Source organism: Hypanus sabinus, chromosome 15 (genome assembly GCF_030144855.1).
Source record: "Hypanus sabinus isolate sHypSab1 chromosome 15, sHypSab1.hap1, whole genome shotgun sequence".
Lineage (NCBI taxonomy): Eukaryota > Metazoa > Chordata > Chondrichthyes > Myliobatiformes > Dasyatidae > Hypanus > Hypanus sabinus.
This window is the reverse complement of record NC_082720.1, coordinates 16,868,849-16,940,937: the sequence shown is the minus strand read 5'-3', so window position 1 is coordinate 16,940,937 and position 72,089 is coordinate 16,868,849. Positions and strand designations below refer to the sequence as shown.

Genomic DNA, 72,089 nt, shown 5'->3' with positions numbered 1-72,089 from the left:
GCCAGGGTATGGTCTACAAATTAAAGAGGTAGTTAGAAAAAGCATGCCGAAAATGCAATGTTACGTTAGTCATGGGGGATTCTAATATGCAGATTGGGAAATCATGTTGATGCTGGATCCCAGGAGAGAAATTTGTGGAATGCCTCTGAGATGGCTTTTTGGAGCAGCATGTGGTTGAGCCCACTAGGGGATCATCAATTCTGGATTGCATGTTGTGTAATGAATTGGATAAGATTAGGGAGCTTAAAGAACGGGTTTCCATCCTTTTTTACGCCAGTGCCCAATGCTATCAAGCAAGGGGTCCATGGACCTCAGGTTGGAAACCCCTGGGGCTTAAGGTAAATGAACCTGTTGGAGGCTGTGATCATAATATGATAGAATTCACCCTGCAATTTGAGAGGGTGAAGCTAAAGTCAGATGTATCAGTGTTACAGTGGAGCAAAGGGAATTACAGAGGCATGAGAGAGGAGCTGGCCAAGGTTGAGTGAAAGGGGACACTAGCAGGGATGACGACAGAACAGCAAAGGCTGGAGTTTCTGGGGGCAATTCGGAAGGCGCAGGATATATACATCCCAACAAAGAGTAAGTATTCTAAAGGCAGGATGATGCAACCGTGGCTGACAAGCGAAGTCAATGCCCTACATAAAAGCAGAACAGAGGCAGTGTAACAGAGCAAAAATGGGTGGGAAGTTAGAATTGGGATTTTTAAAAAACCAACAGAAGGCAACTGATTAAAAACCATATGGGGGAAAAATGAAGTATGAAGGTAAACTAGCTTATAATAACAAACATGATAGGAAAAGTTTTTTCAGATATATAGAAAGTAAAAGAGAGGTGAGAGTAGCTATTGGGCCACTGGAAAATGATGCTGGAGGTAATAATGGGGGACAAGGAAAAAGCAGATGATCTGAATAAGTATCAGGTATCAGTCTTCGCTGTGGAAGACCTAGTAGTATGCCAGAGGTTCAAGAGTGTCAAGAGGCAGAAATAAGTGCAGTTGCCATTACTAGGGAAATGACGCTTGGGAAAATGAAAAGTCAGAAGTTAGGTATGCCACCTGGACCTGGAGGACCACACCCATGAGTTCTAAAAGAAGTAGCTGAAGAGATGTGGAGGCATTATTAATGACCTTCAAAGACTTTGGCATGGTTCCAGAGGAATGGAAAATTGAAAATGTCACTCCACTCTTCAAGAAGGGAGAGAGGCAGAAAAAAGGAAACTATAGGCCAGTTAGTCTGACCTCAGTGGTTGAGAAGATGTTGCAGTCAATTATTAAGGATGTGGTTTTGGGGTATGTGGAGGTACATGACAAAATAGGCCAAAATCAGCATAGTGTCCTTAACAGAAAATCTTGACTGACAAATCTGTTGGAATTCTTTGAAGAAATAACAAAAAGGAATTGATGGACATTGTATACTTGGATTTCCTGAAGGCCTTTGACAAGGTGCCACACTTGAAGCAGCTGAACAAAGTAAGAACCCAGGGAATTACAGGAAAGATAGTAGCATGGATAGAGGATTGGCTAATGAGCATGATGCAAGGAGTGAGAGTAATGGAATCCTTTCAGCATTGGCTGGGGTGACTAGTGGTTTCCCACAGGGGTCTCTGTTGGGACTCCTTTTTACGCCGTATTCAATGATTTGGATAATGAAATTGATGGTGTTGTGTCCAAATTTGTGGATGACATGAAGATAGGTGGAGGGGGACGTGGTGTTGAGGAAGCAGTGAGACTGCAGAAGGATTTAGACAGATTAGGATAATGGAGAATTAGGAGATTAGGTGGCAGATAGAATAGAGTGTTAAGAAGCACAGTGTCATGCATTTTGGTAGAAGGAATAAAAGCATGGAATATTTTCTAAACAGGGAGAAAACTCAATAATCTAAGGTGCAAAGGGAATTCAGAGTTCTTGTGCAGGATTCCCTAAAGGATAATTTGCAGGTTGTATTCGTAGTGAGGAAGGCAAATGTAATATTAGCATTCATTTCAAGAGGAAGATAAAAGCCAGGAAATAATGGTAAGGCTTATTTGGGCCTCTTATTTAAGAAAGGATGTTTTAACATTGGATGGGGTTCAGGGGAGGTGCAGGAAATGATTCCAGAATGAAAGGATTATCAAACGAGCAGCGATTGAAGGCTCTGGGACTGTTTGCACTGGAATTTAGAAGAATGGGCAGAAGTCTCATGGAGACTTATTGAGTATTGAAAGGTTTAGATGGCGTGGATGTGAAGAAAATGTTCCCTTTGGTGGGGGAGTCTAGGGCTAGAATGTGCAGCTGCAAAATAGAGGGATGTCCATTTGGACTGGAGATGAGCAGGAATTTATTTTGCCAGAGGTTGGTGAATCTGTGGAATTTATTGTCACATGTGGCCATGGAGGCCAAGTCATTGGGTGCATTTAAGGTGGAAGTTGATAGGTTCTTGATTAGTCAGGATGTGAAAGGTTATGGAGAGCGGGCAGTAAAATTAGGTTGAAAGGGAAATGAATCAATCATGATGAAATAGTGGAGCAGACTCAATGAGCCAAATCGGTGAATTCTGCTCCAATGTCTTATAGCCTTATGGACTCAATATTTGAACAAGCCCATATAACTTATCCACAATATCCTTCCCAACAGTCATTCATTAATCAGCAACAAAACAATAATTTAATTATTGATTGTAAGATTGTTGATAATCTGTTAGCTTTAGAATTAAAGAAAAGGCCAGAAGTGTTGTCAAGAGTAATAAGACTGAGGATTATGAACATTTCTAAAAAGATGCTATAGGTGATCACAAAATGATAAAAAGGGAAAGAAGATTGAAAGGGAGAGTAAGCTGTCTAGAAGGGTGAATATCAATTACGAGAGCTCTCAGAAGTACCGAGAGCAGAGGAGAAATTATGATGAGCTTCTCGGATTGTGATGCTAAGAATGTCCGTGGGTTGGAAAATTGGAGAATGGCTCATGAAAGAAAAAATGGAGATTGAAAAAGAGCAAAAGCATGCCAGTTCATTTGAAAACTCATCTCAGGAAAATGAAGGAGCACATTATTAATGAAATCATAGACAAATTTAACATGTGTAGTCAGAATCAACATGGTTCAATAAAGGGGAAATGGTATTTGATAAATTAGTGACTACAAGAATGGATGAAGGAAATTGGGATACTCTGGTTTTCAAGAATGTTAAGGCATCACATAAAAATTGTAAGATAGGAATTTTTGGGATAGCTAGAGTATATAATTGTATGTGGAGACTTGATTAATAGATATAGGAATAAATAGCTGAACTAGAAGCTGCTAACTAATGTGTTTTTGAAGGTTGCAGCTTTTTACAATAATGACTTAATTGAAAATGTTGACTATAAAGTATTCATATTTAATTCAAAGCTTGAAAGAATGGTAAAAGCAAGCTAATTAAGTAAATAGACAATAAAATAGTGAATTGAGGACAATGTGGATAGATTCAAGACCAGGCATAAAAGATAAATAGATTAACTTTTAGAAAATGTTGCACTTTGAAGTGAAAAAAACAAACTGTTGAAGGAACTCAGGAGGTCAGATGGCATCTGACAATTGCTAGGGTTGAGACCCTGCATGAGACAAATTTTTATTTGGGATCAGCTCTTTTAGTTATAATGGATTTTGTCATCTTTCTGAATCACAGGAAATTAGCATACAGGCACAATAAACAATCAGGATGTCATATGAAATACTGGTCTTTATGGCTGAGAAGGTGGAACACAAGATGGAACACTTGATCCTTGTTACATTGAAACAGGCTTTGGTGAGGAGACAATCCCAATAGTATTGTGTGTACAATTACAGTCTCTTTATCTCAGGAAGAATAACCTTGTCTTGGAGATGATGTAATGGATATTTACTAGATTGATTTCTTGAGATGAGAAGGTTGTCCTAGAGGAAAAATTGACCCTCTGTCTGCAGGTAAGAAAAAATGAGAATGTGTCCCATTAAAACACTTCATTCTGAAGGAGATTGACTGAAGAGGCTAGAACTAGAAAGCATGTCCCAAGATAAGATTAGGAAATTTAGGATTGTGGTCAGAGGGAATTTCATGACTCAAAGAGCTGTGACTCTTTGGAATTATGCAAACCAGAAAGCTGCAGATGTACTGTACAAGCATGGGAGGCTTTTACACCGAGATTGACTGATTTTTCGAATTTCGGTGAATCAAGGAAGATGAGGATGAAGGAAAGCAGAGTTGAGATATTACATCAGCCATGAGATTTCCAATAGATCAAGTAGGTAAGAAACCATGTGGCCAACTTCTACTTCTATTTCTGAAGTATGTATGGTTTCTAGCAAATGTTGAATAGCTGAAAACAGGCTAACAGGCCTGTATTTCTCAAACGCTCCTTTGCTCTTTCAGGATGGAAGTATTGCAATTGCTACCATCTAATCCATACAGACAGAATCTAGGAGATTTTGGAAGAATCCTAATTTCATTCATGATCTCTGTGGACCTAGTCCATTAGGTCCAATATGCCTGTTGGCTTTTAAAGCTGTTAGTTTATCTGGCACTTGGTCTTTACAAATATTGATTGCTATAAACAGGCTCTGCACTCTCACTGGAATGTTATTTCTGTGTTAATATGTTTATTATACTTCCTACTTTGAAGAGAAATACAAAATTTTGTTTTGGCATTTCTTCTTCCTTTTTTGATATTTCTAGTTTCTGTTTCTAATTTGACTACAGGAGCATAGGACTCCCATTACAATAATATCAGGCCTTAAGATTACATCTGGAGTTCTGCAGTTTTTGTCTTCTTACTTGAGAAAGGATATACTTGCCTTTGAAGAAGTGCAGCAAAGCTTCATTGGAGTGGTTCCAGGAGATATTGAATGGATTAGTACTGTATTCTCAAGACTTTAAAGGAATGTGAGGAGATCTGTAAAATTTGTAAAATTCTTAAAAGGCTTGAGAATCTATTTGAAAAGAAAGTTGTTTCCTTTTGTTGAGAGGTGTAGAACAAAAGAGCACAGTTTCAGAATAAAACCATTTAATATTAAGATAAGAAAAATACATAACTCAGACAGAAATGAACCTTTAGTATGCTCGACCATGGACAGACTCAATCATTTAATTTATTTAAAACAAAGATCAATACATTTCTGGACATTAAAGAAATCAATGGTTATGAAGACAATGCAGGTAAATGGTGTTAACTGATGTTTAATGATTAATTACAATCTTAATGGATGATGGAGCTGGCTCAGAGGGCCAAATGACCCAAATCCTGCTCCTATTTTTTGAACTCTCATGTTGAAAGAAAATACAACTTTGTAAATAATTGTGGGAGCCCCCACATTTATTTTAAGTCTCATTGTGATAGCTTGTTTTGATACTTCCTTTTTGCCAGAGCTTTTGTCAATCTATTGTCATCCTTTGTAGATTTTGAAAACTCTTAATCCCTTTTCTTGGCAACATTATAAGGTTCTTTCACCTTACAGTGCCTTGTAAGGGTATTCAGCCCCCAACTCTTTGTTCAATAAATGAGTATTGCAACCAAGAAATTTTGGTCAATTTAACTGAGAAATTTTATTTGTGACTTTTTATTTGTGAATCACATGTTCTTTTTTTCACAGTAGTGCCCCCAAAACAGGGAAAATCATAACGCATGAAAAACTAAAAACTCAAAAACTTTAATGTCAGTAGTCAAAAGTATTCATCCCCTTTGCTCAGTACTCAGTTGAACCACCTCTTGCAGTTATTACAACCAGTAGTCTTTTTGGCTACAGGTAAGTCTCTATTAACTTTGCACAATGTGGTAGAGCAAGATTTGTCCATTCCTCCTTGCTAAATTACTCAATCTGTGCCAGGTTAGTTGAGGAGCAGCAATGGACAATAATCTTGAGGTCTTCATTTTTAGAATCTTTTTATTGGTACATAATCTTCTACAGCTATAAAATGATACAAAACTTCAACAGATTAATAGGTATGCAATTAATAAAGCTGAAGAAAAAAAAGCTGATCGTAATATATTAAAATATTATTATATGTAGGAAAAAGAAGGAAAAAAAAGAACCCCATCTAACTAGGGGTAAAAAACCCACTGACGGCAAAAAAAAGAAAAAAAACCCCAAAAAACCCATTAGGAATCAACCCCCCGGAGTAATATGTTTGACCGTCATCTAAATATGTAAGAAAAAGAGTCATCAACTGCCAATTCATATTTATATAAAAAATAAAATTGGAAGGAAACCATATAGAATAATTCAAATTAAATGATAATATTTGGCAAAAGAACCCCATCTTCTTTCAAAATTGAATCGGGGATCAAAAGTTCTACTTTAATTTTTTGCAAACTGAGACATACCATTACTTGAGAAAACCATTCAATTAATGTAGGGATAGAGGTATCTTTCCATTTTAATAAAATAGCACTTATTGCCAATAATGTAACACATGCAATTACATGTTGATATGTAGATGAAATATCCTGAATATGATGCGGAACTATTCCAAATAGAACAACCAATCTATTAGGTCATAAACTAATTTTCAGAGCTTTAGAAATCGTAGAAAATAAAGATTTCCAAAACAAATTTAATGAAGAACATGACCAGAACATATATGACAAAGTAACTACTTCAGTTTTACATCTATCACAGTAGGTGTCTATACTAGGAAATATTTTAGATAGTCTCTCCTTTGTTTAATACTAACGGGGAACAATTTTAAATTGGATAGGTATATGGACAGGAAAGGAATGGAGGGTTATGGGCTGAGTGCGGGTCAGTGGGATTAGGTGAGAGTAAGTGTTGGCACAAACTAGAAGGGCCGAGATGGCCTGTTTCCATGCTGCAATTGTTATATGGTTATATGGTTATATAAAAATCTAGCTAAGATCATCAGTTTCACAGCATGGATATGACCTATTAAAGAAAGAGTAAGTGGATTCCATCTAGAAAATAGTTGTTTCATGGAGTCCTTTAAAGGAACTATATTAGCTTTATAAAGATCTTTATATTTTTTAGTAATTATAATACCGAAATATCTAAATGTATTAACAATTCTAAAAGAAATATCATTATATATACTAACAGGGGCATTTAATGGAAACAATTCACTTTTATTCAAGTTAAGTTAATATCCTGAAAATTTACCAAAATCTTTAAGTGTTTCCGAAAGATTAGGAATTGATTCCTCAAGATTCGAAGTAAAATCCAAAAGATCATCTGCATAAAGAGAAATCTTATGTACAGTTCCATTCATAGAGATACCATGAATATTTTTAGCTTCACGTAATGTTATAGCTAAAGGCTCCAATACAAGATTAAATAATAAAGGGCTTAATGGACATCCCTGTCTAGTACCACGAGAAAGTGAAAAAAAGACCTGCAATTATTAGTCATGACAGTGGCAATAGGGTTCTTATAAATCATTTGAATCCACCTATTGAAGTTATTACCAAAACCAGATTTTTCTAATACTTTAAACAAATATGGCCACTCAACTCTATCAAAAGCCTTTTCTGCATCGAGAGAGATAACACATTGAGGTGTTACGTACCCCGTAATTGGGTTTACAGACCAGCAGAAATAGAAGAATCCATTGGAGTCTGGTGGTACCGAAAACTAAAGGTGTTTATTAGTAAACTAAGCAATACAATATCGAAAATGCAAATATACATATAAAACAGATTAGCAATAATAAACATAGAAGTGTAGGAATAATAATCAATAATAATAAACAAGCTCTATCAATGTCTAGGGGTAAATGAATTGTCATAAGAGAATATAGAGTTCAGTTCAGTTCATGTGTGCTGAGGTAGTTGTGGTTGTTGTATTGTAATTCATTGGAGAGAGAGAGAGAGAGAGAGAGAGAGAGAGAGAGCAAGCGAGAGATTAAGCAGCTGCAGCCAGCAAACCTCCTGTTGTATTCTGATTCCGTCGTACTGTTGTGGTCAGCTAGACCACAGCTAGACCGTCCTCAGTTAGACCGTTCTTCTGTGGTGGACTCATCACTCTGGCACGAGTGGACACACACACACAGGTCCCCACTGGCCCTGCTGTCACACTGTGAGCTTTGTTGACCGATCTCCTGATTCGGTCCTCGAAGCCCCCACATTCCTGTGGGTGCACAACACTTGGTCAGTGTCCACTGGTGTGTCTGAGGGGTGTCTCCCCGCACCTGTCTTTTATCTCCACTGACGGGGTATCAGCCATCCATCAACTCAAAATGACCATGTCCATCAAATCAGGCCACTCCTGCTGTCTCCTTAGGAATGTTAACGAGCAAAGTGACATCCTTGCAGTGAAAGGTAAACAATCCAGGAAGAAGCCATAATACATAAATCAAATGTCTCTCTCTCTTCTCTTATCTGTAGCAGATGTTCCTACCTCCATGTTTCATCTCTCTCTCTCAGTAGCAGCATAGCAATAGCAATAGTTCATAGTTCTCAAGGGGGGGGGAATAGTTAACTCTTCACCCCATTTCCATCAGGTCTGTTCAGCACTCATAACGGAGGTTGCTTAGATAATGGTGAATATATAATCATCAATCTCCGAACATTAGAGAAAGCGTAACAGCCTTTAATAAAGCCCATTTGATCCATAGAGGTGATTTTAGTTAAAATATTTTCCAAGTGATTATTCATTATTTTAGAGAGAATTTTTGCATCCACATTTAATAGCGAAATAGGTCAATATGATGAACATTCAACAGTATCTTTTTTAAGAATTAAGGAAATAGATGCTTCATAAAAAGGTAAATTACCCTTCCCAAAGGATTCATGAAATATTTACAAAAGATATGGAGAAAGTAATCTTACAAATTTTTTTGTAAAATCCCACCGAATCACCATCGTCCAGGAGCTTTGCCTGATTGCATTGATAAAATAGCTTTCTGAATTTCATGCTCGGTAATTGGTGCATCAAGCATCTGTTGATATTCAACAGAAATTCGTGGAAATTTAATCTTATGTAAAAAACACCTTCATTTTGGAGGATTCTGCAGGAAATTGAGATCTATGAAGATCAGAATAAAAATCTTGAAAAGTATTATTAATATCCTTATGGTTATTTGCTATATCACCATTATTTTTATGAATCATTAAAATTTGTCTTTTAGCTCTAGCTGTTCTTAATTGGGAGGCTAAGAGCTTATTATTTTTATCCCCAAGCATATAAAATTGACTTTTCAATTTCAGCAAATATCCTTCAAGAGGATATGTTAGTAATAAATTATACTGTGATTATAATTCTACTCTTCTTTTAAATGAAACAACATTTGGAGAGATTGCATTGATGTTATCTAATTCTTTAATTTGTTTAGAGATTTTATCTAATTCCATTCTTGTTTGTTTCTTCAATTTAGCTATATAGGAAATAATTTGACCACGTAAATAAGCTTTTAATGTATCCCAAATTACTAACTTTGAGACTTTCCCTGTATTATTAAAGAGAAAAAACTCTTTTATCTGAGTTTCAATAAACTCAACAAATCCTGAACTTTGTAATAAATGTTCTGAAAAATGCCAAAATGGTCTGGTAGAAACATTTTTCAGTTCAGATATTAAGTTTAAAGGAGCATGATCAGTGATAGCAATTGCATCATACTCACATTTCTGAACATTAAATAGAAGTCGAAGGTCAACTATAAAATAGTCGATTATCGAATATTTATTATGAACATGTGAGAAAAAAGAGTATTCTCTATCACTAGGGTACATATGCCTCCAGACCTCAATTAGACCTTAATCAATTAAAAAGAAATTAATAAGTGATGCAGAACAATTAGGGAGTTGATGTTTGGATGATAACTTATCCATTACAGGATTTAAACAAGTATTAAAATCACCACCCATTAATAACATATATTCACTTAAATCAGGTAATAGAGCAAAAACAGCTTTAAAAATGAGGGATCATCAACATTTGGTCCATAAATATTAACCAAAACCATTTTCCTATTACAAATTATTCCTTTAACAATCAAAAATCAATCATTAATATCGTTTATAATATCCTCCCGATTAAAAGGGATATTGGAATCAATGAAAATAGAGACTCCTCTAGTTTTACTCTGGGAGTTTGCATGAAACTGAGAACCCTACCAAAATTTTAAAAATCGATTTTTATCACATAACCTGATATGCATCTCTTGAGCAAAGATTATATCAGGCTGGAATCGGTTAATAACTTTAAATGCTTTCTTATGCTTAATAGGATGATTCCAACTGTGAACATTCCAAGTTAAAACATTTAACTGTTTAGATATCATCATGAAACTTTGTATTTAAAAAGAGTAGTTAGATGCATTTTAGGATAAGGTAGTCAAAAATGGCGGAGATGAACGACAATAAAAATAATTAGTGAATGCTCCGAGATTCCATAATGGGGATACAAAAAGAAAAAAACCCACCCAAACTACAAAACCCAGAAACAAGTCAATATCAATCGAAACAAGCCCCATGAAAGCATAGATGCAAATACAAACTCCACCTATCTAAGTAATAAAAAGAAGTGCAAAAAGTAATTTCTGTCTCCCTCTTCCGAACATAAAACTCATTACAGTCGACATATATCTCAATAAAATTAACTTGGAAGGATTGTGTTTTTCTTGTAAAACAAAATGACCTTCAATTTGAAAGTAACCTTCATAATATTAGATAAGGGAAGAAAAACACATCCAAAACAATTCTTGAAATATTTGCACAAAAGAAAAACAATTGCCATCTTTAAATTGTCCAATCTATCTTTAAAACATAAGGAAATCCAAATAATTACTTAAAAGATACGGAAACAAAGCATACGGAACAAAAAAAAATTAATTCATTTAAATGCTGCAGAAAAAAGAATTCTAAATGGTTCAAACTTATCTACAGTCTATCAGCAGTTCTCCCGCTATGTCTTCTGAGGTTAAAACCATCCAAACCAGTCTTTTTCAGAGATAAAAATGCATTTTAAGGTAAAGACTTTCTGTAACCATCAAATCTTCCAATCTCATCACTCTTTATACCGCGAGACAATCAAGCCATGATAAATCATTCAAACTTCAGGCTTCAGACTCATCATCAGATTCATCAGGTAAAGAGCTAATAAAACGCAATGTTTTGGCTGGGTCATCAAAAATATGAGCGCCAGACTTTTTGACAAAAAAGTCTTAATTTAGCTGGATATTGGAGCAGTGGAAAAAGCTTTTCTTGATATGCTAATTTCATAACTGATGCAAATCCAGCACGATGCTTAACAATTTCGCGTGGAAAATCTTCAAAAAAGCGAATCTCTGAATCTTGGTACTGAAACAGCCATTTTTTCTCACAAGCTTAATAATACAGTTTTTGTCTCTGAAACAGAGAAAACACACAACAATATGCTCTGTTTTTACCTTGATCCAAAAGTTTTAAAGTGCCGATTCTGTGAGCCATTTCGATATCTGGAGGCTGTGGACAAACCTCCGTAAATAAAGACAGAAACATTTTTGCAAAATAATCCAGTGTGTCGGCCGATTCTGATTTCTCTTTTAATCCAACAATTTGAATATCATTCCGACGTGATTGAGCTTCGAGTTCAACGATCCATTGTTGAGCTTTTTCCAATCGAGAAGAAAGATCAGCAGCATTTCGACCAACTTCTTCAAGATCAAGGCTCAGAGAGTCAATTTGTCCTTCAAATTTCTCTTTTAATTGGGTTATTTTAATGCCGATACTGTTGATTTGAAACTCAAGTCTCTTCACCCGGGGTGGGGGGGGGGGGGTCCCTCTGAGAATTCATCAGTTTTTTTGGTCTTCCCATTGCCTGGGTCCAGATTTCTTTTGGTGCTTCTGAGAGTAGCCATAACTATAACTGTTACTCTACAGATCTGACTGAGTAAAGTTGAAATTTCAAAGTTTAAGTCGGAAAAGGGAGAGATTAAAGGCGGACATAAAGAAACTGTGTCTTACATGTCCGTGTGCGGAGGGCGGAGTCGAGATCTTGCCAAGATGTTCAATTGGGTTAAGATCAGGATTCTAACTAGGCCACTCAAGGACATCAATCTTCTTCATTTGAAGACACTCCATGGTTGATCTGGCTTTGGTTTGCTGTCCTGCTAAAAGACAAAATTCTTCCCCAGTTTAAGCTTTCTGGCTGAGGTTAACAGGTTTTTAGCCAGGATCTCTCTATAATTAGCAGCAATTCACATCTTTACAGTTAAGGATTTTTTCTCTCTATCTCTTTATCTATCTAACTCTCTCTCTCTCTCTCTCTCTCTCTCTCTCTCTCTCTCGCTCCCCCCCCCCCCCCCTCGCTCTCCCTCTCTTCCTCTGTGACCTGTACAAAAAGGATGGGTTGTGTATGAATCCCAGGGGGACCAATATCCTGGTGGGGTGGTTTGTTAAGGTTACTGGGAAGAGTTTAAACTGGAATTGTTGGGGGCTGGGAACCGAACTGAAGAGACTGGGGAAGAGGCGGTTGGCTGACAAATAGAGAAAGCTTGGAGACAGTGCATGAGGGAGGGTAGGCAGGTGATAGAGAAGAGATACGTTCAGACTGACGGTTTGAGATATGTCTATTTTAACATGAGGAGTATTGTGAACAAAGTGGATGAACTTAGAGTGTAGATCAGTACATGGAGATATGACATGGTGGCCGTTACAGAGTCTTGGATGGCTCAGGGACAGGAATGGTTACCTCAGGTGCCAGGTTTTAGATGTTTCAGAAAGGACAGGGAGGGAGGCAAAAGAAGTGGGGGCATGGCACTGTTGATCAGAGATAATGTCACGGCTACAGAAAAGGTGGATGTCATGGTGGGATCGTCTATGAAGTCTCTGTGGATGGAGGTTTGGAATAGAGAGGGATCAATAACTCTACTGGGTGTTTTATATAGGCCACCCAGTAGTAACAGGGGTACGGAGCGGTTAGGGAAACAGATCCTGGAAAGGTGTAATAGTAACACAGTTGTCGTGGTGGAAGATTTTAATTTCCCAAATATCGATTGGTGTCTCCCTAGAATGAGGGGTTTAGTTGGGGGTGGAGTTTGTTATGTGTGTTCAGGAAGGTTTCTTGACACAATATGTAGATAAGCCTACAAGAGGAGAGACTGTACTTGATTTGGTATTGGGAAATGAACCTGGTCAGGTATCAGATCTTTCCGTGGGAGAGCATTTTGGAGATAGTGATCATAATTGATGGAGATGGAGACAGAGGGGTGTAAAATGAGGGTAGAAACAAAAAGTAGTAAGGTGAAAAGTAAAAGTGGCAGGCAGGCAAAACCAGGGCAAAAAGCAAAAAGAGCCACTTTTCAACATAATTGTATAAGGGCTAAGAGTGTTGTAAAAACAAACCTGAAGGCTTTGTGTGTCAATGCGAGGAGCATTCGTAACAAGATGGATGAATTGAATGTGCAGATAGTTATTAATGAATATGATATAGTTGGGATCACAGAGACATGGCTCCAGGGTGACCAAGGATGGGAGCTCAACATCCAGGGATATTCAATATTCTGGAGGGATAGATAGGAAAGAAAAGGAGGAGGGGTAGCATTGCTGGTTAGAGAGGAGATTAACACAATAGAAAGGAAGGACATTAGCCTGGAGGATGTGGAATCGATATGGGTAGAGCTGCATAACACTAAGGGGCAGAAAACGCTGGTGGGAGTTGTGTACTGGCCACCTAACAGTAGTAGTGAGGTTGGGGATGGCATTAAACAGGAAATTAGAAATGCGTGCAATAAAGGAACAGTAGTTATAATGGGTGACTTCAATCTACATATAGATTGGGTGAACCAAATTGGTAAGGGTGCTGAGGAAGAGGATTTCTTGGAATGTATGCAGGATGGTTTTCTGAACCAACATTTCGAGGAACCAACTAGAGAGCAGGCCATTCTAGATTGGGTATTGAGCAATGAGGAAGGGTTAGTTAGCAATCTCGTCATGCGAGGCCCCTTGGGTAAGAGTGACCATAATATGGTGGAATTCTTCATTAAGATGGAGAGTGACATAGTTAATTCAGAAACAAAGGTTCTGAAATTAAAGAAGGATAACTTTGAAGGTATGAGATGTGAATTAGCTAAGATAGACTGGCAAATAATACTTAAAGGGTTGATGGTGGATATGCAATGGCAAGCATTTAAAGATTGCATGGATGAACTACAACAATTGTTCATCCCAGTTTGGCAAAAGAATAAACCAGGGAAGGTAGTGCACCCGTGGCTGACAAGGGAAATTAGGGATAGTATCAAGTCCAAAGAAGAAATATATAAACTAGCAAAAAAAAAAGCGGCACACCTGAGGACTGGGAGAAATTCAGAGACCAGCAGAGGAGGACAAAGGGCTTAATTAGGAAAGGGAAAAAAGATTATGAGAGAAAGCTGGCAGGGAACATAAAAAAAGACTGTAAAAGCTTTTATAGATACGTGAAAAGAAAATGATTGGTCAAGACAAATGTAGGTCCCTTACAGTCAGAAACAGGTGAATTGATCATAGGGAACAAGGACATGGCAGACCAAATGAATAACTACTTTGGTTCTGTCTTCACTAAGGAGGACATAAATAATCTTCCAGAAATAGTAAGGGACCGAGGGGTCTAGTGAGATGGAGGAACTGAGGGAAATACATGTTAGTAGGGAAGTGGTGTTAGGTAAATTGAAGGGATGAAAGGCAGATAAATCCCCAGGGCCAGATGGTCTGCATCCCAGAGTGCTTAAGGAAGTAGCCCAAGAAATTAAAGATAATTTTTCAAAACTCCTTAGATTCTGGATTAGTTCCTGAGGATTGGAGGGTGGCTAATGTAACCCCACTTTTTAAAAAAGGAGGGAGAGAGAAACCGGGGAATTATAGACCGGTTAGTCTGACATCAGTGGTGGGGAAAATGCTAGAGTCAGTTATCAAAGATGTGTTAACAGCACATTTGAAAAGAGGTGAAATCATCGGACAAAGTCAGCATGGATTTGTGAATGGAAAATCATGTCTGACGAATCTTATAGAATTTTTTGAAGATGTAACTAGTAGAGTGCATAGGGGAGAGCCAGTGGATGTGGTATATTTAGATTTTCAAAAGGCTTTTGACAAGGTCCCACACAGGAGATTAGTGTGCAAACTAGTGTGCACACGGTATTGGGGGTATGGTATTGATGTGGATAGGGAATTGGTTGGCAGACAGGAAGCAAAGAGTGGGAGTAAACGGGACTTTTTCAGAATGGCAGGCAGTGACTAGTGGGTTACCGCAAGGCTCAGTGCTGGGACCCCAGTTGTTTACAATATATATTAATTATTTAGATGAGGGAATTAAATGCAGCATCTCCAAGTTTGCAGATGACACGAAGCTGGGCGGCGGTGTTAGCTGTGAGGAGGATACTAAGAGGATGCAGGGTGACTTGGATAGGTTAGGCGAGTGGGCAAATTCATGGCAAATGCAATTTAATGTAGATAAATGTGAGGTTATCCACTTTGGTTGCAAGAACAGGGAAACAGATTATTATCTGAATGGTGGCCGATTAGGATAAGGGGAGATGCAACGAGACCTGGGTGTCATTGTACACCAGTCATTGAAGATGGGCATGCAGGTACAGCAGGCGGTGAAAAAGACAAATGGTATGTTGGCATTCATAGCAAAAGGATTTGAGTACAGGAGCAGGGAGGTTCTACTGCAGTTGCACAAGGCCTTGGTGAAACCGCACCTGGAATATTGTGTGCAGTTTTGGTCCCCTAATCTGAGGAAAGATATTCTTGCCATAGAGGGAGTACAGAGAAGTTTCACCAGATTGATTCCTGGGATGGCAGGACCTCCATATGAAGAAAGACTGGATCAACCATGCTTATACTCACTGGAATTCAGATGATTGAGGGGGGATCTTATTGAAACGTATAAAATTCTGAAGTGATTGGACAGGCTAGATGCAGGAAGATTGTTTCCGATGTTGGGGAAGTTCAGAACGAGGGGTCACAGTTTAAGGATAAAGGGGAAGCCTTTTAGGACCGAGATGAGGAAAAACTTCTTCACACAGAGAGTAGTGAATCTGTGGAATTCTCTGCCACAGGAAACAGTTGAGGCTGGTTCATTGGCTATATTTAAGAGGAATTTAGATATGGCCCTTGTGGCTAAAGGGATCGGGGGTATGGAGGGAAAGCAGGTACAGGGTTCTGAGTTGGATGATCAGCCATGATCATACTGAATGGCGGTGCAGGCTCGAAGGGCAGAATGGCCTACTCCTGCACCTATTTTCTTTGTTTCTATGCTGCTATAATTCCATCTCCTTTACAATAGCATTAGAGAGAGAAAGGAACAATCAAGTTAGAAAAGTGCTTAATTAGAGTAAAGGGAATTATAAGGCTATCAGGCAGGAACTTGGAAGCTTAAATTGGGAACAATGTTCTCAGGGAAAGGTATGGAAGAAGTGTGGCAAATGTTCAGGGGATGTTTGTGTAGAGTTCTACATAGGTACATTCCAATGAGATAGGGAAGTTATGGGAGGGTACAGGAACTGTGGTGTACAAAGGCTGTAGTAAATCTAGTCAAGAAGAAAAGAAAAGCTTACAAAAGGTTCAGGGAGCTAGGTAATATTAGAGATTAAGAAGATTATAAGGCTAATAAGAAGGAGCTTAAGAAGGAAATTAGGAGAGCCAGAAGGGGCCATGAGAAGGCCTTGGCAGGCAGGATTAAGGAAAACTCCAAGGCATTCTACAAGTACGTGAAGAGCAAAAGGATAAGACATGAAAATAATAGGACCTATCAAATGTGACAGTGGCAAAGTGTGTATGGAACTGGAGGAAATAGCAGAGGTACTTAATGAATACTTTACTTCAGTATTCACTATGGAAAAGGATCTTGGTGATTGTAGTGATGATTTTCAGCAGATTGAAAAGCTTAAGCATATAGATATTAAGGAAGAGGATGTATTGGAGCTTTTGGAAAGCATCAAGTTGGATAAGTTGCCGGGATAGGATGAGATGTATCCCAGATTACAGTGGGAGGCGAGGGAGGAGATTTCTGAGCATCTGGCAATGATCTTTGCATCATCAATGGGGACAGAAGAGTTTCTGGAGGATTGGAGGGTTGCAAATGTTGTTCCTTTATTCAAGAAAGGGAGTGAAGGAAGCCCAGGAAATTATAGACCAGTGAGTCTTACCTCAGTGATTGGTAAGTTGATGGAGAAGATCCTGAGAGGCAGGATTTATAAATATTTGGAGAGGTATAATATGATTAGCAGTAGTCAGCATGGCTTTGTCAAGGGCAAGTCATGCTTTACAAGCCTGATTGAATTTTTTGAGGATGTGACTAAACACATTGATGAAGGAAGAGTAGTAGATGTAGTGTATATGAATTTCAACAAGGCATTAGATAAGGTACTCGATGCAAGGCTTATTGAGAAAGTAAAGAGGCATGGGATCCAAGGGGACATTGCTTTGTGGATCCAGAACTGGCTTGCCCACAGAAAGCAAAGAGTAGTTGTAGACGGGTCATATTCTGCATGGAGGTCGGTCACCAGTGGGGTGCCTCGGGGATCTGTTCTGGGACTCTTACTCTTTGTGATTTTTATAAATGACCTGGATGAAGAAGTGGAGGGATGGGTTAGTAAGTTTGCTGATGACTCAAAGGTTGAAGGTGTTGTGGATAGTGTGGAGGGCTGTCAGAGGTTACAGCGGGACATTGATAGGATGCAAAACTGGGCTGAGAAGTGGCAGATGGAGTTCAACCCAGATAAGTGTGAAGTGGTTCAGTTTGGTAGGTCAATAATGATGGCAGAATATAGTATGTATGGTAAGATTCTTGGGTGTGTGGAGAATCAGAGGGATTTTCAGGTCCGAGTCCATAGGACACTCAAATCAGCTGTGCAGCTTGACTCTGTGGTTAAGAAGGCATACGGTATAGTGGCCTTCATCCTTTCCTTTATCAATCTTTTTATTAGTTAAATAAAAAAGTATATATATATATACACACACACAAGAGGAGAATTATCACAAATATCTATATCAATAACAGTTCAAATAAAAGGAAAAATAAACATTCTCAAGATCAAATGATGTATTAATCTAATAGTATATAATAAAGAGAAAGGTAATTTATTCTCCTCTTATCCATAAAAAGAAAAAAAAGATAAACTTTTATAATTGACATAAACAGAACAAAACCCAAAACACACAAAAAAAGGACAAACAAAAAAGAAAAATTGACTGGGCAGCTCAAACTGAGAGTAAGAGCCAAAAAAACAAGGAAAAACTTTCTGATCAAATCCAAAACTTCAAAAAGGTAACTGGAAGGCATAAGTCAGAGCATATGAAAATATTGAATAAAAGGTCACAAAGTTTCCTCAAATTTAGAGGATGTATCAAATGTCCAACTTCTTATTTTCTATAAACTTAAACAGGACAAAATGGAGGTAAGCCAATGAATAACAGTAGGTGGATTAATCATGGAATTGAATTTAGGAGCCGAGAGGTAATGTTGCAGCTATATAGGACCCTGGTCAGACCCCACTTGCAGTACTGTGCTCAGTCCTGGTGGCCTCACTACAGGAAGGACATGGAAACCATAGAAAGGGTGCAGAGTAGATTTACAAGGATGTTGCCTGGATTGGGGAGCATGTCTTATGACAATGGGTTGAGTGAACTCGGCCTTTTCTCCTTGGAGCGATGGAGGATGAGAGGTGACCTGATAGAGGTGTATAAGATGATGCAAGGCATTGATTGCGGATAGTCAGAGGCTTTTCCCCGGGGCTGAAATGGTTGCCAGGTTTAAGGTGCTGGGGAGTAGGTACAGAGGAGATGTCAGGAGATGTTTTTTTACTCAGAGAGTGGTGAGTGTGTGAAATAGGCCACTGGCAACGGTGGTGGAGGCGGATAGGATAGCTTAGTAAAATAGAGGGCTGTGGGTAAGCCTAGTAATTTCTAAAGTAGGGACATTTTGGCACAACTTTGTGCACCGAAGGGCCTGTATTGTGCTGTAGGATTTCCTTGTTTCTATGTTTCCATAACTTTTGTGTTAAACACCTAGTCCTGTACTGCCACAAGGACCCCCTCTGATTCTGGGAACTCTGAGCCAGGCATTCAATGCTTTCTTGTTGACATCTAGTCTGCTCAGATCATGTGGATCTCTTCCATGGGTTAACATTTTCTTCAATAGTGATAATTTCTTCACTTTTGGGGGGGGGGGGGTTGTGCTTTCATTTAAGTTTAGTGGTGTGTATTTGTTATTGGAATTGCATATGCTCACATGGAGTGTTGAATACTGTTTTTCTTGATGGAAGAATATTCTTAAAACATTTTTCTGACTTGTGCAAAATTATTATTATTATTATTATTATCATCATCATCATCATCATCATCATCATCATCATTATTACGTGCTGAATTATGGAGAGGGATTTTCCTGTGATGGACTGGGCTGTATCCACTATTTTTGTAGGCTTTTCCATTGTTGACAAGTGGTGTTTCCATATCAGGCTGTGATGCAACCAGTCAGGATACTCTCCACTCCGTTTCTTTGGAAGTTCTTAAAAGTTTTAGATGACATGCCAAATCTGCGCAAACCTCTCAGAAAGTAGAAGTGTTGCCATGCCTTCTTTGCAATGGCACTTCGGTGCTGATCGCAGGATAGAATCTCTGATATTGGAACGGCAAGGATTTTAAAGTCACCGGCCTCTCCGCCTCCGATTCTCGAGGGCTGGCTCATGGACATCTGGTTTCTTTCCCTTGTCGTCTACAATCAACTCTTTGATTCTGCCGGCGGTGAGTGAGAGGTTATCGTTATAACCCCATTGAAAGAAATATTCAATCTCCCACCTATATGACTGCCACTGAAACAGAAAAAGAAACAAAAAAAAACAGGACAGATCAAACAGTATCTGTAAAGAGAGAGCAGTTAATAATTTCACCTGATCTCTGTTTCTTTTGCCGCAGATGCTGTCTCACCTGCTGAACGATTCCAGCGTTTCCCGGTTTTATTTCAGGATGTGTAGTGTTTAGTTTTGCTTTCAACTCACTAAAATGGGTGAAAATTACTTGTTTATTTTTCCCTCCAGTGACTTCATTTATTCTAAAAGCGCTTCGGGTTCCGGAGATGCTGATGGGCACATGCCCGTTTGGCTTATTTTTTGGTTTAAGTGAAAAAAATGATAAATTTCTGAGGACAGTATTGTGGGAAATATTGTTACAGCAACAAGATGTTTGCAAATGCCCCCTCCCACTCCGTTTGTTTGAAATCTCTTCAGTAAAGTGACAAGTAAAAGGATTTTCTCTGAGTCACCGACGAATCCTCTTCGCGCGTTAGCCAGCTCCTTTGCTCGCTTTCCTCTCTGCCGAATGCATGAAGAGCTCACTTATTTGTACAGAAATGCGCTCAGAACTCCGTCTCAAACATCATGCTGGGAAATTCATCACTCGTTTCGACCAGCAGCGCCGGTGTACACGAGAGAATATAAAACAGCCGCCAGTGATTTCAGGATCTCATTTCACTCAAGTCTTCAAGTGAGGAAGACTTCACTGAGGACCTAAGATCGGATGCCGTGCTTTAAACTGTTGAATCGGTCGGGGAGACTAACGGGAGTGCGTGAAACTGATCGAGCACTTGTCCACCGCACTGACAAGGTCGGGGCATTGATGAACGTTTGCACCGGCTGAACTTCCCGAGCGTGGGCTCCCCGGGTGGCCATGAATGGATGGAACCAGACAAGCCGAGAAGGCTGGAGGCTGAGCGCTACCGAGAGCTTGGGGACGTGGAATCTGTCCTCGGGGCAGGTTCTGGATGATACGATGATGATGCACATCTTGCCCTCGGTGTATGGGATCCTGTGCATCGTAGGCGTCGGGGCCAACAGCCTGGTCATCCACACACTTCTGGCATGTAAGACCAAAGGGGTGTCGGACATCTACGTGCTGAGCTTGGCCATCGCCGACTTGCTCTTTCTGCTGGGGATGCCTTTCACGATCCATCAGCTGGTCAGAGACAGGCAGTGGATCTTCGGTCAGTTCATGTGCAAGGCGGTGACCGTTATAGATGTCAGTAACCAGTTCACCACCGTGGGCATTGTCACCGTCCTCTGTATAGACAGGTAGGCTACAGTTGTGATCCTTTATCACCAGACCCGCTGTGCTCCCGTAACATTCTAGGAATTGCGCTGAATTAAGTCTTACGGAAGTGTATCTCCCCATTTTTGTTACGGAGGCCAATAAAAACACCACAGGTCGTTTAAAACCGGTACTTAGACCCAGACCATTCTCAGTCGTTGCTTTGCTATTGATATGGAACTAGGCTGAGCACTTTCTCTGGTCTTCCCGCCGCTTCTTGTATGGGATAAACTTCTCCGAGAATCGGTAACTTGTTGCACAGGCAGACACTCCACTTCCCGGGAATCCACGGGATGCAAACTGCTTTCCGCTGTTTAACCGCACTGTGTAAGAGGCCAACTGGGGCCCGCCACAGTTCACTGTCGGGGGAGTGTGGGCTATTGGGAGGTAGAGAGTGAGTAGGATCCTAGTGTGGAATCTGGTTGTTTTTTTTTTAATGAGCTGCCGGATTTTTTTTGCTGTATTTGTTAATGAGATTTTAAAAAATATTTGTTTGCCCTTTTACACTGTGACCGAGCCCGTTGCTAAGTAAAAGGCGGTTAGGATGTGTTGGATGGCAATGAGAAGTCTGGTTGTGCTATGATCAAGAGTGATTTAATAGTGAGGTACTGTTCTGTGTTATCTCTTATGCACATATATATGGCTAGGGTGTCTAAGACTTTTGCACAGCACTGTATTTTCCAACGTAGAGCGGAGAGCGAGTTTGTAAACCTGGCAAAAGATGTTAGGAGTGGCGAGGGTGGAGTGCCATGGGAGGGGTGTGGGGCAGGCGGTAGAGAAGCAGTTCAGTGGGCGAGGGAAGGGGTAGAGTGGGTACAGACACGCCCAACCCTGCATTTGATTCCAAACAATTGGTTTATTGATCATTATAGAATGTCTCTCCGGTGCTTCCCGTTCCCTCTCCTCTCCCTCCCCCTTACCCAACCATGATTCTCCTCTCCCTGAGCTCTTCCCACTCTAGGTCCACAACAGAGATCCATATCAAACAGGGACAGGTTTATCATCACTCACATGTCATGAAATTTGTTTTATTTTGCAGCAGTACAGTGCAATGCATAAAATTACTGTAGTACTGTGCTCCTTAAGAACATACTGTATGAGGAACCCATCTGCAGTGCAGACTGACTGGGAACAGCATACACTGTCTACCACAAATACATGGGTGGAGTTTCTGAAGCCCCTGGTATCAGGGAAAATGTTTAGTGATGTTGGTGAAATCTTAAAGTAGATCATCACTCTGGCTCCACAGTCACTGCCTGACCTCTTGAGCTCCTGAAGCAGTATGTTATCCGTTGTATATATTCATACCATATTCCTCGTCATGGTAGAATATAATTTAGTAGGATCTCCAGCTAACATCTGACAATAAGTGATTTGTTGAGAACGGGGGATATGGGGGTTATGTGTGGATAGGGGATAGCATAAGGATGTGATATGGCAAGTGTGTAGTTATGATATTTCAGGCATCACCGGTGTGTGGCAGACCCTATGAATCAGCTGATCTTTTTCCTTCTGAGGTTCTATTGGCTCCTGAGGTTGTGAAAGATGGGTCTGGCCATGTTCTGGACTGTGCACAACCTCTTGTCTTTGTCGTATGACTTGGCTAGAAGAGCTATGTCAATTATCCTGTGGTCTCCATGGAATGTTCTCAATGACCTGGAAGAATAGTGGAAACACTTGGCACCAGAATTTTCAAACACTCATTGGGAAGATCCATCCCCCAGGTAAAAGGTCTGAAACTAGGGGGCATAGCTTTAATGTGAGGGGAGGGGGAAGCCTTGAAAGGGACTTGAGGGGCTAGTTTTTCAGAGTAAGAGTGATAGGTATGCGCAGCAAGCTGCCAGAGGAGGTGGTGAAGGTGGGTGCAACTGTAATGTTGGAAGGACATTTGGAGGGGCATATGGCTAGGATGTGATTTGGAGGGATGTGGACCAGGTAAGAGTCAATGAGACTGGCTTGGTTAGGTTACTGGATTGGCAAGCACAACTAGGTCATAGCACCTGAGTTCATGGTGCATATGTAAAGGACTATGACTCTGTCACCTTGGTTGGTTGGTAACAGAGAGGGTCCTCCCTGTCAGATGCTTCAAGTACAGCTGCGATGGCAGACTGCCCTCGAGAAGGTTTCCTGGGAAATCAAAATGTTATCCATTTCCTCCTGGAGTGTGCGCATCTCAGGAAGATTTGGAATAGGCTTTGTCAAGGTTTATCCAAAACAACTGTGCAACAGAGGACTCTGATTTATCAACTGACCCCGGGACACATATTAAAAACATACCATCAGTGAAAGAAAATTTCTGATCTGCTTGAGCTGCCTAGGACCAAATGGTGAAAGAGAACACTATAAATGTCCAAGACAACACCTGGAGGGAGGAGCTGATGCTCAGTGAAGCTGTTGCCGAGACCTTAAGGAGAAGAGCCCAAATCTATGGCTCTCTGCTGAAATGTGTGGTTTTCCATATTCACCGCATTGTGCTTTTGTACCTGGGAGGACTTCAGCCATGGGAAAACTGTTTCTCCAACTTCTTTCAGCTTAATTTTGACTTGGTGCCACACCGAGTCAAATGATGTATTAGTGCCATCAGAAAATCACTTGGATAAGCAGAGATTCCTTCCCATCACCATCAACCCAACTCTTCACATTGTACATTAAGCACACCCACCACCTGCTCTGAGTATCCCCACAGACTGTCCACAGTCACTGGTGAAACCTGTTGCATATAGCAGATTCACGTAAGAAGAATAGCTACTGGGTTGTTGTAGGCAAAGGTTTTTGACAAAAGTAAGAAGTCCAGCATTAGTTATTGCACTCAAAAGACTGAAATCAAGGACAAAGCTGAAAGAAAATAAAAAGAAATGTACTGCAGCTTCTGGAATGATCTAGATTCTAACTTCTTGCAAACAATTGCTAAATTAAACATTGAGATTGTTTCCCAAGTGAATTATGTAAAGTTTCGCTATGTACTGCTATAGCCAATCCACTCCAATGCTAAACATGTTGTTCATTCAGAGATACTCTTCTGCACTGTTATGTACCCTTGTCACGTGACTGGGGTTGAAGCTATACTGCACTTGAGGTAATGGTCTTGTGCTGGTGGAGTGACGTCATTTTCCTGCCAGTAGAGGTCATGTGACAGGTTTTTTTTCCAGGGTATAAAAGGAGGACCGCTCCCTGTGAGGAGAGGCAGTTCATGGCTGGATTTGCCATGTTGACTTCATGCCACTGCGTGATTTAATGTTATGACACAGTTTAGTTGAAAGATGAAGTTTTATCTAATGCCTAAAGATTAAAAGGCCCTTGCCAGCAGTTTCTTTATAATACTGCTAGCTGAGAATCAGTGGAGAGTGAAGATCGGAGTTCGGGAGCTAAAAGATGGAGGGAAGTCAATTTCGACAGTGAAACAGGTTCGACCTTGTTTGATCCTCATTCGGAAGGAATTCGTTGACTGTTCTCGTGTTAATCCCTGTGAATAATAGCAGAAAGGATTGGGAACAGTTTTGTAAAGGAACAGTCAGTGCCTTTAAGCCGTTACATATCATCTTCGTAAAATTCTTCGTAGGAAAAGTAGTTCGACTGGGAATTGCAACAACACGACGTGAAAGAGAATTTAAATCGTCTTAAAAAGTCTCTCCCTTAAATGGACTGTAAGTATCTTGAACTTTTGCAATACTACTTTGAAGAACTGTTTAAGCTTCATTGCTTTAAGAACTGTTTAAGATGCCACACAGCAGCTGATTTCCGGTTACGTGAGTGGTTTGTTTACTTTTGGGGGGTTTGTTTTCATTGTTTAATAAATGTGTTATTTGTTATAAAACCCCCTGCTTCACTCATATATTTATTGTTGCTGAGTCTGTAACAGCACACACTGTTATAAAATGTGGTGACTTGAGTTACTGTTGTCTCCCTGTCAACTTGAACCAGCCTGGCCATTCTCCTCTGATCTTTCTAGGTTCAAGGCATTTTCACCCACTGAACTTCCGTCCATTGTTTGTGAAAATCTCAGGAGATTAGCAGTTTCTGAGATGCTTATTCATCCCATCTGGCACTTACGATCATTCCACAGTCAAAGTCTCTTAGATCACATTTGGTCTACATTTTGATATTGGACGCTTGGTCTGAACAACAACTGAGCCTCTTGACCATGTCTGCAAGCTTTTGTGCATCGAGTTGTTATGACATGATTGGCCGATTAGAAATTTGCTTTAACTAGCAAGTGACCTAATAAAGTGGCCACTGAGTGTATGCATGGTTAATGTGCAAGAATATTCAAAAGTCTACAGATACATTAGCTGTGGACGGATGACTAAGAATAGCAAATTGCCTAGTAATATGCCATATGGAAAGCAGAAATTAGAGTCATTATATAATTATTTTCCCCAGACACCTAGATTTATTTTCGTGTTTTTCTTCTAGTGTTCCAGAATGCACCTAAATTTGTCGATATATATTATGTTTTTATATGATGCTGTAGTGGGCTGGGTAGAGTTAGTGCGTATTAGCCAGCTGGAAAAATAGGTTCAAAAAGCTGAATATCATGCTCCAATATAAATGACTCAAAAGGACACTCAGATACCATTTCTGGATTTGAAGAACACCATGACTTTTTTGTATTTTGTATAATTTTAAAAGCCTTTGGACTGAGTGATTACAAAAAAAAAATTACCAATGTAATACCTTTCTGCAGGAGAATCCAGGGTTAAAAGGAACAAATGTTTGTGCTGCTAAGTTCCAGCATTTTGTGTGTGTTGCTTGAATTTCCAGCATCAGCAGATTTCCTCGTTTTAATATAAATAAAAACTGTTAGAAATGATCAACAGGTATGGGAACGTCTGTGGAGAGGGAAAAGAAGTTAACACTTCAGACCAGAATGGCTTTTTAAATGAAATATTAAATTGTTTTGCACATACTGACAAAATGCTCTGTTCTCCAGTCTTTGCTCCATCTTCAATCCTAATGTCCTTAGCCTGTGGTGATACCATACCATGACATCCAATTTTATTTTGTTAGTAATTTGCAACCACGTCAATTGAAAAACTTCAAAATGCAAACTATCACCACTGTATCCTCCTTGTGTTATGGTGGAACCACTAAAGTTCAAGATTCCCTTTGGGGCACTAAAGACATAAAGATATATATAAAATTCATCCTCCTCCTTCCATATGACCTGCATTTCCCAAACCTTCAATGGTCATGCTATCCTGATCCTAAAATTGCATGACCTTTGCAGCATCAGGTATGCTGAACATGAGGAGTGAGGAGTACATTTTTATGAACTTCTTACAATGGAAAGTTCTGAACTCCATATGATAGAATGTTACGAATTTCTCAACTCTGTACTATGGAACTTTATGAACTCCATACTACGGAAGATATGCTGATTCAAATGAGGTTTGGAATCCAGTAAACCTTGCCTTATCAGGTGAACCACCTACTGAAGAGTGACATGGGATCCACTTGGAGTTCATGATGGCTTGGATAATTGGAGGTGCCAAGTGGTGAATTTGTATCTGGACAAGATAGGAGAAAGGGGGAGTATAAGAGAATTTCTTTTCTTCAAGTTCATGTTCCAAGTCTCTGCTATGAACAGTTAATTACTCCTTGATTGAAAATCTTGTTTTCCTTTATAATGTGGCCTTTGTCCACTCTTGCATGTACATTAGGAAATCGTATTCAGTTTTCATTAAAAATGACAGAACGATAAATTTAAAGCAGTCTTAATGCAATTATACCAATGTTAGTGAAACTATGTATTGGGCAATCAGTGCACTCTTTTGTTTCTTTCCTTTAGAAATGATGTTTCAAATTTGGTGGACTCCAGTTGAGGTTGATTTCTAACATTAGTTTTTGCCCAGTGAGGACATATTGAGGAAATACCTTTGTCCCCCTTCACCTGCACCTCATTGAGTTCTGTGCCTGCTATGTCCCCCAAGATCTTCTTCCATTCCCTTCATCTCCAAACCCACTCCTTTGGCAAGATTTCCGCATCCCGCACTGATGACCCTTCCTCCTCTTCTTGAACTCCCCACTCTGGTCCTCAGCTGCTCTGAATCTTTTCATCTTGAATTGCGAACAAGACATCAATCATCTTGACTTCATCACTCCTCTCTCCTCCTCGAACCATACCCCCTCTGAACACATGGCCCTCTACTGTCTCCACACCAATTGCAACCTCACCATCAAACCTACAGATGGTGCTAAGGGGGTGCTGTTGTAGTGTGGTGGACTGACCTCTACCTTGCTGAGTCCAGGTGGAAACTAGACACCTCTTCATACTGAGCCTTTGAAGAGGACCCCACTCTGGACCATCAGAAAACTGTCTCACCAACCCTGGAGAGCTCCCACCCACTGCCACCAAACTCATAGTTACCACACTGCTCGCTTCTACCTCCTACCCAAGAATCAGAAATCTGACCATCTGTGTAGGACTATTGTCTCTGCCTGGTCCAGATCACTGAGTTCATGTTCTCATACCTCGAGAACATTCTATCCCCTTTGGTTCATTCCCTTCCCACCTACATCTGCAACATTCCTCATACTCTCAATCTGTTCAGTATCTTTCAATTCACTGACCCTGATGGCTTCACTTTCACCATAGATATCCAGTCCCTATAAACATCTACCCCCCCCATCAAGAAGGCCTTAAAGCTCTCCATTTCTTTCTCACTAATAAAAAAACAACCAGTTCCCCCCACCACCACCCTCCTCCATCTGACAGAGTAGGTCATTGCCCACAACAATTTTTCCTTCGGCTCCTCTCATTTCCTCCAGACTCGAAGTGTAACCATGGGCATCTGCATGGGCCAATTACGCCTGTCTCTTCATTGGCTACATAGAACAGTCCACGTTCTAAGACATCCCTGGTAATGCACTCCAACTCTTCCTCCCCTACATTCATGACTGCATTAGATCTACTTCATGCACCCATGCTGAACTCATCAATTTCATCAACTTTGCCTCCAACTTCCATCCTTCCCTCAAATTTACTTGATCCTTTTCTGACACCTCCTTCCTCTTTCTTGATCTCTCTGTCTCCATCTTTTATAAACCTATCAATTCCCACAGTTACCTTGGATATACCTCTTCCCACCATATCTCCTGTAAAACTGTTATTCCCTTTTCTCAGTTCCTTCGTTTCCACCACCTCTGTTCCCAATAAGTAGTTTTCTATTCCAGGACTAAGAAATGCCCCCCTTTTTCAAATAACAGTGTTTCACTTCCTTCACCATTGACACTGCCCACACCCACATTTTCTCCATTTCCTGGACATCTGTGCTCACCACATCTTCTCTGCACCTTAAGAGATAAAATTCCTCTTGTCCTTACTTTCCAACTTATGAGACTCTGTGTCCAACAAATAATCCTTTGCAACTTCCACCATGTCCCAAGGGATCCTAATCCCAAACGTATCTTTACCTTCCTCCCCCTCTGCCTTCTGTAGTGATTGCTCTTTCCACGATTCTCCTGCCTTTCATTTCATCTCTCCCCAGTAATATCCCTCCTGGCACTCATCATTGCAAATGGAAGAAGTGCTGCACCTGCCCATTTTCAAAGTCCCAAACAGTCCTTCCAGGTGATGAAACACATCACCCGTGAATCGGCTGTAGTCGTCTGTTGTGTCCAATGGTCCCCATGCGGCCTCCTCTACATTGGTAAGACCTGTCGTAAATTGGGGGACCGCTTCGTTGAGCACCTCCGCTCCATTCGCCAAAAGCAGAACTTCAAAACCCAGCGGCTAAACATTTTAATTCCCATTCCCATTCCAACACGTTGGTCCATGGCTTGCTCTTGTGCCAAGATAAGGCCAACCTCAGGGTGGAGGAGCAACACCTCATATTCTGTCTCGGTAGCCTCCAACTTAATGGCGTGAATATCAATTTCTCCTTCTGATTTCTCCCCTCTACCCTCTTCTTCTATTCCCCACTCTGGTGTCTCACCTTTTCTTATCTGCCTATTGCCTCCCCCTGGTTTCCCTCCTCTTTCACTACTCTCCTCTCCAGCCCTTTACCTTTCCTACCCATCCTGCTGAGTTCCTCCAGCATCTTGTGTGTGTTGCTTTGGATTTCCAGCATCTGCAGACTTCCTTGAATTACTGAAGCAATTCCAGTACACTGATCCTGATAGCAGGGTGTCACTGGAATAATTTCATCTACCAGCTGCGTAAAAGCAAACTGCTTTCTCCAAATTCTGACACATAATTGCATAATATTGCTGCAGTAATCCTGATATACCAGAAACAGAATGTCACAGCAATAATATCCATTGTGGCTCAGAACATAATCTTGACACATCAGTACCATGGCACAATGTCAATGTCATAATCCCCATGCACAGTGCCGTTGCAGTGATCCCTATAGAACTTTCCCAGAAGGGCAGTGTTACTTAATCCCAGCACGGTTGAACATCAGGGCAGTTATCAGTTTAGTAATCCTTTCAAGAATAACATTATGGATTATGAATGTCACATTTTCAACAGGGCAGTGCAACACTACTGTATTAAAACTTGTGATCTAGCCCAGGTTACTGCAGTAATCCTGGCATGTCAGCGTGCACTTAATCAATGCATGTTTGCCAATTTTGTTCCTCCACAGGTATATAGCAATAGTCCACCCCACAACAGAGAAGAGGACCATGTGTCGGACAATGGTGGTGAATGGTCTTGTGTGGCTTGGCAGCTGGTCAATGACAGTCCCAGTGATGTTATATTCCAGGACTATCCGGATGGGAGACATTGAAGTATGTGCACTGGACCTGCCTTCTGGAGCAAAAGATATGTACTGGTATACTCTCTATCAGTCCATATTGGGATTTATCATTCCTCTTATTATTATAAGCACCTTCTACTCACTGACTCTCTTTCATGTCTTTAAGTCACTCAGAAGAGTGGGTAGAAAGCAATCAGTGCCGGCGAAGAGGGCCACCAAAACTGTGCTGATGGTGATAGCTGTCTTTTTGGTGTGTTGGTCACCTTTTCATGTGATGCAGGTACTCAATTTAACGGCCCTGCAGCCCAGCTTGCTTTTTCTATACACCTACCATATCAGCATCTGTTTGAGCTATGCCCACAGCTGCATCAACCCCCTCCTGCTCCTGTTCTTCACTAAGAATTTCCAGGAGCGTTTGTGTGGCATTGTGACAAAGAGCAGGTCCACCTCTCATGTCCAGTTGGCTGCCACAAGAAGAGGGGGAGCTTGTGAAACCGTGGAAGTGGAGTGTAAGAGCTCAGTCCTCTAAGAAAGAGACATACATTTAACCCTGTACGACTGTCCTTAAGGTCTGAGCACTCTCTGTTGATAACATATGGGTTAATAACCTCTGTATTCTCTGTAGGCAGACCCACATGGCAGTTCCAGCAAATTCATTTCCTCCACCAGGTTTGGCACATCACAGCAGTTTTATTAAATGATACGCAAAATGCTGGAGGAACTCATAAAATCAGCTATTATCTCTGGAAGGGAATGAATAGTCAATGTTTCGGGCCAAGACCCTACATCAGGACTACAAAGGAAGTGGGATGAAGCCAGAATAGGAAGGAAGGAGGAGTACACACTGGCAGGTCCACTGTCCCCTTCTAACTGATTCCTTCCGCTTCAGCCCTTTATCTCTTCCGCTATCACCTCCCAGCTTCTTACTTCATTCTCCCCTCCCTCACCCACTCACCATCCTCCTCGTCTGGTTCACCTATCAGCTGCTAGCTCGTACTCCTTGCCCTCCCTCTACTATCTTATTCCGGCTTCTCTCCCCCTTCTTCACCAGTCCTGTGTCCTGACTTGCTGAGTTCCTCCAGTATTTTGTGTTTGCTGCTGAAGGGTTCCACATCTGCAGGATCTCTTGTGTTTGTTATTACCTGCATTATGCTGTGTTTATTACTGGTTCAGAATCAGGTTTCTATAAATTAAATAAATATGTAGTTCAAAAAGAAAGCATAAAAAACAGCAAGGTACTGTACATGGAGTCATTGTCCATTCAGAAAGCTGATGGTGGAGGGGAAGAGGCTGTCCCTAAAATATTGAGTCTGTGCCTTCAGGTTCCTGTACCTCCCCTGTGATGGTAGTGATGAGAAGAGGGAATGTCCTGGATAATGGGGGTCCTTAATGATGGATGCTGTCTTTTTCAAGGCAGCACCTTTTGAAGATCTTCTTTGGGGAGGCTAGTATGCATGATGGATCTGACTGAGTTTCCAACTTGATGCTGCTCCTTCCAATCCTTTGTAGTGGCCCCACTGTATCAGATGGTGATGAAACCAGTTAGAATACTCTCCACAGTACATCTGTAGAAACTTGCAAAAGTCTTTGGTGACAGACCAAGTTTCCTCAAACACCTAATGAAATATAGCCCCTGTCATGCCTTCTTTGTAATTGCATCAATACATTGGGCCCAGGATTGATCTTGACACACAGAAACGTGAAACTGCTTACCCTTTCCACTGCTGATCCCTTGATGAGCTCTAGTGCCTGGTCCCTTGGTCTTCCCTTCCTGAGTCCGCAAACAATTCCTTGGTTTTGCTGACGTTGAGTGCAAAGTTGTTATTGCAATATCACTCAACCAGCTGACCTATGTCACTCCTGCACGCCTCCTCGTCACCATCTGAGACATTAGTTCTGTCCTCAGAAAACTTGTAGATGGCATTTGAGCTGTTCATAGCTACACAGACATGCATGTAGAGAGAAGAGCAGTGGGCTAAGCACAGATCACTGAGGTGCACCTGTGGTGATTGTCAGCGAGTTTATTTTCCATCTGCCCTGACTGTGGTCTCCCCATGAGGAAGTCAAAGATCCAATTGGAAAGGGAGGTACAGAGGTCCAGATTTTGGATCTTGTTGACTACTACTCAGGATCTGATGGTGTTGAACTCTCAGCTGTAGTCAATAAACAGCAGCCTGATGTCCAGGTGATCTAAGTCCATGTGGAGAGCCGGTGAGATTGCATCAGATGTAGAACTAAAGGCAAATAGGCAAATCGCAGTGGATCCACATTCTTGCTTAGGCAGGAGTTGATTCTGGTCAAGACCAACCTCTCAAAGCACTTCATCACAGTAGATGTGAGTGCAACTGGGTGATAGTTATTGAGACAGCTCATTCTGCTCTTCATGGCTACTGGTATGATGGTCACCCTTTTGAAGAAAGTAGGAGATTGACCATAGCAGTAAGAGATTGAACACTCCTTGAGTGTCTTTGAACTTCCCCACCAGTTGGTTGGTGCAGAATTTTAGTGCTCAGTCAGGTCCACCAGGGTCCGATGCTTTGTCAAGATTTACCCTCTTGAAAGATGTTCTGATATCGGCCTCCAAGACAGAGATCACAGGGTCACCAGGTGCTGCAGGGATTCACACAGCTGTAGTTTTATTCTCCCTTTCAAAGTGCACATAAAAGATGTTGAGCTTATCTATGAGTGAAGCGTCACAGACATTCATGATGTTAAGCTGCTTTGTAGGAGGGATGGCATTCAAACCCTGTCACAACTGTCAAGCGATCCTCTGTGATTGAAGTTAAGGTCAAACAGTTTGCAGCTGGGGAACGAAGCATGCTGATTATCCTATCAATTGTGTTTTCACAGTGTGTGGACTTTCAATTATAAAGAAAGAAAAGGTGATTTGCTTTCATATCAGTTTTCTCAAATATGCTAAAATGAGGTACTTTTGAATTACAGATATTATTGAGATACAGAATGTGGGGAAAAAAAGATGTGCAGAGAAAACCCCACACTGCACAGTCCATTTTAATGGAATTGATAGATGGGCTTGTTTGGTTAGGACTCAAGACTGAATATCCTGCTCTTTACCAAAATAATTCCATGGGATCCATTGTATCAACTGACAAAACTTGCTTGAACATTTTTTTCTGATATTTATTATGTCCAACAGTGAAGCACTCCCTGAGTATTGAGTTGTATCAGTAGCAACATAATTAGATTTTGTGTTGAAGGCTTTAGAAGTAAACTTAGTCCTCCATCCATTTTACTCAGTGGACAGAATGCTTCCAGCTGAGCAAACATCTTCATCAGATTCGAATTTTAAAGACTGTTAAGATGTAGAAGGTTGCAAAGCCCACAAGAAAGCTAGTGATGCTTTGATTATTGTTTAATCTGTGTTTTAGAGTGAAATTGCATTCACAGCTGCAAAAATCTCCACTGTCTGCCAGTGCCAATGGCTGCAATTAACAGTGCCACCTATCACATCTCTGCCACTTCACAGCAGGACACCACCTGCTGTACCTGTTGGTACCGAGCCTGATGTCCACAGTCTCTGGCACTCTGGAAATGTAAAATCCAACTGAGTGAAAATTCAGCTCATGCTGGCATTGTGCTCACTAATGAAAAAACGTGTAGGTTTCGAGCATTAACACAAAACAACTTGGAATCAATAGTTCTGTATCATATTGTGAAATAACAGCTGCTGTCTTATTCTTGGTTCTCATTTTCATTCATATGCTACTGTATTTTGCTGAACAGTAAAAACAAATAATAAAATATTCCTGCTCTGTGACCTTTGCATATATTTGCATATTGTTTCTTTGGTAAAATAAAATTAAAAGATTTTGAAGATAAATGGTTGAATATTGCCTGAGCTGAGATTGCAAGTTACTCTAAATGACTTAATCACTGAAGTAATGCATTGATGAAAACATGGAGCTAGAGATGTTGCTGCCAACACTGTCTGACTGTGGTCTTTCTGTCAATAAGTCCAAGATCCAATTACAGAGACAGTTATTAAGACCCAACAAGGATAGTTTACCCACCAACTTCTGAGGGTTAATTATATTAAATGCCAAGAAGAGAATTAGTTTAATTTGTAATTATGTTTGCACAGATATTGTGTGTTGAAGGACATGACCCTACACGATACCATTCTATGTTTTAAACCATAAATGAGTGCATGAATCACAAAGTGCACTAAATTAGGCTGTAGAGCTGTGGATGTACTTACGTATGTTAGATTTTGGTGTGGCTAAATCAAAGATCTAGTAGAGAACTGGATACTAATTATTCCTGGATGCAAGTTGCTTAGGAAAGATAGGGAAGGGAAGAGTTGAGTGGGTGTATTGATTTAAAAGAAAACCGTAGTGCCAAAAAATGGGGAAATACTGGAATGGTTAAACTCTGAATCCATTTGTCTGGAATTGGAGACCATTCCCTGAAGGGATTATACTATTAGCAGCCAACTCATGAGAAGAATATTGAAGAGCAAATGTTCAGGGAATTGCAAAAACTGTAGTGTGGTGATAAGGTAATCACCAAACTCACTATGGGCTAAGATGCTAAGAATTTAAGGGGAAAAGAGAGGAAAATAATTATGTAGTACAAGGGGTGATTGATAAGTTCATGGCCTAAGGTAGAAGGAGATGAGTTATACTGCTCTTGTTATATGCACATGCAGGTCAACTCTTTGAGAGATTATGCAGAAAGTTTGAAGTTAACTTATTTTCTTCTACATTAGGTCATGAACTTATCAATCACCCTGATGAGTTATTAACTTCAAACTTTTTGCATAACCACTCAAGGGAAATTTCTTTACTAATATGTTGGTGTTGGACTTAGTTCTGGAGAACAAGGTAAGCCAAATGGGGCAATTATCCCATGGTACAGAATATTTTTGGGAAAAAACAATTAAGCTTTAAGATTTAAGATAGCTTTAAGATTAAAAATAGCCATAGAAAGTGACAAGGACCATTCTGAAGTCAGGATTCTTAACTGGAATAGGATCATTTTCAATGGATGAGAGCACATCTTGCCTGGGAAAATGGAGTCAGCACTTGGCAGAGAAGATGGTGGATTGAGAAGAAACCTTTAAAATGGAGGCGATTCAGGTACAGTATATTCCTATAAAATGGAAATAAAGTCAGTGTTCAACAAACTGTATGTGAGATGTCAGGATAATAGCACAAGATGAATTGGGCTGATTCTGAAAGAAATGATGGAAATGATGGAAATGATGAAAGAAATAAAAAAGTAAATAGAGGGCAAAGATAGAGTGTTAGAAAAGAATGGGTAGGTACACAGGAATGAATTCAAACACTTTGCAATAGGTGTATAAATGAATGTGCAGGTGGGAATGATAGAGGATCAAAAAGATAATTAACTCATGGAGGCATAGGGTACTAACTGAATACTTTTCACTGTCTGAACCTTGACCTTGAAAGAAAATGCATTTGCAGAAAATGAATGGACTGTAGTGGATAGAGAGAATATGTTAGAAAGGCTCAATAAATTGCTGCATCCTACAAGGATGCTTCTTACATGACTTAGAGAAGAAAAGGAGGACACTGCAGAGGGATTGGCCATTAAAACTTATAGAATAGAGAAAGGGCTTGATAGAGAGGATGTGGAGAGGACGTTTCCTATGGTGGGAGAGTCTTAAGACCAGAGGATGCAGCCTCAGGATAGAGGGGCATCCTTTTAGAATGGAAATGAGGAATTTCATTAGCGGGGATGGGGGATCGGGAGTCTGGGGCTGAGTGGAAGATTGGGTCAGCCATGATGAAATGGTGGAGTAGACTTGGCCAAATGGCCTAATTCTGCTCCTATATCTTTTGATCTTATAGTCTTATGTTTCAAATTTCTGTAGATACAGGAATAGTGTGCAAGGACCTGTCAATATTAGAAAGGGGTGTGATGTTAGATGTCAGGGAAAAATCTTCATGAGATTTATTGATACGTGAAGCAAAGGAGGAGCCAGCTGGAGCTCTGTTGGAGATGTTTGCAGCTTTAATAGACAAGCTGAGGTACCAGAAAACTGGAGGATAACTAATGATGTTTCTTTATTTAGGATGGGTAGCAGGGTTAAGTAACTACAGGCCTATGAGTCTTCTGTGATAGAGAATTATTGGAGAAAATTATTCTGCCTGATGGTTGTGGGGGTAATAACTGTTCCTGAACTTGGTGGTGTGAGTCCTGAGGCTCCTGTAGCTTCTTCCTAATGGCAGCAGTGAAAAGGGAGCATGGCCAGGGAGGTGGGAGTCTCTGATGATGGTTGCTGCTTTTCTACAACAGCATTTCCTGTAGATGTGCTCAATGGCATGGGAGGACTTCACCCATGATGGGCTGGGCTGTATCCACTACATTTTGTAGAGTTTTCCATTCTAGGGCATTGGTGTTTCCATACCAGGCTGTGACGCAACCAGTTAATATACTCTCCACTACACATCTATAGAAGTTTGTCAAAGTTTTGGGTGTCATGCTGAATCTTTACAAACTCCTAAGAAAGTGGAGACATGCCATTCATTCTTCATAATTGCACTTATGTGTTGGAGCCAAGACAGGCCTTCTGAAGTAATAACACTGAGGAATTTAAATTTGCTGATCCTCTCCACCTGTAGTCCTCTGATGAGGAATGGCTCATGGGCATCTGATTTCCATATCCTGTAGTCAACAATGAGTTCCTTGGTCTTGCTGACATTAAGTAAGAGGTTGTTGTTGTGGCATCACTCAGGCAGATTTTCAATCTCCCTCCTATATGCTGATTTTTTACCAGCTTTGATTCAGCCAATGGCAGTGCTGTCATCAGCAAACTTAAATGTGGCATTGGAACTGTCACTCAGTTATAATTGTAAAGTGAGTAGAGCAGGTGTCTAATCACACAGCCTTGTAGTGCACCTGTGCTGATGGAGATTGCGGAGGAGCTACTGAGGCCAAGGTCTTGAAGCTTATTAACTTGTTTTAAGGGGATAACGGCGTTGAACACTGAGCTGTCATTGACAGAGAGCATCCTGATGTATGTATCTTTGCTGTTCAGATGTTCCAGTGTTGAGTGAACCTAAGTGCAGGAATCACAGAGTCTTTGGCAATTCAAACAAAATAAAAGATGAATGAACTCTTCTCGGGCTTCCAGCAGGTAGTGTTAGGCCTCCATTAGTCTCAATGGATCATGCATTTGCACCTTGGAAAGTTTCCAGGGCGCAAGCCCAGGCAAGGTTTTTTTTTAATGGAAGACCGGCAGTTGCCCAAGCTGCAAGTCTCCCCTCTCCACGCCACCGATGTTGTCCAAGGGAAGGGCATTAGGACCCATACAGCTTGGCACCGGTGTCGTTGCAGAGCAGTGTGTGGTTAAGTGCCTTGCTCAAGGACACACACGCAACTAGCGACCTTCAGATAACTAGATGAATGCCTTAAACATTTGGCCATGCGCCAACACAGCAAGTACAGGTATCAATTTTAACCAACGTTTCAATGACAAACTCTGCCATCTTCATCAGGGATGATGCCTATGCATGGGTATGCCAGGGACATGTATGATCCTTGGGGGTATTTATATCCCCATTGTCAATCCCTTCTGATTGGTTAGTCCTCATCCGATTAGGTTTCCACCATCCCACCTTGTTTACAATCAAATTCTAGTTCTTACTTACAGTAAGACTTTCATATTTGTTTAAATTCTTTTCTTCTAGTTTTATTTCAATGGCTTCCTTCACAAAGCTGTTGCAAAAGCCATTGGCACGGTATAGTAGTTTTGTGCCATCGAAGTCAATCCTATGGCCATTGTGAATGCAGTGTTTTTCTCTGGGTAACCCAAACATATACATCTCCTATGCTCCTTGATGCCAGTATTCTTCTTGCGTCCCGTTTGGCCGAGATACGCTACTTCACATTCACAGGGGATTCTATAAACGCCAGCTGTCCTGAGTCCCAGGTTATTGCTGATCCACATAAGTTGCGTTTTTAGCTTCTGTACTGGTCTGTGAATGGTATTAATCTAGTATTTCCTAGCTATACTTCCAGAAACTGTGGAAATATAGGGAAGACAGGTGGCAGCAGTAGGTTCTTCCTCATTGTAACCTGCTTTTTCCATTGTCTCTTTTTAGGCTCAATTGATTTCCTTCACCTTGTAGCCATTCTGTAGGAACATTGTGCGTAATCATCTTATTTCCTGGAGAAATTGGTGGAAGCAAGACACAAAGGCCATAGGCTGGATTTTGATGTCACAGAACTACTGTGTCACGCCAGTTGCTTTTGCGACCACCTGTTGAAGGAAATCTTTGAAATAAAAATAGAGGAAAAGAATTTTAATAAAGATGATAATCTTGCTGTAAGTAAGAACTGGAATTCGAATGTAAACAAGGTTGGGCAGTGAAACCTGATTGGATGAGGACTAACCAATCAGAAGGGATGGATGACGGGGCATAAATTCCACTGGACTAATATGCCCGGGCATCATCCCGGATGGAGCTGGCAGAATTTGTCATCAAAACATCGGTTAAAATCGATATCTGTAGCTGGCTGGAAGCATGAGAGAGTTCATTTGTCGTGTATGTTGGGAAGGCTTTGGATCTTTTTCAAGACAAAAGATTTGTTACAGAAATTAGGCAGCAAAACTAACAAGAACTCAGGCAAACTATACAGAATTTTAAAGAACTGAAATCACTCATGATACGCAGAAGAACTCAGTCTGAGTTTTACCAGACGACAGGACAAAGAGGGGTTGGCGTGGCCCTCTGAAATACACTCCGGAGCACGTAGGGACTCAGGACCAATCAGACAACCCAAGCGTTCAGTCGAAACATATTCCCCCAGACATTACACGCACTGTGTTAATTAAATTATCCCAAATTGAACAAAAGTGATAAATACCAAGAAAGCCTTACAGTCCCCAAGATATCAAATGAGGCACCTGCAACACAAAGTGAAAAACTAGAGCTAGTCCAAAGACAAACAATTAGACATAAAAGGTAAACAATCCAAGGAACATTGGAAACTCATGAGGTTTACACTGAGAAAATACTCACTGAAAAGAAACTTTTTTTCTTTTAAAAACAATCCCTGTTTGTGACATAGTGAGGTGCCATCTGCTGTGGACCTGTTGCTCCGGTTGTAGCCAGTCCAAGTTGCATCTCAGGCAGGAGTTGATACGTTTCATTGCCAACCTCTCAAACTACTTTATCACCGTGGATGTAAGGGCTACTGGATGATTGTCAGTGAGGCAGGTTACCGTGTTCTTCTTAGGCACCGGTTTAATTGAAGCCTGCTTGTAGCAGCTGGGTATCTCAGACTGCCAAAGTGAAGAGGTTACAGATCTCCAGCCATTTGACCAGCACAGTTTTTTAGTACTTGGCTAAGCACCCTGTCAGGGCCGGATGCTTTCCATGGATTCACCCTTCCGATGGCTCGAGCATGTCAGCCAGTGAGAACATAGGGGCTGTGGGAGTTCGTGATGGATCTTCCATGTTGGCATTGCATAGAAAGATGTCTAATGTGAACAAATACGATTGGTGCAGATGGGTAAAATAGTTGTCCTGGACGAGGTATGAGCGGAGCAATGTTCAAGTAAGGCTTAAGGATATGCCCAGCAATCAATTTAACCTTGTTGCTGGGGAACTTTCAGAAGCGGTAATAAGGAGGAGAATGAGGAGACACTTGGGCAAATGTGGATTGATTAGCTAAAGGCAGTGTGGATTTGTTAAATGCAAATCATAGTTAATGAACTGAATATATTTTTAATTAGGTGGCAGAGGTTGGTACAATGTTAGTCATTGATTTCATTAGACAAAATGCAATGTAATAAGAGTGGCAGCATAAATATAAAGCAAGCAAATATGAAGTGCTATAATTTTAGTAGGAAGGATAAGAAGTCAATATAAAGTAGGTAGTTTAAAAGAAGTATATTTCAAAATTTTGTAAGCTTCCACAAAACAAAGCCATGTATTGTTAGGGTGTATTCTGTGGCAGGGGTCACCAACCTTTTTTGCACCGTGGACCGGTTTAACATTGACAATATTCTTGTGGACCGGCCGACGAGGGGGAGTGGGGGTGTTAATCATGACCGGAATATAGGTGATAAGTCAACTATAAGTCATTAATAAGTGATTAATACACTCAATTTTGTTTCTAAAAGGGTTTATCTAATGAATTTAATATTAAACACACAGCGCATATTTTCCTTGCATGAATATAGTGATAAGTCAATTATAACTCACTTAAAGTCATTAGCATCATAACATTTTAAGGAATGTTTGGATAGTAAACACACAGCGCATATTTTCCTTGTATGAACATATAAAATCATTGCAACACACCAGTGAGAGGACAAGGTAAGGGCTGGAGGTCCCCGTACTGGGGCTGCGCGGCGGTTCCAGTCCGGAGAGAGCTACCGACTGAGCGAGGAGTGCGACGGGGTGCATGCACGCCCCCCCCCCCCCCCCCCCGCTGTAGGATCTATTGGCCGACAAAGGTTTGTCTCAAGGGATGGCTTTCAGTAGATCACAGCGAGGGAGCTGCTCTGCTGCTTATGAAACCCTGAGCCCGAATTAGGTCCTCTGCGAATATTTTAGCACCGGGTTCCCCATGAACATTCGGTGTGGTAAGCAGGTTTAGAGGCGGCGCCCATCTGTCCGCGCTGCAGGCCGGTAGCAATGGCACTTCTTGCCGGCCGCACGAGGCGACCGGTTACCCAAGACCAACCAGTGATCCCTGGCGCGAGGATATCACTGAGTTTAGATGACTGATGACCTCGCTTGCATTCAAGTTCAACAGTGGGCGTGACAGGGAATGAGGAAGGGTGCAGCTGACTCATGTCGTTTCATATCGCCAAATCATATTGTTTCCTCGCGGCCTGGTACTGGTCCGTGGCCTGGTGGTTGGGGACCACTGATCCAGGTGACTTTCATAACCCATCGCGTGGCCAGCAGTCTCAGTGAGTGAGTGAGTACTTTTAAAATTAGCACTCACACTTGGATCTGTTTGGGCCGATGACTACAGGATCATGAGGTATCATGACTCGGTGGAGAGCTGTAACTAGTAAGTATAAACGTAGTGTGGTATGTGTGCATGCATTTGTGCTTAGGCAAGAGACTAAACGTTTGTGAGTTAATTTGGTGAAACAGTTGCAAAGGGTGGTTACTGACAGACACTAGTGGAATGTGTGTATACTCATTCGGGGAATTGTATAGTGGCAGACTTGTATGTAACTATGTTTGTGTGTTTTAAGAATAAGTCTGTAGCCTTGGAGTAACTTTTAAATGCAAAGGGATACAACAGGCATTATGAGCTCAGACGCACGTAAGTGGCAGGTTGCAGAGAATACACTTTATTGTTTTAAGTATGTACTGTTTAATCTTCAGCCATCATTTATATTTTGCATGATGTGGGAATTAGTTTGGAAATACTTAAGGGAGAGGTTATCTCCAGATATATCTGTTGTGTTGACACTGATTGAGGTCAACCAACAACAGGAGATGACCCCGAGTCAGCCCTTGACCTTGATTACAACCATCCATAAACCCTCAACCCTGGAGAGAAGCAGAGCACTTTGTCAAAGTTTCCCACACTTAACATCACCCGTGGGAATGCAGAATTCTGGTGTAAGGTTCAGCAAATGTTTGTGATTCACGAGATGCATCCTAAAGCTATACAGGAGTTGGTAAAAGTGGAGTGCCCGAGGAATATGTGGGACAGAATGGCCCCTGGGGTGCGGGATGGTACCTGGGCAACTACCGGGGATGCCGGCAATGAAGAGAGGTATCACTTCTTTAAAGGGAAAGTGAGGGAGAAACCGGGGAGAGTTGAGAGTAAGTTTGGAATAGTAATGCCAGGAGTTCAGAGAGCTGATGAGCCTACCATAGATTATGCAGGACATAAATATCAAAAGTATGAGGGGTATTTGGGGTTGGATAATCCAGAGCGATGACACAATCTTCCTGAAAATGCCTGAGCTCAGCCCAGCAGGAAGTTTTAGATTTGGGGATGGTCGTGGGACCGACCTACTCTGTGAAAGTATCATGGGCTGGTGAGATAGACCAGAGGAGGGGGAAGAGAAGTGGTAAAGTGGCTGTCATGGATGTAGCCACTGTGATGCCACAGAGAACTTTGATCCAGCAGCTGGGGCATGTAGCAAAGAACTGCTGGAATAGACGTGGGAGGGTAAAGGAGATGTTTTGTTACAGCTGCAGCTTCTCAGGCCATGGTTGGAGGCAGTGTCCTGAAAAGAGAGGAAAATGTGACAATCCGTCACCAAAGCAGGCAAAATCTACAGCAGTGCAGTTGTATTTATTCTTTAATTGATCAAATGACATTAATATACCTCCTTCAAAACAATCTCATATATATCTAATCCCTTTTTGAAACCAGTTGTATAAAAGTTGATTATCCATTGTAAAAGGAATAAGTTTATTTTGAATTAAAGATCTCTTTGCTAATAAAGATTTCCTTATCTCATCATCAACATTTATTTTATTCCATAGATCAATCAAATGTTTTAATATAGGAGATTCTTTCTTTTCCCGTATCCATTTAGATTCCCATTTATATATAAAATCTTCTGGTGTATTTTCTCCTATTTTATCTAGTTCTATTCTAATCCATGCCGGTTTATCTTTATCAAAAAAAGATGCAATAAATCTAAGTTGATTTGCTTTATAATAATTCTTAAAGTTTGGAAGTTGTAACCCTCCTAGATCAAATTTCCATGTCAATTTTTCCAATGATATTCTTGACATCTTACTTTTCCAAAGGACCTTCCTCACATATTTATTTAACTCTTGAAAAAACTTCTGGGGTAGTTGTATTGGTAGTGTTTGGAATAAGTATTGTAATCTAGGAAATATATTCATTTTTACGGCATTTACTCTACCTACTAATGTTATTGGTAATATCATCCATTTATCAAGATCTTCTTGAATTTTTTTCAATAATGGTAAATAATTTAATTTATGTAAGTTCTTTATATCATTATCAACTCTTATACCTAAGTATTTTATACCATTTATCGGCCATCTAAGTTGAGTTATTAATCGACATTGACTATAATCTCCTTTAGTAAGATGTAGAATTTCACTTTTATCCCAATTTATTTTGTAGCCTGATATTTTCCCATATTCTTCCAATCTAGAATATAATTTACGCAGTGAATACAATGGGTTTGTTAAATAAAGCAGAACATCGTCAACAAATAAATTAATCTTGTATTTCTCCTGGTTTACTCTGAAACCCTTAATATCTGGGTCCATTCTAATTAATTCAGCTAATGGTTCTATCGCCAACACAAATAAAGCAGGTGATAATGGACAACCTTGCCTAGTTGACCTTGTTAACTGAAATGGTGTTGAAATTTGACCATTTGTCACTACTTTAGCTTTGGGATTAGTATTTAAGGTTTTAATCCATTTTATAAAGGATATTCCTAATCCATATTTTTCCAATACCTTAAATAAAAAATCCCATTCCAATCTATCAAATGCTTTTCTGCATCTAAAGCAACTGCCACACTCATTTCCTCCCTCTTTTGTGCCAAATGAATTATGCTAAGTAACCGGGTTACATTAACTGCCGATTGTCTGTTTTTGATAAATCCTGTTTGATCCATATGTATTAATTTTGGTAAGTATTTAGATAATCTGCTAGATAAGATTCTTGCTATTATTTTATAGTCAGTGTTTAACAAAGAAATAGGTCTATATGATGTTGGCTTTAAAAGATCTCTATCATTTTTTGGCAATACTATTAAGATAGCTGTCGAAAAAGACTCTGGAAGTTTATGCGTTCTTTCCGCTTGATGTATTAACTCCATAAAAGGAGTAAAACATCAGTAAATTAGTCATTGTTTTTAATAGGGTTACTCCAATCTATAATAATACTTAATCTTTCAACTTTCGTGGTACCTTGGGGAGTCTTTTTAAAATTCTGAATGTTGCTATGTGTGCCCCACTGATCATCCAGGCAAAGAAAGAAAGATAGAAGAAAAGTAGATTATAAAGAAAAAAACAAAATACCCCCCTACTAATGTTGTGGATAAAAAAAACACAACATTCCCCCCCTCCGTTGTGCGGGTCATGGCAAACGCCATGATTACACACGTGAATCCCGTAGCAATCGATCCGAAGCTCCCCCAGCTCCCCCGTAACATAAAAAAGTATATATATGAGAAGAAGAAAAAATAATAATATCACTACTCTCAATTAATATTTCTCAAATTTTTACCTTTCTCCCCCTGTATCATATAATTAAGAATATATTTAAATATTCTTCTGTCCTTAAATGTCCATCAATTCCATTCACTGTCCCTGTCTCATCTTTAATCTGTTTTGCTTTGAAATCTTTGGGTGTACTTAGCGAATATTTGGGAGATTTTGTATGAACTCTTCCACGGCTCAATAATTGGTAAAAAATCTTCTTTTTCCATCCTCCAAAAAATTATCAGTGTTGCCGGGTGACGCATTATGAATTTATAACTCTTTTCCCATAAAACTTTTTTCGCTGGCTTAAATTCCTTCTTTCTCTTCAAAAGGCTATAACTTATATCAGGATAGAAAAGAACTGTTTTCCCTTCTATCATCAATGGCCCGTTTCTCTTTCTGGCACATTGAGCAGCTGCCTTCAGGATCTTTTCTTTATCTTGATATCTTAAGCATTTTATCAAAATTGATTGTGGATTTTGATCAACTTGAGGTCTTGATCTTAAGGCTTTATGAGCCCTTTCAATTTCAATTAACTGAGTTCCTTCTTCCATTTCCAAGTTTTCCGGGATCCAGTTTTGAAAAAAATTTATTGGATCTTCTCCTTCTATATTTTCTTTAAGTCCAACAATCTTAATATTGTTTCGTCTGCTAAAATTTTCAAGCATGTCCACTTTTTCCAACAACTGTTTTCTTTCTGATGTCCAGGCAGAGATATTATCTTCCATTTTGTTTATTCTTTCAACAATGTCTTCCGTTGTTACTTCCAAGTCTGTAATTCTCTTATCCATTTTGTCCTGTCTTTTTATCATTTTGTCAAACATAATCTTCATATTTTTCATATCTTTTTTATTGCTTTTAATGCGTTTAATTTTTCTAATTTATGCATTATTTGCATCAAAGTTTTTCCTATATCTCCAGAAAAACTTTTACCTCCATCTTCATCTGATTTATCCAGAGAATCTGAATCTACCTCAGATTCACTTTCACTTCCGGTTTCAATCGTAACTGGGATTTGTAGTTCAGGTTGCTCGCATTTGCGTATGCTCCTTCCTTCACATTTGCGCAATTCTTGTTGATCTTTTTCTCTAGAGTTGGTTGATGTTGCCACAGTTTCCTGTTCTGTATCGCTGGAGGTAAGATGTACTTGAGCCCGCGGTTCTTTTGTAGCGGTGGGCCTTGATTCTGTTTCAGCTTGCGTTGTCTTCAAGGTAGTAGTTTTCTTCTGCTTCTGTTTATGAGACATAGTTTGAAACAATCCTGAGTAGTTTATAAGTAACTTTTGGAAAGTATTTACTAACTTTCCTTTACTTAAACATTAATTTACTGATTTTTTACGGGAGAGCTGGATTCCCACGTCTTGATCCTACGTCATCACGTGACGTTCCCCCATATATACCATCTCTAAGAATACTTTCCATTAATTTACCCACCACTGATTTCAAACTGACAGGCCTATAATTGCTAGGTCTACTCTTAGAACCCTTTTTAAACAATGGAACCACATGAGCAATACGCCAATCCTCCGGCACCATCCCCATTTCTAATGACATTTGAAATACTTCTGTCAGAGCCTCTGCTATTTCTACACCAACTTCCCTCAAGGTCCTAGGGAATATCCTAGGGAATAAAGAGATTTATCCACTTTTATATTTCTTAGAAGTGCCAGTACTTCCTCCTCTTTAATCGTCATAGTTTCTATAACTTCCCTACTTGTTTCCCTTACCTTACACAATTCAATGTCCTTCTCTTTAGTGAATACCGAAGAAAAGAAATTGTTCAAAATCTCCCCCATCTCTTTTGGCTCCACACATAGCTGTCCACTCTGATTCTCTAAGGGACCAATTTTATCCCTCATTATCCTTTTGCTATTAATATAACTGTAGAAACCCTTCGAATTTATTTTCACCTTACTTGCCAAAGCAACCTTGTATCTTCTTTTAGCTTTTCTAATTTCTTTCTTAAGATTCTTTTTACATTCTTTATATTCCTTGAGTACCTCATTTACTCCATGCTGCCTATATTTATTATAGATCTCCCTCTTTTTCTGAACCAAGTTTCCAATATCCCTTGTAAACCATGGCACTCTCAAACTTTTAATCTTTCCTTTCAAACTAACAGGAACATAAAGATTCTACCCTTAAAATTTCACCTTTAAATGACCTCCATTTCTCTATTACATCCTTCCCACAAAACAAATTGTCCCGATCCACTCCTTCTAAATCCTTTCGCATCTCCTCAAAGTTAGGCTTTCTTCAATCAAAAATCTCAACCCTTGGTCCAGTCCTATCCTTCTCCATAATTATATTGAAACTAATGGCATTGTGATCACTGGACCTGACCTGCTCCCCAACACATACCTCCGTCACCTGACCTATTTCATTCCCTAACAGTGGATCCAACACTGCCCCTTCTCTAGTCAGTACTACTATGTATTGTTGCAAAAAGCTATCCTGCACACATTTTACAAACTCCAAACCATCCAGCCCTTTTACAGAATGGGCTTCCCAGTCTATGTGTGGAAAATTAAAATTCCCACAATCACAACCTTGTGCTTACTACAAATATCTGCTATCTCCTTACAAATTTGCTCCTCCAATTCTCGATCTTCATTAGGTGGGCTATAATACACCCCCATAAATGTTACTACACCTTTCTCATTCCTCAATTCCACCCAAATAGTCTCCCTAGATGAGCCCTCTAATCTATCCTGCCAAAGCACTGCTGCAATATTTTCTCGGACAAACAATGTGACACCTCCTCCTCTTGCCCCTTCGATTCTATCACACCTGAAGCAACGAAATCCAGGAATATTTAGTTGCCAATCACACCCCTCCTGCAACCATGTTTCACTAATAGCTACAACATTATATTTCCAGGTATCAATCCATGCTCTAAGCTCATCCACCTTTCTTACAATGCACCTAGCATTAAAATAGATGCATTTATGAAACTCTCTACCTCTTCCTCTCTGTTTATCCCTAACAATATGATCAACTTTATTTTTTTTTTCTTCCTTCTCCCCTACATCTTTGGTCTGAGTGCTCCCCTTCTCTATCACCTGCCTATCTTCCCTCACACACTGGCTACTAGCTTTCTCTATTTGTGAACTAACCTCCTCTCCCCTATTCTCTTCAAATTGATTCCTACCCCGCAACCATTCTAGTTTAAAGTCTCCCCAGTAGCCTTCGCAAATCTCCCTGCCAAGATATTAGTCCCTCTAGGATTCAAATGTAACCCATCCTTTTTGTACAGGTCACACCTGCCCCAAAAGAGGTCCCAATGATCCAGAAACTTGAATCTCTGCCCCCTGCTCCAATCCCTCAGCCACACATTTATCCTCCACCTCCATCTTATGTTCCAAGTCTATACGGGTATCCGCCCCCCTCTTTTCCTTCGCTACATCGACGACTGCATTGACACTGCCTCCTGCATGCATGCTGAGCTCGTTGACTTCATTAACTTTGCCTCCAACTTTCACCATGCCCTCAAATTTATCTGGTCCATTTCCGACACCTCCCTCCCCTTTCTTGATCTTTCTGACTCCATCTCTGGAGATGGCTTATCTACTGATATCTACTATAAGCCTAAAGACTCTCACAGTGACCTGGACTATTCCCCTTCCCACCCTGTCTCTTGCAAAAATGCTATCCCCTTCTCACAATTCCTCCGTCTCTGCCACATCTGCTCTCAGGATAAGGCTTTTCATTCCAGGACAAAGGAGATGTCTTCCTTTTTTAAACAAAGGGGCTTCCCTTCTTCCACCATCAACTCTGCTCTCAAACGCATCTCTCCCATTTCCCACACATCTGCCCTCACCCCATTGGCCAGCCACCCCACTGGTGATAGGGTTCCCCTTGTCCTCACCTACCACCCCACCAGCCTCCAGGTTCAACGTATAATTCTCCGTAACTACTGCCACCTCCAACGGGATCCCACTACCAAGCACATCTTTCCCTCCCCCCCACTTTCTGTTTTCTGCAGGGATCGTTCCCTACGCGACTCCCTTGTCCACTCGTCCCCCCCATCTCTTCCCACCGATCTCCCTCCTGGCACTTATCCTTGTAAGCGGAACAAATGCTACACCTGCCCTTACACTTCCTCCCTCACCACCATTCAGGGCCCCCGACAGTCCTTCTGGGTGAGGCGACACTTCACCTGTGAGTCGACTGGTGTGGTATACGGCGTCCGGTGCTCCCAGTGTGGCCTTTTATATATTGGTGAGACCCGACACAGACTGGGAGACCGTTTCGCTGAACACCTACGCTCGGTTCACCAGAGAAAGCAGGATCTCCAAGTGGCCACACATTTTAATACCACATCCCATTCCCATTCAGATATGTCTATCCATGGCCTCCTCTACTGTCAGGATGAAACCACACTCAGGTTGGAGGAACAACACCTTATATATCGGCTGGGTAGCCTCCAACTTGAATGCATGAACATTGAGTTCTCTAACTTCCGTTAATGTCCCCCCTCCCCTTCTTACCCCATCCCTGACATATTTAGTTGTTTGATTTTTTTCTCTCTCTCTGCCCATCACTCTGCCTGTTCTCCATCTCCCACTGGTGCTTCCCTCCCCTCTTCTTTCTCCCTAGGCCTCCCGTCCCATGATCCTTTCGCTTCTCCAGCTCTGTATCACTTTCGCCAATCACCTTTCCAGCTCTTAGCTTCATCCCACCTCCTCCGGTCTTCTCCTATCATTTAACATTTCCCCCTCCTCCCACTACTTTCAAATCTCTTAGTATCTTTCCTTTCAGTTAGTCCTGATGAAGGGTCTCGGCCTGAAATGTCAACAGTGCTTCTCTTTATAGATGCTGCCTGGTCTGCTGTGTTCCACCAGCGTTTTGTGTGTTTTGTTTGAATTTCCAGCATCTTTAGATTTCCTCATGTTTGCTCTATCTAATGTAGTGCTGTTTCCTTCTATGGTAACCTCCAACTTTTTCAACACTTATTCATTCCTTTTGCTTCCCTATACTGCCAACTTGGTTTAAATCTTGCTCAACAAAGGCCCTTCCCATGAGCACATTTGCCTAGTCTTGTTGAAGTGCAACCCATTCGTTTTTGAATAAGAGCTGCTTGCCCCAGAATTGGTCCCAAGGCCTCAAGAAATTGAGGTCCCCCAACTGGCATTTATATGCTTCCTGATCCTATCACAACTCATGCTGGTGTGGGGCACTGGATGTCAATGTACAGATTACTATCTTCAAGGTTCCCCTTGTAACTTACTACATAACTTCCTCAATTCCACCCCTTGTTTTGGCATTGATACCAACAGGCTTATCATTGTCACATATCTGAGGTAAAGTGTAAAACTTGCCTTGCATGCCATTCATACAATTATATTCAATACCACAGGGCATGGAGGTAGAACAAGATAAAAAAATAAAGTGCAGAATAAAGTGTCAACAGTTACGGAGAAAGTACAGTGCAGGTAGGCAATAAAGTGCAAGGTCATACTGAGGTAGAGTGCGAGGCCAAAAACACATTTAATTGTACCAGGGGCCTGATCCATAATCTTATGACGATAGGGTAGATGCTGTTCTTGATGCTGGTGCTATTTCATGCACCTTCTCCTGCAGAATGCTGTGTGCTTCTCTCTGACATCCTCTACTCTTACACATTACACAAAACTAACTGTTTTGATCCTATAACCAAGGAAATTCCTAAAATGCTGCATTTCCATACTTTGTACAGCCACTTTCTTATTGGCACTATGGTTTGGATTACATTCACTCAGTGATATCATTCCCATTAGACTCCAGTGCCAAGTACTATTTTGAGACCAATACTGTACACACAATAGAGAACTCTGCACTTCACCTTTTTCCTGTCATTCCAGATGTTCAGCTCTGCCTGCTGGGGAGAAGTTAAGGTGGGGCTCAATCCTGGACCATATTATCCAGGAAATTCCTCAATCCCATTTCAAATTCAGAAATCCTGAGTTCAAGATACTTCATCAGCATGTAACTTTCTTGAAAAGACTTTTTCAATACTCTCATTTAAAAGGGAAGTGGGTAAGTACTTGAAAGAAGAAAAATGCAATCGCAAAATGACAGAGAGAACAAGGATGAATGGACTAGCTGCAAGAACTTACACAGGGCCTATGTGGACTCACTGGGCCAAATGGCCTTGTTCCAAGCTGGAACCATTCTGTATTACCTAGTCACTGGGATTATGGCCATAATAGCTCAAACTGTTAAACATCCTACAAATGCAACTGGGTTTCATTTTTGACACAAAGTCATAGTAACAAAGGATTTGGTGGATCTCTACTTCAGCCAAAAACTGACAGCTTTAACACTTCCCTCCCACCCCCAGTGTACACTGCTACATATACTCAGAGTGAGAACTACAACAGCATAGTAGGATTAAATGTTCTTACTAATTCATGTTAGTAACAGTACACACTGGGTAACTAGGAGGTATGAACCAGGTCCACCAACACAAAAACATGTGCATGCAAAAGCCCGCATACTAGGGAGAGTGCTTCTTGGATGTAGGAGGCCTAATCAATCGATCAATCAATCAATCCAACACGATTCATACACCATGTGTGAGCAATATATAAAGTCTAAAATTGTCAATCTACGGCCAGAGAGCATAGAATTTCCCAAAATTAAAATAAAGTATAAAATGAGATTAAAATGGCAATTTACTGGGAAAATATCTCCATTGTGCTCTCAAAAGGGGAAAAGGTAACTATGAAATAAAAGAGCATTGAAAGTAGATCAAATGGAATACTGCAGATCTCTGAGCTTCCTCATTTAATAAATCCATCAGCTTTATCAAATGTATAGTTCAAAGGATCCTTGGCTGATTACTTCTCATTGGGGAACCTTTCTTTTTTTAAAAGGCTTTCAAAAATGCCTTGCAGTGTATGAAGAATTTTTATAGGCAGACCATGCTGTAATACAGGTAACATAGCAACTAATCTGTCAACAGCAGGTTTTGACCAGCAGCAATGCCCTAACGTGTAGATAAGTTGTTTTGATAACTTTTAGTGACGGATACATATTGTGCAGAATAATAGAGAATTTTCCTGATGTTCCTTGAAATAATGGCATAAAAATTTCATGTCTTTGCCCCAGTGTAATATCCTAGCCTATGGTATCATCTCTGACACTGGAGTGAAGGATTCAATTTTAGTTAGCGGTAGAGCAGCAGCTGAATTTTTGTGCTCAATAATATTGAGTGGGATCTGATACAATTTTGATTCATAAACAAGAGTCTTTCTGTGGAACTGAGCCTGGTGCAAACATGCTGATGTTTCATTAAGAAGCAAAGAGTGAGCGCAGGCCACAGATCAGCTGGAAATGATGAGTGGAGGTGGAGAACAATGGAGTGTTACTTGAAGTGAACTTCTCACCAAGAAAGATGAGGAAATTTACAGCTATGTTTTTATGTAGCATTTGTATAAATCATGACCAAGAGGAGGAATAGACAGACATTGGAGAAATTTTCATTGGGTGTTCACCAGGGTTGTGATGTAAGTATGAAACATCATTTGTCAGACCTAACCCATCTCCTGCCCTATTCATGTCAGTCTGCACTTTTCACTTTGGCCTCATATGCCACTTAAGTATTTGCAGTTAAACAAAACTCCCATGGACTGCCTAAGTAGAGATTCTGAAAAGCATTTGTTGTTAAAAAAAACTTCTAGACTTCTGTTTTTGTAGAATATCAACAGCGTTATTTCACATAAATTTCAGCTGTAGAAAAACTCCTGGGAAAGGAACAATTCTTGTAGGTCATAATCAGTACCTTGCACTTTATTGGTTTCAGGCGTTTTGTAAAAGAGATATATTGTGTCATCATCCAGCTGATGTTCCACAACTTAGTGTTAGAACCGTGGCCTCAAGTGACACAGGCTTGATCCTGGCCTTAGGTACTCTCAGTGTGGAGTAATTTCTGTACACCATCGACCTGTGACTGTATAAGTTTCCATCAGCTCCTCTGATTTCCTTTTACATCCCAGAGATGCAGTGGTAGGTCAGTAGATTTCTCTAAAGTATGCTTCAGTGCAAATGAATGGGAAAAAGAGAGTTGATAAGCATGTGAGTAAAAATAATCTGCCTAGTTGCTGGGAGTATGAAACAAGGAGAAGGGAAATGAGATTAATAGGAGCTGTCAATGGGCTAAATGGCTGCTTTTGGTGTTGTAATAACTGAGTATAACTTCAGCAGTTCTAAACTCTGGTGCTCTACAATATTGCATCCTCAGCCCTCTACTCTACTCCCTGTACACTTACGACTGTGTGGACTGATTCTGCTCTGACTCCATCTAAAAGTTTACAGATGATACTACTTTAATGGGCTGCATTTCAAATAACAATGAGTCAGAGTATGGGAAGGAATTAGAGAGCTTAATAACATGGTGTCATGACAACAACCTTTCCATCAGTGTCAACAAAACAAAAGAGATGGTCTTTGACTTCAGAAAGTGGGGTAGTGCACATGCTCCCATCTACGTCAATAGTGTTGAAGTTAAGAAGGTTGACAGCTTGAAGTACTTCGACATGCATGTCACCAATAGCCCATCCTGTCCAATCATATTGACGTCATGGCCATCAGCAGTGATATTTCACATATATTATCAATGCTTCTACTTCCTTAGGAGGCAAAAGAAATCGATTCTTATTGATTCCTATTGATTCTTACCAATTTTTATTAATACACCATAGGAAAGATTGGTCTGGACATCTTGGTATGACAACTGCTCTGCACGTGACTGCAAGAAACTGCAGAGAGTTATGGACAGAGTCAGTACATCACAGTAATGAACTTCCCTTCTATTGTCTCTATCTATATTTCTCGCTGCCTCAGTGAAGCAGCTAGCATAATCAAAGACCTCATCCACCTTGGACCTCTTCTCCCTCTGTAACTGGGCAGAAGGTACAAAAACCTGAAAGCACGTACAAACTCAAGGACAGCTTCAACGCTACTGTTATCAGACTCCTGAATGGAATTCTTGTACAACAAGCTGGAACCTTGACTTCACAATCTACCTCATAATGCCTTGTACTTTTTTGTTTACCTACACTGCATTTTTTTGGAAGCTTTTGCATTTTATTCTGCATTGATATTGTTTTACCTCATTCTAGTTCAATGCACCGTGGAAAGATTAGATTTGTATAATCAATATGCAGGACAAGCTTTTCACTGTATCTTCATACATTTGACAATAATAAGCCTATGTCTATATCAGTACCAATAGGTTATGATTCCAACTTAAGCTTTCTGTCTTGATCCATTCACTAGTACTGCAGAGTACTCAATCAACTTCTCATTTTTCATGCATTTTGCTAGAAGTAGAACGACTTCAGTGATTTAATATGGATTGCAAATTGATTCAAATTCAGTGAAGTAAATTACTGCTATGCAGTATAGCTCACTCCTGCATAGTGATGCTTAGTGGGAGATCTCTACGGACTGATTTTAAATTTCTACTAACATCTGCTATTGCTTTTACATGGCGCTTATCCAAAGAATCACACCTCCCAATGTATCAGGATGGTGGGATGGTGGAAGTGGAGGTGGATGTGCAGTTTATATAATCTAATATGCTTCCTTATATGACCCTTTACCAATTCTAAAAGTAGCAACTATATTTCTTCCCAAAACACCCTTTCCCAGTGAAATCATGCTTCCAGCCCCTCAGCTGTTCTGGCTGTAGTCTTTAATACCCTTTCAATATCAGCAATATTACCAATGCACCTTGAGGAAGAGTCTACATTGAAGTCTCGTTGCAGAGGTGATTTGCCATATTGTTTTGGACCTTGTGATACATTAGAGAATCTGGCCTGCTATGTTACTGGAACATTACCATATTGTCTGCTAGAAACCCTGACCTTCACATTTTCCATCTGAAAATACAAAATGGTAGTTTCTTGCCATACTCTTGTAATACTATGGTTAAGGACATTTAATTGTATTACTACATTTATGCTGTTGGGTATTTTATTTTCTGCAGATTTTTTGTAAAATGCAGTGTTTTCTGATAAACAAATTTTGCAATCCAGTATTTCATTGTCTATTGAGATAATGTAATTTGATTAGCCTAATATCAGCCAATTGGGTCTGTCTTGATAAAATTCTGTCCAATGGGAATCAAGACATCGGCGGCATCAGGTTTATAGGAGAACATGGGTTTTGGGGGAGCCTTTTTGCCGGAGTTGGGGGAGAGGGGAGGGTCAGAGAGGAGCACAATGGAGGATGATCACAGAACCCTGCCCGAAAGAGAGACACCATTGTAAGCAAACACGAGGAAATCTGCAGATGCTGGAAATTCAAACAACACACACAAAATGCTGGTGGAACACAGCAGGACAGGCAGCATCTATAGGGAGAAGTTCTGTCAACGTTTCAGGCCGAGACCCTTCGTCAGGACTAACTGAAAGGAAAGATAGTAAGAGATTTGAAAGTAGGAGGGGGAAGGGAAAATGCAAAATGATAGGAGAAGATTGTAGGGGGTGGGATGAAGCTAAGAGCTGAAAAGGTGATTGGCAAAAGTGATACAGAGCTGGAGAATGGAAAGGATCATGGGACGGGAGGCCTCGGGAGAAAGAAAGGAGGAGGGGAGCACCAGAGAGACACCATTGTAAGCAATTCTTTATGCACCCTAATGGTTTCCACGGTGGAAGTGCCAGTATTTCTGAGCTTGATGGTTAGTTTGTAATGGAAATAGTGACTGGTGATTTTCACAGAATGTTTGTTCAGCACCATGAGTAATTAAAGCAAAGCACCCAACCATCCAGCAATGAGCTCCAAAGTTTATGTGCACGTTATAGACTGGCTTAACCATACGCGCCCTTTTTTTGTTAACTGTTTGTTGAAGTTGAAATAGTTGCAAATATGTTTCCACTGTAAGTTTACTCCTGTGTAAGTTTTGTTATTTCCCGGCAAACTATTACTTTTGCATGGGGTAGAAATTGTACAGCATTCATCACAATTTTCATCACCCTTAATTGGAACATTCCAACTTACCTGTTTGTGTTGAACCCGAACCATACCGTCACTAGACATGTGATGTTTTTTGGAAATGGCCATCTCACCCATACATTGCTGAGTCACGTGGCTGTTAGTAAGAGATAGCTAACGAGCCTAATTGGTTACGAGCCATGGTGAGAGCGTTACACATTGTTAGACAGCACGCAATGGTTAACAATTGCTTGGTAAGAGTACTTATACGAGAGAAACGTGTGTGGTTGAAAGTGCTTCTCTAACCATAGAGGAGGTTGGTGGAGCAACCTGGGAGGAGGCTTCCCGATTCACTTGTATTTCTGGGATTGCTTTTTTGTTGTTATTGGCTTTGATGGCAAAGATGGACAGTCTCCTGCACATTCAGGAACTAGGAAGATGACCAAAGTGAAGAGGTGATGGCGGAGTGGGGAGATAGCCATGGACCTCTCACCCAGAGACACGGGGGACCTGATCATAGCGCCATGCTAAATTTCAGAAAGAATTGGTAGAATGATTTTGGTGCTGACCACAATTTGTGAAGTGTGGGCAGCACAAAAACCTACAGAGGAATCACAAGCAAACATGAGGAAATCTGCAGATGCTGGAAATTCAAGCAACACATACAAGATGTCCTGAAGAAGGGTCTTGGCCTGAAACGTCGAAAGTGCTTTTTCTTATAGATGCTGACTGGCCTGCTGTGTTCCACCAGCATTTTGTGTGTGTTGAAAGGAATCACAATACTTTCAGTGCACGCCAGGCACCGTATCCCCCACCTCTCAGCAATCTCCGGCAAGCACTCTTGTCCTCCACAGAAGGTAATCAGTCCACCATTAACATCCATGGGCCCCAGCCAGGTGACGTTCTATGGACTGATGTCTCAGCTTCCACGGAAAGCTGGGCAGAGGTTACCGGCATTAGAGAGTGTTGCAGTGAGAGCTCTTATTTCGGTCAGTCGGAACGCAGTTCTGTTAGTTCACACTGTTACCATCATGGCTTCGGATTCCAGATAGTATAACACAGAAACATAGAAAATAGGTGCAGGAGTAGGCCATTCGGCCCTTCAAGCCTGCACTGCCATTCAGTATGATTATGGCTGATCATCGAACTCAGAACACTGTACCTGCTTTCTCTCCATACCCCCTGATCCCTTTAGCCACAAGGGTCATATCTAACTCCCTCATAAATATAGCCAATGAACCGGTCTCAACTGCTTCCTGTGACAGAGAATTCCACAGATTCACCACTCTCTGTATGAAGAAGTTTTTCCTCATCTCGGTCCTAAAAGGCTTCCCCTTTATTCTTAAACTGTGACCCCTCGTGCTGGACTTCACCAACATCGGAAACAATCTTCCTGCATCTAGCCTGTCCAATCCCTTTAGAATTTTATACATTTCAATAAGATCCCCCCCCCAATCTTCTAAATTCCAGCGAGTATAAACCCAGTCGATCCAGTCTTTCTTCATATGAAAGTCCTGCCATCCCAGGAACCAATCTGGTGAACCTTCTTTGTACTCCCTCTATGGCAAGAATGTCTTTCCTCAGATTAGGGGACCAAAACTGCACACAATACTCCAGGTGTGGTCTCACCAAGGCCTTGTACAACTGCAGTAGAACCTCCCTGCTCCTGTACTTGAATCCTCTTGTTATGAATGCCAACATACCATTTGCCTTTTTCACCACCTGCTGTACCTGCATGCCCACCTTCAATGACTGGTGTACAATGACACCCAGGTCTTGTTGCACGTCCCCTGTTCCTAATCGGCCACCATTCAGATGATAATCTGTTTCCCTGTTCTTGCCACCAAAGTGGATAACCTCACATTTATCTACATTAAATTGCATTTGCCATGAATTTGCCCTCTCACCTAACCTATCCAAGTCACCGTGCATCCTCTTAGCATCCTCCTCACAGCTAACACTGCCTCCCAGCTTCGTGTCATCTGCAAACTTGGAGATGCTGCATTTAATTCCCTCATCTAAATCATTAATATATATTGTAAACAACTGGGGTCCCAGCACTGAGCCTTGCGGTACCCCACTAGTCACTGCCTGCCATTCTGAAAAGGTCCCGTTTATTTCCACTCTTTGTTTCCTGTCTGCCAACCAATTCTCTATCCACATCAATACCATACCCCCAATACCGTGTGCACACTAGTTTGCACACTAATCTCCTGTGTGGGACCTTGTCAAAAGCCTTTTGAAAATCCAAATATACCACATCCACTGGTTCTCCCCATCCGCTCTACTAGTTACATCCCCAAAAAATTCTATAAGATTCGTCAGACATGATTTTCCTTTCACAAATCCATGCTTACTTTGTCCGATGATTTCACCACTTTCCAAATCTGCTGTTATCAAATCTTTGATAACTGACTCTAGCATTTTCCCCACCACCGATGTCAGGCTAACTGGTCTATAATTCCCCGGTTTCTCTCTCCCTCTTTTTTTTAAAAGTGGGGTTACATTAGCCACCCTCCAATCCTTAGGAACTAATCCAGAAACTAAAGGGTTTTGAAAAATTATCTCTAATGCATCCACTATTTCTTGGACTACTTCCTTAAGCACTCTGGGATGCAGACCATCTGGCCCTAGGGATTTATCTGCCTTTAATCCTTTCAATTTACCTAACACCACTTCCCTACTAACATGTATTTCCCTCAGTTCCTCCATCTCACTAGACCCTCAGTCCCTTACTATTTCTGGAAGATTATTCATGTCCTCCTTAGTGAAGACAGAACCAAAGTAGTTATTCAATTAGTCTGCCATGTCCTTGTTCCCCATGATTAATTCACCTGTTTCTGACTGTAAGGGACCTACATTTGTCTTAACCTATCTTTTTTTTCCTCACATATCTATAAAAGCTTTTACAATCAATTTTTATGTTCCCCACCAGCTTTCTGTCATAATCCTTTTTCCCTTTCCTAATTATGCCCTTTGTCCTCCTCTGCTGGTCTCTGAATTTCTCCCAGTCCTCAGGTGTGCTGCTTATTCTGGCTAATTTGCATGTTTCTTCTTTGGACTTGATACTATCCCTAATTTCCCTTATCAGCCACGGGTGCTCTAACTTCCCTGGTTTATTCTTTTGCCAAACTGGGATGAACGATTGTTGTAGTTCATCCATGTGATCTTTAAATGATTGCTATTGCATATCCACCATGTTTCTGAATTAATTATGTCACTCTCCATTTTAATGAAGAATTCCACCATATTATGGTCACTGTTACCCAAGGGGCCTCGCACAACAAGATTGCTAACTAACCGTTCCTGATTGCTCAATACCCAGTCTAGAATGGCCTGCTCTCTAGTTGGTTCCCCATCACGTTGGTTCAGAAAACCATCCCACATACATTCCAAGAAATACTGTTCTTCAGCACCCTTACCAATTTGGTTCACCCAATCTATATGTAGATTGAAGTTACCCATTATAACTACTGTTCCTTTATTGCATGCATTTCTAATTTCCTGTTTAATGCCATCACAACCTCACTACTACTGTTAGTTCGCCTGTACACAACTCCAACCAGCATTTTCTGCCCTTTAGAGTTATGCAGCTCTACCCATATCGATTCCACATCCTCCAGGCTAATGTCCTTCCTTTCTATTGCATTAATCTCCTCTCTAACCAGCAATGCTACCCCACCTCCTTTTCTTTCCCGTCTATCCCTCCTGAACATTGAATATCCCTGGATGTTGAGCTCCCATCCTTGGTCACCCTGGAGCCATGTCTCTGTGATCCCAACTATATCATATTCATTAATGACTATCTGCACATTCAATTCATCCACCTTGTTACGAATGCTCCTCGTATTGACACACAAAGCCTTCAGGCTTGTTTTTACAACACTCTTAGCCCTTATACAATTATGTTGAAAAGTGGCTCTTTTTGCTTTTTGCCCTGGATTTGCCTGCCTGCCTCTTTTACTTTTCACCTTACTACTTTTTGCTTCTACCCTCAGTTTACACCCCTCTGTCTCTCTGCACTTGTTCCCATCCCCCTGCCACATTAGTTTAAATCCTCCTGAACAGCAGGACTTGCTTGACTTATTTCTATTTTCCTCTTCCTCGACCCTAACACCCTGGTTTCCTTCCCCTTGCCAACTCAGTTTAAACCCTCCCTAACAGCTATATTAAACAATCCCGCCAGGAGATTAGTACCCTTTGAGTTCAGGTGTAACCCATCATTTCCTTATAAGTCATGCCTTCCCCAAAATAGATCCCAATGATCTAAGAATTTGAAGCCCTGCTTCAAAGCCCTGTACCAAAGAAGTACAAACACGAAGAGGCCATTTGGCCTCTCAGATAGCTCTACCATTTTACAAAATCTTGGCTAATTCCAGTCAAGATGGTGCCAGTGAATGATTCCTTGTGTGACATCTTCCAGATAGCCAATGTTTAAAATTATTTCAGTTTTTCTAGGCCTTCTGCTTTGTGTTAGGGAGACTGTTGGTACCTGTGGTGTACCGTTTGGTTCTCGATTGAAGGTCCCAGCACAACGCTACGTCCGGGGAGCTGCCTCATGGAAATCAGAGACGAAAACCGGAAGAGGACCGACAGCACAAACTGACATGTGGGACACGACTCCATCTTGAAGTGGCGAGGAATATTGAAGCATCGAGGGGAAGGAGTTCAGACCCAGCCAGCAATCGCTCCCAGTGGATGTCTGGTGGATTTGGAGCTCCTTTCCGGGGAACGCGCTAGACGGCAGCGTGATATTAATATCCAGCAGCCTCTCCGGACTCTGGATTGGGGATTGCCAAACATTATGCGGATTTTCTGGTGCAGTCTGTTTTGTCATATGCTTTTGTGATATCATTCTGGAGGAACATTGTCTCATTTTTTAACTGCATTGCATTTGTGGTTTCTAAATGACAATAAACTGAATCTGAATCTGTTAAGCAAGATAAAAAGGTAAATGTATTCTGCTTTGTTTTGAGATTGTTCCTCGGTTCCTTACAGTTAAACGGTGACAAATTAATTGACAAATATATTAAGCATAGAACATAGACCAATAGAGCACATAAAAGCCCTTTTGCCCAAGATGTTGTGTCAAACCTTTAACCTTTTCTAAGATCAATCTAACCCTTCCCTCCCATATATCCCTCTTTACTGCTTTTATCCATGTTACTATCTAAGAGTCTCTTAAATGTCTCTGATGTATCTGCTCTATTACCAGCCTTGGCGGCACATTCCATGCATGTACTACTACCTCTGTTTTTTAATAAATCCTACCTCTGATATCTCCCCTATACTTTCCTCCCACTCATTCTTCTTTGCTCCAAAGAGTAAAGCTCTAGTCCACTCAATCTCGCCTCATAAGATGTGCTCTCTAATCCAGGCAGTATCCCGGTAAATCCGCGGTACTCTTTTCAAAGCTTCCACGTCACTGCTATAATGAGGCGATTCGAATTGAACATAAAACTCTAAGTGTGACCTAAGCAACTTTACAGAGCTACAACGTGACCTTGTGGCTCTTAAACTCAATCTCCTGACTAATGAAGGACAATACATCAAACGCTTTCTTACAGTAAGAATGTTGTCAACCTCGTGAGGCAGATTTGAGGAATCTATGGACTTAGATTCCAAGATCCCTCTGTTCCTCCACAATGTCAAGAATCCTGCCATTAATCCTGGATTAATTAAAGTTTGCATTTCCAAAGTGACTGGCTTCACTATTTTCCAGATTGAACTCCATCTGCCATTTCTCTGCCCAGCTCTCCATTCTGTCAATGTTCCAACATAACCCATGACAACCTCCTACACTATCCAGAACAGCCATCTGCAAACTTACTAACCCACTTTTCCACTTTCTCATCCAAGTAATTTATAAAAATCACAAAGAAGAGTTGAAAAAAGAGTTGAGGGGATAAAAGTTTAAAAAAGAAGTGTTTCACTGGGTTCGGCATATTAGTGGCTGACCAATTGATTCGAAGAGAAAGAGAGAGACGGCTTCGCACAGGTCAGGGTGAAAAGTTTAAAAAAGAAGCGTTTTGCGGGGCTCGGCGCATTAGAATAGTGGGTATGACTGCGAGGCCAGTTATCTGTTCTGGGTGTCAGATGTGGGATGTCCGGGAGACTTCCAGCCTCCCTGAAGGCCACGTCTGCACCAGGTACATCAAGCTGCAGCTCCTTAGGGACTGAGTTAGGAAACTGGAGCTCGACGACCTTCAGCTTGTTAGGGATAGTGAAGAGTTGATAGACCGGAGCTACATGCAGGGACTGAGTTAGGAAACTGAAACTCGACGACCTTCAGCTTGTTAGGGATAGTGAAGAGTTGATAGACCGGAGCTACATGCAGGTAGTCACCCCGGGGCCACTGGAGACAGATGAGTGGGTGACTGTCAGGAGAGGGGTGTCAGGTAGTGGATAGCCCCACTGTGGCTGTACCCCTTAAAAATAAGTACTCCATTTTGAGTGCTGTTTGAGGGTGGGTGTATGACCTATCTGGGGGAAGTAACAGTGGCCGTGCCTCTGGCACTGAGTCTGGCCCTGTGGCTCAGATGGGTAGGGAACTGAAGAGCAGGGCAATGGAATAGGGGGCTCTATAGTTAGAGGGACAGATAAGCGATTCTGTGGGCATGAAAAAGAAACAAGGATGGCAGTTTGGCTCCCAGGTGCCAGGGTTTGTGATGGTTCTGAGGCCGCCCACAATATCCTGAAATGGGAGGGTGACCAGCCAGAGGTCATGGTACAAATTGGTACCAATGACATAGGTAGAAAAAGGGAGGAGGTCCTGAAAGCAGAATACATGGAGTCAGGAAGGAAGCTGAGAAGCAGGACCTCAAGGGTAGTAATCTCGGGATTACTGCCTGTGCCACACGACAGTGAGTACAGGAATAGAGTGAGGTGGAGGATAAATGCGTGGCTGAGGAATTGGAGCAGGGGGCAGGGATTCAGATTTCTGGATCATTGGGACCTCTTTAGGGGCAGGTGTGACCTGTACAAAAAGGAGGGGTTGCACTTGAATCTGAGGGGAACAAATATCCTGGTGGGATGGTTTGCTAATAGTGTTGGGGAGGGTTTAAACTAGATTTGCAGGGCGGGGTGGGAACCGAAGTGAAGAGGCAGAGGATGGGGAGGTTGGAGCACAAGTAGAGACAGCTTGGAGGGAGTTTGTGAGGAAGGATAGGCAGATGTTAGAGCAAAGATATACTCAGCCTGATGGTTTGAGATGTGTTTATTTTAATGCAAAGAGTATCATAAACAAGATGGATGAGCTTAGAACATGGATCAGTACGTGGAGCTATGACGTTGTGGCCATTACAGAGACTTGGATGTCTCAGGAGCAGGAATGGCTGCCGAGTGTGCCAGGCTTTAGATATTTCAAAAAGAACAGAGAGGGAGGCAAAAGATGTGGGGGCATGGCATTGCTAACTAGGATAGTTTCACAGCTGCAGAAAAGGAGGAATTCGTAGAGAGATTGTCTATTGAGTCAGCGTGGGTGGAAGTCAGGATCAAGAAAGGGTCAATAACTCTACTGGGTGTTTTTTATAGACCCCCCCCCCCCAATAGTAACAGGGATATCAAGGAGCTGATAGGGTGGCAGATTCTGGAATGGTGCAATTGGGTTGTTGTGATGGGAGATTTTAACTTTTCTAATATCGATTGGCATCTGCTTAGTGCAAGGGGTTTAGATAGGGTGGAGTATTTTAGTTGTGTTCAGGAAGGTTTCTTGAAACAATATGTAGATAAACCAGCGAGAGGAGAGACTGTACTTGATTTAGAATTGGGAAATGAACCTGGTCAGGTGTCAGACCTCTCGGTGGGAAAGCATTTTGGAGGTAGTGACCACAACTCTATCTCCTTCACCATAGTGCTGGAGAGGAATAGGAACAGATAATTTGGAAAAATATTTAATTGGGGTAGGGGGAAATATGATGCTATTAGGCAGGAATTTGGGAGCATAAATTGGGGGCAGATGTTCTAAGGGAAATGCATGGCAGAAATGTGGCAAATGTTCAGGGAATATTTGTATGGAATTCTGCATAGGTATGTTCTATTGAGGCAGGGAAAGGGTGGCAGACTTAAAGAACCATGGTGTATAAAGTATGTAGAAAATCTAGTTAAGAAAAAAAAGCTTATGAAAGGTTCAAGAAACTAAGTACTGTTAGAGCTCTAGAAAATTACAATGTTGCTACGAAGGAGCTTAAGAATGAAATTAACAGAGCCAGAAGGGGCATTGAGAAGGCCTTCATTGGCAGGATTAAGGAAAACTCCAAGGAATTCTACAAGTAATATATGTGAAGAGCAAGAGGATGAGCTGTGTGAGATTAGGACCAATCAGGTGTGATAGTGGAGACATCTGCATAGAGTCGGAGGAGATAGAGGAGGTACTTAATGAATACTTTGCTACAGTATTCACCAAGACCTTGGCAATTGTAGGGATGACTTACAATGGATTGAAACATTTGACCACATAGAAGTTAAGAAAGATGTGTTGGAGCTTTTGAAAAGCATTAAGTTAGATAAATCACAGGGACTGGATGAGATGTACTCCAGGTTACTGTGGGAAGTGAGCAAGGAGGTTGCTGAACCTTTTGCGATGATCTTTGTGTCATCAATGGGGACGGGAGAAGTACCGGAGGTTTGGAGGGTTGCAAATGTTGTTCCCTTGTTCAAGAAAGGGAATAGAGATAACCCAGGAAATTATAGACCAGTAAGTCTGACTTCAGTGGTGGGCAAGTTGTTGGAGAAAATCCTGAGTGACAGGGTTTATGAGCATTTGGAGAGACATTATCTGATTAGGGATAGTCAGCATGGCTTTGTCAAGGGCAGGTCATGCCTTATGAGCCTGAATGAATTCTATAAGGATGTAACAAAACACATTGATGAAGGTAGAGCAGTGGATGTAGTGTATATGGATTTCAGTAAAGCAGTTGATAAGGTTCCCCAAGCAAGGCTCCTTCAGAAAGTAAGGAGCCATGGGATCCAAGCAGACCTTGCTTTGTGGATCCAGACTGGCTTGCCCACCGAAGGCAAAGGGTGGTTGTAGATGATTCATATTCTGCCTGGAGGTCGGTGACCAGGTGGTGTTCTGCAGGGATCTGTTCTGGAACCCGTACTCTTTGTGATTTGAATGAAGTATCAGAAGGATGGGTTAGTACGTTTGCTGATGACACAAAGGTTGGAGGTGTTGTGGATAGTCTGGAGGGTTGTCAGCGGTTACAGTGGGACACCGATAGGATGCAGAACTGGGCTGAGAACTGGCAGATGGACTTCAACCCAGGTAAGTGTGAGTGGTTCATTTTGGTAGGTCCAAATTGAAGACAGAATATAATATAAATGGTAATGTGGAGGATCTGAGTGATCTTGGGGTCCGTGTCAATAGAACACTCGAAGCTGTTGCACAGGTTGTATGTGGGCAGTGGGCAAACCAGCCCTCTAGTGCTTCTTGATCTCGTCATTTGAGATTCAGTGTCATGCAACCCTGCCACTTTGATCTGGCCCACGCCTTCATTAACCAGGTCCAACACACACAAACTGCTGGTGGAACACAGCAGGCCAGGCAGCATCTATAAGGAGAAGCACTGTCGATGTTTCGGGCCAAGACACTTCGTCAGGACTAACTGAAAGGAAAGATAGTACGAAATTTGAAAGTAGGAGGGGGAGAGGAAAATGGGAAATGATAGGAGAAGACTGGAGAGGGTGGGGTGAAGCTGAGAGTCGGAAAGGTGATTGGCAAAAGGGATACAGAGCTGGAGAAGGGAAAGGATCATGGGACGGGAACCCTAGGGAGAAAGAAAGGGGGAGGGGAGCACCAGAGGGAGATGGAGAACAGGCAGAGTGATGGGCAGAAAGAGAGGTAAAAAAGGAGGGGGAGAAAAAACAAAATATATCAAAGATGGGGTAAGAAGGGGAGGAGGGGCATTAACGGAAGTTAGGGAAGTCAATGTTCATGCTATCAGGTTGGAGGCTACCCAGCCGGTATATAAGGTGTTGTTCCTCCAACCTGAGTGTGGCTTCATCTTGACAGTAGAGGAGGCCATGGATAGACATATCTGAATGGGAATGGGATGTGGTATTAAAATGTGTGGCCACTGGGAGATCCTGCTTTCTCTGGCGAACCGAGCGTAGGTGTTCAGCGAAACGGTCTCCCAGTCTGTGTCGGGTCTCACCAATATATAAAAGGCCACACTGGGAGCACTGGACGCCATATACCACACCAGTCGACTCACAGGTGAAGTGTCGCCTCACCTGGAAGGACTGCCTGGGGCCCTGAATGGTGATGAGGGAGGAAGTGTAAGGGCAGGTGTAGCACTTGTTCCGTTTACAAGGATAAGTGCCAGGAGGGAGATCAGTGGGAAGGGATGGGGGGGGGGAACAAATGGACAAGGGAATCATGTAGGGAGTGATCCCTGCGGAAAGCAGAAAGTGGGGGGGGGGGGGAAGGGAAAGATGAGCTTGGTAGTGGGATCCTGTTGGAGGTGGCGGAAGTTACGGAGAATTATATGTTGGACCCAGAGGCTGGTGGGGTGGTACGTGAGGACAAGGGGAACGGAATCCCAAGTGGGGTGGTGGGCGGATGGGGTGAGGGCAGATGTGCGGGAAATGGGAGAGATGCGTTTGAGAGCGGAGTTGATGGTGGAAGAAGGGAAGCCCCTTTGTTTAAAAAAGGAAGACATCTCCTTCATCCTGGAATGAAAAGCCTCATCCTGAGAGCAGATGCAGCGGAGGCCAACACTTGCCTTTTTTGGATCTTGCTCTTCCTTACACAAATTACCGGGTTCGTGGGGGTACCGCCAGGTTTAGTTGGGGTGTGCCTAGGGTTCGTGGGGATCTGTGCTCCCTTGGAGCTAGGATTAGGTTTGAGTACCCAGGACATCTTTAGAGAGCGGTGTCTCAGAAAGGCACCTAGGGCATGCCCTTTTCTCACTGTTACCATCAGGTAGGAGGTACAGAAACTTGAAGGCACACACTCAGTGTTTCAGGAACAGCTTCTTCTCCTCTGCTATCTGATTCCTAAATGGACATTGAAGATATGGACACTACCTCACTTTTTTAATATACAGTATTTCTGATTTTGCACATTTAAAAAAAATCTTTTCAATATATGTAATTGATTTACTTGTTCATTTATTATTATGTTTTATTTTATTTATTGCTATTTTTTTCTTTCTCTGCTCCATTATGTATTGCATTGAACTGCTGCTGCTAAGTTAACAAATTTCATGTCACATGCCGGTGATAATATACCTGGTTGATTCTGTTGTTAAGAAGGTGTATGGTGTGTTGACATTCATCAACCTTGGGACTGAGTTCAAGAGCCGTGAGGTAATGTTGCAGGTATATAAGACCTTGGTCAGACCCCACTTGGAGTACTGTGTTTGGTTCTGGTCACCTCACTACAGGAAGGATGTGGATACTATAGAGAGAGTGCAGAGGAGATTTACAGGGATGTTGCCTGGATTGGAAGGCGTACCTTATGAGAATAGGTTGAGTGTACTTGGCCTTTTCTCCTTGGAGCGACGGAGGATGAGAGGTGACCTGATAGAGGTGTATAAGATAATGAGGGGCATTGATTGTGTGGATAACCAGAGTTTTTCCCAGTGCTGAAATGGCTAACATGAGGGGGCATAGTTTTAAGATGCTTGGAAATAGGTACTGAGGGGACGTCAGGGGTAGGTTTTTCACACAGAGTGAGTGGTGGGTGCGTGGAATGGGCTGCCAGCAATGGTGGTGGGAATAGATACAATAGGGTCTTCTAAGAACCACTTGGATAGGTACCTGGAGCTTAAAGGTCTGTGCACTATGGAAATTCTAAGCAGTTTCTAGTGTACGTTACTGAGTGACGGAAGTGAGTGTAGGGAAACACTTTGGTTCCAGTGATCATAACACTGTTAGTTTCAACTTGATGTGATTGATAAGTGGGAGGCCTTCAAAGGAGAAACTTTGAGAGTGCAGAGTTTGTATGTTCCTGTCAGTATTAAAGACAAAATGAGTAAGAATAAGGAACCTTGGTTCTCTAGGGATATTGGAACTCTGATAAAGAAGAAGGGAGAGATATATGACATGTATAGGAAACAGGGAGCAAATAAGGTGCTTGAGGAGTATAAAAAGAGCAAAAAAAAACAAGAAAAAATTCAGGAGGGCTAAAAGAAGAGATGAGGTTGCTTTGGCAGTCAAGGAGAAGGATAATCCAGAGAGCTTCTACAGGTATATGAAGAGCAAAAGGATAGTAAGGGATAAAATTGGTCCTCTTGAAGATCAGAATGGTCAGCTATGTATGGAACCAAAAGAAACGGGGGAAATCTTAAATGGGTTTTCTGCGTCTGTATTTACTAAGGAAAACTGGCATGGAGTCAATGGAAATAAGGCAAACAAGTAGTGAGGTCATGGAATTTATACAGATTGAAGAGGCAAATCAGTGTAGATAAATCCCCAGGACCTGACAGGGTATTCCCTTGGACCTTGAAGAAGACCAGTGTTGAAATTGCAGGGGCCCTGGCAGATACATTTAAAATGTCAGTATCTATGGATGAGGTGCCAGAGGATTGGAGGATAGCTCATGTTGTTCTGTTGTTTAAAAAAGGCTCTAAAAGTAATCCGGGCAATTATAGGCCATTAAATTTGACGTCGGCAGCAGGTAAATTATTAGAAGGAATACTAAGAGATAGGATCTGCAAGTATTTGGATAGACAGGGACTTATTAGGGGGAGTCAACACGGCTTTGTGCGTGGTAGGTCATGTTTAACAAATCTATTAGTGTTTTTCGAGGAAAGTGGATGAAGGGAAGGCAGTGGATGTTGTCTACATGGACTTCAGTGAGGCCTTTGACAAGGTCCTGCATGGGAGGTTAGTTAGGAAGATTCAATCGTTAGGTATACATGGTGAGGTAGGTAAATTGGATTAGACGTTGGCTCAATGGGAGAAGCCAGAGAATGGTAGTGGAGGATTGCTTCTCTGAGTGGAGGCCTGTGACTAGTGGTGTGTCACAGGGATCAGTGCTGGATTCATTGTTATTTGTCGTCTATATCAATGATCTGGATGATAATGTGGTAAATTGGATCAGCAAATTTGCTGATGATACAAAGATTGGAGGTGTAGTGGACAGTGAGGAAGGTTTTCAAAGCTTGCAGAGGGATTTGGACCAGCTGGAAAAATGGGCTGAGAAATGGCAGATGGAGTTTAATACAGACAAGTATGAGGTATTGCATTTTGGAAGGACAAACCAAGGTAGAACAGGCAAGGTAAGTGGTAGAACACTGAGGAGTGCAGTAGAACAGAGGGATCTGGGAATACAGATACAAAATTCCCTAAAAGTGGTATCACAGCTAGATAGGGTCATAAAGAGAGCTTTTGGTACATTGGCCTTTATAAATCAAAGTATTGAGTATAAGAGTTTGAATGTTATGGTGAGGTTGTATAAGGCATTTGTGAGGCCAAATTTGGAGTATTGTGTGCAGTTTTGGTCACCAAATTACAGGAAGGATATTAATAAGGTTGAAAGATTGCAGAGAAGGTTTACAAGGATGTTGCTAGGACTTGAGAAACTGAGTTACAGAGAAAGGCTGAATACGTTAGGACTTTATTCCCTGGAGCGTAGAAGAATGAGGGGAGACTTGATAGAGTTATATAAAATTATGATGGGTACAGATAGAGTGAATGCAAGCAGGCTTTTTCCACTGAGGCTAGGGGAGAAAAAAACAGAGGACATGGACTAAGGGTGAAGGGGGAACAGTTTAAAGGGACCATGGGGGGGGGGGCTTCTTCTTGCAGAGATTGGTGGGAGTGTGGAATGAACTGCCAGATGAAGTAGTAAATGTGGGCTGACTTTTAACATTTAAGAAAAACTTGGACAGGTATGTGAATGAGAGGTATATGGAGGGATATGGTCCAGGTGCAGGTCAGTGGGACTAGGCAGAAAAATGGTTCAGCACAGCCAAGAAGGGCCAAAAGGCCTGTTTCTGTGCTGTAAGGTACTATGGTTCTGTGGTTACATGGTTGGCACAACATTGTGGATTGAAGGGCCTTTAATGTGCTGTAAATTTCTAAGTTCTATGTTCTATTAAGATGGGTTTCAGTGCAGATCCTTACAGAATACCAATGGTCACCAACCTCCAGGCAGGATACGCTCCATCTGCTACCACCCTCTGCCTTCTTTGGACAAGTCAATTCTGAATCCACACAGCCAGGTTTGCTGGATCTCATGCCTCCTGACTTTTTGAATCAATATATCATGGGGAACCTTATCAATTGCTTTACTAAAATCTATATGCACTGCATCCACTGCCCTATCTTTCATCAATGTGTTTTGTTACTTCCTTAAAGAACTGAAGCAGGCTCATGAATCATGTTCTGCCCCTCACAAAACAGTATTAACTATTTCTATTCAGACTATTTTCTCCAAATGCTTGTATATCCTGTCTCTAAGAATCATCTCCGACTATTTTTCCAACAGTGATGTAAGACTAATAGCTCTAAAATTCCCAAGGTTATTCCTATTATCTTTCCTGAACAAAGTAATAGCATTTGCCAACCTCCAATGTTCTGATACAACTCCTGTGGCCAATGACGATGCAAAGGTGCACTCATATCACTTCTCAATTTCAATAGTAACCTAGACTGTATCCCATCTGGCCCCTGGGACTTATCCATCTTTATGTTTTCCAAAAGTTCTAGCTCATCTTTCTTATTATTGTCATATTCCAGCATATCAATCTATTCCATGCTAACCTCATATTCGTCAAGGTCCTTCTCATTGGTAAACACTGAAGCAAAGTATTTAGTGAAGACCTCTCCTACTGACTCCAACCACAGATTTCCTCTTTAATCCCTGATCAGTCCTACCCTCGCTCTAGTCATCCTCCTTTTCTTCATGTATGCATAGAATGCCTTTGGGTTTTCCATAATCCTATTCACCAAGTAGTCTCCTAAGATCCTTCTTAATTTCCTTCCTGCTGCCTTGTCATTATCTACAGCCCTCTTTGATCTTTGCTTCCTAAACCTTAATTAATTTTCTTTCTTCCTCTTAAGTTGATGCTGCACATCCCTTGTCAACCATGGCTCCTTCACACTACCATCCTTCCCCTGTCTCAATGGAACAAACCTATCCAGAACCCCATTCACCCACTCCCTAAACAACTTCCACATCTTTGTTGTTCACTACAGCACCCACATTGTCTTCATAATTTGTCTTCCCCCAGTTAAGTACTTTCCCAAACCATCTGCTCCTATCTCTGTCCAAGGTAAAGGTTAGGGAGTTGCAGTCACTGTTTCTGAGCTGCTCACGCACCAAGAGATCAGTCACATGAGCACGTTCATCGTCTAGCACCAGATCCAGTACAGCCTTTCCTCTTATTGGCATGTCAGGATCCTTACTGGACACACACATAACAAACTGTGTTCCACCTAAATCTTTTGCACTAAGAGTTGAAGTCACCTATGACAACAATTGTGTACTTTTTGTACTTTTCCAAAATCTGCCACGTTAACTGCTGTTGATTCTGTTGAATCAACAGTGTCTCTGTTGATTCTACAGCATATTCCCAATAGAGCATTTGCTCCTTTCCCATTTCTAATTTCCACCCATACTGACTCAGTACACAATCCCTTTCTACAGGTGTGATACTATCTCTAATTAGCAATGCCACACTTTACTTGTTTTACCCTCAGCCCTGTCCCTTTTGTAACATCCAGCAGCCATTTCTGTCCTTTTTACAGCCGTCTCTAATGGATACAATAACATAATTCTTTGTACTGATGCATACTTTAAGTTCATCTCTCTTGTTCCTGATACTTCTTGCATCACAATGCATCCAACTGGCACCTTCCATTGTTCATTATTCCTCTTAGTCTCTGTATTTGGTGCAGCCACCTTTGCGCCAAATGCCGTATCTTCTGACCTATCACTCTGATTCCCATCACCCTGCCAAGCTAGTTTAAACCCTTCTAAATCTACCTGCAAGGACACTGGACCCCTTTGAGTACAGGAGTAACATCTTCCCAAGAAGAAATCCCAAAAATTCACAAATCTGAAACCCTGTCTGCTACACCCATTCCTCAGCCACGCATTCAGTTGCCAAATAATCCAATATGTTTCACAACTTCTGGCTGCTCAAAGACTGCATTTAAAATGCTGATTTGATCTGAAACGTCCCTGACCCTGGCACCTGGCTGGTACATACCATCTGGGAGTCTCTTTCATGTCCAAAAAATCTCCTGTATGTTCCCCTAACTATTCAATCCCTCTCCCCAACCCTCTCCTTTTTCCCATCTTCCCTTCTGTGCTACAAAGCCAAACTCTGTGCCAGAGACCTGGCCACTCTGGCTTTCCTCAATAGGTCATCCCCACCAGCAGTATCCACAGTGGTATACCTATTATTGAGGAGGAATGGCCACAGGGATACTATGCACTCTTTCCTTCCTCTTTCCTGACAGTTGATCAGCTACTGCAACTTAGGTGTCACTACCTCCCTATAATTCTTAGCCAACACCTTCTGCTGCTCTTGAATGTTCCTAAGGTCATCCAGCTCCAGCTCCATTCCTCTAGTATAGTCTATAAGGAGCTGTACCCAGATGCACTTCTCACAGACGTAGCAAACAGGGAGACTGGAGACTCCCAGATCTCCCACACCTTTCATGGGGAGCACACCACTCACCAGGGTTTCATTCTCACTACTCTTGCTAGTCACTAGTAGACAAAGAAAGAGAAAGCTGACAGATACATGAACCTTGCCTCCATCTCTCCTTTCCAAAGCCTTTGTTTGCCACTCTAACCCTGTCCCACTCCGACAATAGCTGCTCCCATACCACCCATAAAATCTAACTTCAGAGCCGTCTCTATTTCCTGAGGAGACTGAAGTCCTTTAACATCTGCCGGATGATGCTGAGGATGTTCTACGAGGCTGTGGTGGCCAGTGCTATCATGTTTGCTGTTGTGTGCTGGGGCAGCAGGCTGAGGGTAGCAGACACCAACAGAATCAACAAACCCATTCGTAAGGCCAGTGATGTTGTGGGGGTGGAACTGGACTCTCTGACGGTGGTGTCTGAAAAGAGGATGCTGTCCAAGTTGAATGCCATCTTGGACAATGACTCCCTTCCACTCCATAATGTACTGGTTAGGCACAGGAGTACATTCAGCCAGAGACTCATTCCACCGAGATGTAACACTGAGCGTCATAGGAAGTCATTCTTGCCTGTGGCCATCAAACTTTACAACTCCTCCCTCAGAGTGTCAGACACCCTGAGCCAATAGGCTGGTCCTGGACTTATTTCCACTGGGCACGATTAACATTATTATTTAATTATTTATGGTTTTATATTGCTATATTTCTT

General features: G+C 41.4%; 1 protein-coding gene across 1 annotated transcript; it reads left to right on the top strand.

Moving 5' to 3' along the window:
- The first annotated feature begins 20,567 nt into the window (after positions 1 to 20,567).
- mchr2b (melanin concentrating hormone receptor 2b) lies at positions 20,568 to 30,215 on the top strand. The gene is made up of 2 exons (XM_059990767.1): positions 20,568 to 20,968; positions 29,573 to 30,215. The coding sequence occupies exons 1-2, from the start codon at positions 20,568 to 20,570 to the stop codon at positions 30,213 to 30,215; spliced, it is 1,044 nt and encodes a 347-aa protein (XP_059846750.1).
- The last annotated feature ends 41,874 nt before the right edge of the window (positions 30,216 to 72,089 follow it).

What these genes read in the sequence shown, in the direction of transcription:
- mchr2b (XM_059990767.1), top strand. Translation starts at nt 20,568, where the DNA reads ATGAATGGATGGAACCAGACAAGCCGAGAAGGCTGGAGGCTGAGCGCT. An exon ending in ACCGTCCTCTGTATAGACAG is followed by an intron (nt 20,969 to 29,572) that starts GTAGGCTACAGT and finishes GTTCCTCCACAG; the next exon opens with GTATATAGCAATAGTCCACC.